General features: G+C 40.7%; 1 protein-coding gene across 2 annotated transcripts; it reads left to right on the forward strand.

The window, feature by feature from the left end:
* Positions 1 to 34927: 34927 nt before the first annotated feature.
* CHORDC1 (cysteine and histidine rich domain containing 1) lies at positions 34928 to 54438 on the forward strand. Of its 2 annotated transcripts, XM_074860299.1 has the most exons (12): positions 34928 to 35229; positions 35604 to 35715; positions 40712 to 40761; positions 42784 to 42840; positions 43311 to 43471; positions 44057 to 44157; positions 45073 to 45131; positions 46185 to 46255; positions 46485 to 46590; positions 48635 to 48754; positions 49415 to 49477; positions 49963 to 54438. In XM_074860299.1, the coding sequence occupies exons 2-12, from the start codon at positions 35694 to 35696 to the stop codon at positions 50104 to 50106; spliced, it is 954 nt and encodes a 317-aa protein (XP_074716400.1). In that variant the 5' UTR covers positions 34928 to 35229; positions 35604 to 35693; the 3' UTR covers positions 50107 to 54438. The 2 variants fall into 2 exon arrangements, with proteins under 2 accessions (XP_074716400.1, XP_074716399.1); XM_074860298.1 differs by lacking the exon at positions 35604 to 35715.
* Positions 54439 to 61047: the final 6609 nt, after the last annotated feature.

Consider the following 61047-nt stretch of genomic DNA (forward strand, 5'->3'; position numbering starts at 1 on the left):
CCTTTTCTCCAGACTAAACAATCCCACTTCCCTCAGCCACTCCTCATAAGACATGTGCTCTGGACCCTTCACCAGCTTCGTTGCCCTTCTCTGGACATGCTCCAGCACCTCAATGTCTTCCTTGTAGTGAGGGGCCCAAAACTGAACACAGTAATCGAGGTGCGGCCTCACCAGTGCCAAGTACAGTGGGACAATCACTTCCTTAGTCCTGCTGGCCACACTATTTCTGATATAAGCCAAGATGCTATTGGCCTTCTTGGCCACCTGGGCACACTGCTGGCTAATATTCAGCTGGCTGTCAATGAACCCCCAGGTCCTTTTCCACCAGGCAGCTTTCCAGCCACTCTTCCCCAAGCCTGTAGCATTGCATAGGGTTGTTGTGACCAAAGTGCAGGACCTGGCACTGAGCCTTATTGAAGCTCCTACAGTTGGCCTTAGCCCATCGCTCCAGCCTGTCCAGATCTCTCTGCAGAGCCTCCCTACCCTCGAGCTGATCAACACTCCCACCCAACTTGGTGTCATCTGCAAACTTACTGAGGGTGCACTTGATCCCCTCGTCTAGATCATCAATAAAGATGTTAAACAGGAGTGTCCCCAAAACCAAGCCCTGGGGGACACCACTCATGACCGGCCGCCAACTGGATTTAACTCCATTCACCACAACTCTTTGGGCCCGGCCATCCAGCCAGTTTTTTACCCAGCGAAGCGTGTGCCCATCCAAGCCTTGAGCAGCCAGTTTTGCCAGGAGAATGCTGTGGGAAACGGTGTCAAAGGCCTTACTGAAGTCAAGGTAAACAACATCTACAGCCTTTCCCTCATCCAATAAGCAGGTCACCCTGTCATAGAAGGAGATCAGGTTTGTCAAGCAAGACCTGCCTTTCATAAACCCATGCTGACTGGGCCTGATCATCTGGTTGTCCCGCATGTGTTGTGTGATGGTACTCAGGATGAGCTGCTCCATCAGCTTCCCAGGCACTGACTCAAGCTGACAGGCCTGTAATTTCCCGGATCATCCTTCTGACCCTTCTTATAGATGGGTGTCACATTGGCCAGTTTCCAATCTGTTGGGACCTCCCCGGTCAGCCAGGACTGCTGGTAAATGATGGAAAGCGGCTTGGCGAGCACCCCAGCCAGCTCCTTCAGCACCCTCGGGTGTATTCCGTCTGGTCCCATAGACTTGTGTGTGTCTGTGTGATGCAGTAGGTCACTGACTCCTGGATTGCGGGGGGGTCGTTCTCCCAGTCTCTGTTCTCTGGCTGAGGAGGCTGGATTCCCTCAATACAACTAGTCTTGTTATTAAAGACTGAGGCAAAGAAGGCATTAAGCACTCAGCCTTCTCCTCATCACTTGTTACTATGTTTCCTCCTACATCTAGTTGCTGATGACAGGGGCTCCGAGGAGGAGGACACTGGTGGGGGACCCTCCTGAAAGCATCAAAAACCCACGGCAAAACCAAGCCGTGAAGGCAGAAGCCCAGGAAAGAGGGAGAGCCTCAAGTCGCCTCCCCCCTGAGCGGGAAGAGTGAGCTGCCACTAACAAGGGCGGCAGTGAGTCAGAGTGGGCGGAGACTGGAGTGAAACGGCAGTTTAAACTCCTTGCCTCCGCCATTTCAGCTCAGTTGCTGAGGAGAGGGGCTCCGAGGAGGAGGACGCCCCTCACGTACAAGAGCAGCCCCCAGGGAGCGCGAGCAACCAGAGAAGGTGCCCTGCTGGATCTCCTCTTTGTGAACAGAGAAGGACTGGTGGATCATGTGGCGATCGGAGGACGACTAGGGCACAGCCATCATGAAATAATAGTTCTCTATTGTTAGAGAGGCCAGGAGAGGGCTAAGCAGAACTGACATCCTGGACTTCCAAAGGGCTGACTTTGTCTTGTTTAGGCACCTGCTTGAAAGGATCCCTTCAGAGACGGTCCTGAAGGGTATAGGTTAAGAAGGAAGTGTTAATGGCTCAGGAACAGGCAGTCCCCAGGTGCTGTAAGAGAAGCCGGTTCCAGAGAAGACCACCCTGGCTGAACAGGAAGCTTTGGCTGGAACTCAGGGAGAAAAGGAAAGTTTACAGCCTTTGGAAGAAGGGACTAGCCACTCACAGTGATTACAAAGAGGCTGTGAGGCTATGCAGGGCAGAAATCAGGTCTAAAGCCCAGCTGGAAATTACCCTGGCTTCAGCAATTAAGGATAACAAGAAATGTTTCTATAAGTATGTCAGTAGCAAAAGAAAGACCAGGGAGAGTCTCCACCTGGGTGTCCTGTATGTGCCACATGATCCACTCAAGATGATCTGCTACATAACCTTCCCTGGCACCAAGGTCAGGCCTGTAGTTCCCCAGATCCTCCTTCTGGCCCTTCTTGTAGATGGGCATCACATTTGCTAACCTCTAGTCAATTGGGGCCTCCCCAGTTAGCCAGGACTGCTGATAAATGACGAAAAGTGTCTTGGTGAGCAATTCCGCCAGCTCCCTCAGTACTCAAATCTTGAGCTTCATGCACACTCACTGAACAGAGAGTGTTTTCGCAACATCAGAGAGAATACAGGAGAAGTGCAGGAGGGAATCAAGACCTGAATCTAAATTTCTGGCACTGTAAATCATTTTTTGCATTAACAGTGCTTAATATGGTTAGTAATGGGAATTGATAATAAAAGTACTGCAAAGAATGGACTCTTCTTCCTATTTTCCTTTCCTCTGAAGATCAGTCCTTGTTCTTCTCATTCTTTTTGCTATTTTCCAAAGAAATGACATACAGGGAGAGATGAAAGAATCATCAAGTATGTTGTGACTGGGCTTTTGGTCTGCATACGATGCATAGGGACAGCTTTATCATGAGGAATTATAATAAAATCCTCCGTCTGGTGGTATCCAGGCTGTCCAATATGAACTGTACCCGCCCCAGAAATATTAATTACTTTAACTGATGTTCTGCATTTTGAATCTCTTTCAAAACTGTGCCCTCTCAGAACTGGAAGGGAGTTGGTGTTATTTCCTAATTTACATGGCAAAGAGACTTTGTTAATCTATGGTGCCAAAGGTAATTGTTGGGCTAATGAGATTTTATATCAGACATTTATCCAGCTAAATAAACAGACTAGATTCAGCTTGTAAGAATGGCCAAGAGATTAATTTGAAATGTGCAAATGAAGGAATGGAATCTGTGGGAAGTGTTTCTTGCTGCAACGTGCAGGCAAACTGCACAATCAAAAAAGCCAGAAGCTTTTCTATCACGTGGTGTCAATCACAGAGCTCAAGCCAGGCTGGATCCCATAAGTGTGCCAAAATAACTTTCAACCAATTCAAACTAATGGAGCAATTGATAGTAACAGCTGATTGTCATCTTTGATATGGATCAGCATGGATAGGAGAGAAGATGCTTTGCTGGAAGCCTTCATTTGCGCAGAGAACAAGGAAACTTGGGTTGGAAACCCCAGCCTGTACTCCTGCCCAGTGTGGGAAGGCAAGCAGTGAGTGAATGCAGAAGTGACTGCCCTTCCCTTCACCTGCCACAGCCTGAGTCACTCTAACATTACCCCGCTCTCCTCTTGCTCTCCATCCCACCCTGCATGGTTCATCCTCATCCCTTCTCCTCATCCTTGCCACACCAGCTTCCATTCAGGCTTCTCACCCCAATCCCAGCCATCAGTCATCAGCCATGTCCAGTTTCAACTCTCTGCTCCTTCTCCTGCTCCAGGCTCCTTGCCCAGTCATTGCCAGGTCCCTTCCAACTCGGATCCTTGTCCAGAACATCCCCATCTCACCTCCAGTGCACCAGTGATGTGCTCCTTGCCCTCTAATTCCAATCCGTATCCTTTAGGTCTTGTTTTCGCTCATTCTTCATTGTTTCCTTGATCAGACTCAGTAATTCTGCTCCCTCTGTGTCCACTCCCCATATCACAGTCCAGGTCTGCTGGAAGCTGCTGCCCTGAGGGCTGCTAAGGCACAAGGGCATTAGGAAGAGTACAGGAAGGACACACTCACTGTTTTCATGTCTGGTACCCTGTGCACACTGTCCCCAAGCGGCCAGGGCTACACTTAATGGGCAAAGTCCCATTACAGGAAGTATCAGATATTCTTAGTAAAATAAAAATATGAAACTACAATAAATTGTGCATCCCATCTCCATTACTGAAATATTTCCACCTTTGCTGGATGCTTTAGAGTCCTGCTGCTTAGGCAGAAGAGGTTCATGTAAATAAGACCCTTTTGCAAAATTATCTGGACATAAACTGCCATCTTAAGTTTACTCACTGGAGCTTGGGAACAGAGCTATTAATGCAAGAGGCAGTCTTTTCAAGAAAAACAGCCAAAGTAGATTGGGAAAATTCACCAGAGATTTTCTGAAAGTATCAGAGGTTTTACTGAAGGGGACCAGAAGTGGATTTAAAGGCTGAAGAGGAAGAATGTACTACACTGAGCCATGAAAACACTGGGGAAAATGAAGCAATGCTCACTGTATCCAAACCCTCAATAAATTTTAATCTGCTGCTGACACAAGAGATATCAGGAAGGAAGTCAGGAAAAGCATCGAGGGGATAGTACGTAAGAAAAGGTGCTTGCCCTTGACATGACAGAAGACTCTTCCTTTCTCGGAAGCTATTTTACTAGCTCCCTTGCAATGCTCCCTTTCTCCTTCCCAGAAAAAAAAAAGGTTGATTTGCATAATCTCTTCTTAGGGGTTGCAATGGATCCTGTATCTCCCTTCTGGTTCTTAAGGAAACATTATTTTATTTCTTCTTTATAGTGCTTTATTCCTTAAAGAGACTTTTTTCCTAAGCCCAGCAATACTATAAACCGAGAAAAATCAGGGCCAAGGCAACATGTTAAAGACATCAGTATATGCTATATTATGGAAATCTACATTTAGTGGATGCACAGAAATTTAGCTCTGCCTAGGGAGATGCTACAGAAAAAATGCTGTGACATTTTAATGTTGGTGGTCTCAGCTTAGACTGAGGATAGAATTAATATGGCTATCTATCATTCCTGTGCCCATATACAGATCCTTGGCTAAAGAGAGATGTTTCAATAGGAGTGATGATTCAGAATAACTCCAGTTTCCACTTGTGGGACCAATCATGGCCCCATTGCCCCTGACAGTGGAAGATGTAATTTCCATTTGGTAGTCAGTCATTCCACTATGATACAAGGATTCTTCCTATTCCTCCATTTTAGAAAAAGCTGTGCTTGTGTGGAAGCATGTATTTCTTTAGGAAATGAACCAACATAATCCCCATGAGTTTGCATGTGAAACTTCATGGTTTCTTGTGCTATGCCAGAGGACATTTGCATAAGTATGACAAGTGATGCAGCAGTCAGTTTAAGACAAAAACTGCATGCTGTGTTTCTCAGTTCACCAAAGGTCATATCCTTTGGCAGGGATAAATCTCCTGATGCATTTCCTCAAGAGCTCAGAATGCCAAACAATAGAAAATTAACAAGGTAACTTCTCCCAGATGACAGGTGAAGTTACATTCCTTAAGGTAGTTTTTCCTTTTCAAACTCATACATTAAATGTGCAAGCACACCATGAAATAAACAGGACATGCAGAGTGGCTGAGCTGGCAACACTGGGAGAGCATTCATACAGTAAACTTAATGTTGCATGAACTGATGTGTTCTGCATTTGTTTTGAAAACTGTTGTATTTAGTCCTTTTGCCCTTGTTTGGCAGGATTGAAAATCTGTGCTCAGAAAGGATCCAGAACCAAAACAGGGGAAATGCCAAAGGTCTGCAGTGAGACAGAACAGAGTGTGTGGATGTCGGCAATGCACCCTGGGCTTTGATTGCTGCCCAGGAATTTCCTAACCTGCACTTACAAGTCAGAGCCTGACACTCTGTGTTACAGTACCCCTGGCAGTCTCCCAGAATGTCTGCATCCCCCTCACAACTGGGGTGAGCAAATCCTCACTAGGAAGAGTCAGTCCCACCCTGAAGAAAGACAGAAGGAGCTGCCGGGGGAAACTGAGGCACAGCAGGTGAAGTGACCTGTAAAGGTGCAGCAGATGAGCAGTCTGACTTTAAGGCTGAGTCTTGTAACTTCAAGCCTGCTACTGTACCTGGGGCCACATTTCTCTGCTGTGCTTATACTACCAGATCCTGCTCAAAAGTTCACTGAAAATGAAAAAAAAAAGACAACTATTGACTTAGTTGTCTTTGGACTTTGTTCTCTAGCTCCTGGTTTATTCAGAAATATCCACAAAAGGTAGTGAAAATACCCAATTAATTTTATACCCATTAACTTCTCATAACATGCTTGATTAATTTGTGTGTATCTGGAGAATGCTGCCATTAATGAAGCTGACACCCTTTCACTTGGATCAGAGTGCTATGGATCTACTGGGGAACTGGCTGGGGGCCCCACAGAGACTTGTGCCTTGTTAATATTTATTAACTGTCTTTGCAAATGTGTTTCTGAAAGCAGGAAAATAATGCCAGTGTGTTTTCCCCTTTTTCCCATTCCCTCTTTGCATTTCCCTCCCCTGCATTTTTTGTGGAGGAAATGTAACAGTCATAGATTCTGCTGCCATTCATGGCAGAGATGACAAAATCCCCTGTATCAGCAATTAAACTGGAGCCATGAAAACAAGCTCAGAGGTTTCTCCTCTGTTCTTTCAGGCAAGAGAAAGTTCATGCTCACAGTTTTGCTGCAGAGAAGCTCAGCAAATTCATTAATACTCCAGAAGTAGGTAATCAATCCCTTCAGGTCAAAGATGAGAGGTAATGGTATCAAGGCTTAAATAGCAACCCTTCAGCAGTTCATCTGGTATTGGCTTCAGGTTATGGTGATTTGTCTCTGTAGCTGAAGGCCAGGCTTTGTGTGTTCTCTCCCCACTTCACATAATCCTTGACTGTGATTGGCACTTTTTGGGGGGTTTGGTTTTTTTCTTAAAGGGAAAAAAATCATAAAATGCAAAGATGCAGCATAATATTCCTTCTGGAAGTAAATGGATGTCCCACTACAAAAACACCTGACCTCTGACATGCATGCAATACACAAAATGTCTACATAAAATGACAGCACACATTCAGAGCAGAAATTCTGAGAACAGTAAATAATGGTGCAAAGTGCTTTACACTGGTTTTTGTACCTGAAGGCCCATGGACATCTTATTCTCAGGAAGCACAATGTGTTTACACTTGGAAACCTGAAGAATGGGTAAATTGTGAATGAAACTTCGTTTTCTTTTAGCTTGCTGTTCTACCTGCTCTACTGCTGCTATTATCATCCCCATTACCCTCTCCAGCCTCAGCTCTATTCATCAGCTGTGAGCACCCCACAAAAACAAATACTTGCAACTTAAGTAAGATAGCGATTTATATAAAAGGCACTATTTCTGGTAAAGAGGAGAGTCACATAAGAAACCTCTAGTATCATGCTGTGCACCACTAGTTGATGCAATTTATTTTCAGCACTACCTGCATTCTCTACTTAACAATGGCTCCAGATTAAAGCCTGTTTACTGACTTGCAATATTCCAATTGCTTGTGAAAGGAAGAACAGCATAAATTACAGGATGCCAAGAATTCAACAAAAACAAGTATGCAGTGTCAAAGCGCACAATTTCTTTCCAAATAGCCTGGGGCTTCTGGATGGTGCCAGACCAAATGAGAGTCCCACACACATCTTCAGCAAGCCAGAACCCGGTGCAAACACTGCAGGAGGGAAGCAGGTTATGCGAAGATCTGTGCTGCGAGAGAAGGACAGGAGAAGGGCCGTGGATGAACCAAAGGGGGTGGTGGGTGAAAGCCTCGTGGCAGATGCCCGGTGTGGCAGCCTTTCCATGCAGCAGCATGGAGCTGCAGCCCCAGGCCTTTGTGGCCAGCTGTGGCAGGGCTGGGAGGCTCCCTGTGACATGCCTCTGCTTTTCCACTGAGGATCCTGCCTCCTGGCATCCATGCAGCTCTGTCCCAGCCACAGCTAACAGGCCAGAGAGAGTAACTGCTATCCCTGTTCAGCGGCTTTCTACATAAAGTCTTATCCTTTGTGTGTGGCAGCAAGAGGAAACCCTGGATTAACAAGACAATGCAGGTGAAATAGATATTATTTTCAAAATGGACTGAATTTGCTGGCCCCAGCGCACTCCTGGGTGGCGAGAAGTTCACAGTCAAGGCAAAGGCATCAATTTTGTTTTATTTTTACTTTTTAACCAAATCAGCAGCAATGAAATTAGTTTTTGCAGGAAATAATCTCCCAAAAAAAATCTCATATGCTCATGGACTCTGTGGATGTAGTAGTAGTGTATGAGTAAATAAAGGGAGTAAAAAGGTTAAATTAATTCAATGATCAGATGCTCTAAGCAAAACTGAGGCCATCAAAAAAAGAAAAACTAACTCCAAACTACACAAGTGCTTCCACAACTGCAGCAGAGCCAACATGAAAAATAGGCAGGGTTTAATTTTACCATCACATTTGCTAATCTGACATTGAGATACTTTCTTTGCTGTTATTGCTGAATTACAGTGCTGTAGCACAGAGCAGAATCAGATGGGAAGATCAGGGATGTTTTATATGATTTGAGATTTTCTTTTATTTTTTTCTAATCTTTTTGCTATTGAATATTTCACAATGTAGAACTCAGGCAAAAAAGTGAATCATAGATTAAAATATGCAATATTATCAAGAACAGTGCTAATCTCGGTTTACTAGCTCACATGGTAACTAAATCCTATATCATCCCTTCCAAAACCGATTCAGGCAGATTAAATCTGACAGGACAACATCGGGTAATTTGTGCTGTGGTAGCATGCAGTGTACTAGTTTTCAGATAATTTCTCATTTCCAGGGCATTTGAACACTTAGCTTTGAAACTCTGACACATAAGAGGGAAAAAGCATTTCAGAAAAATTGTTTTCTCCCTTTCCTCCTCACCTTTTAGTTTACTTTTGAAGAAGCAAAGGGACATGAAGACAGATTGCCATCTATTGGTGTGACCAAGAAATAACGTGAGTGAAAATTTCCTGGTCAAATGTAACTCGAATACCTGATTTCCAAAACTCTAAAGGCAATAAGTCCCCATATATAGCACTTGCTTAAGCACTTTAGATGCTGCCGACGATATACCTACAACCTAATTTGATTAAAGGACATATTTAGACAAAACCAGATTTCCCACTTTTTCCTCTTTTTTTTTTTCCCCAAGCAATATACCTGGATTCTTCAGTCAGGTTAGTTTTGAATGCAGTAAATAGGTATCAGAGATTGTCTTTGTACTCTGCTGTTATTTATAGAGGCCTTTCAAGCTACATCCTGACTTTGCAAAACAAATTAGAAATAATTAAAAAACAAAAGTCTTGCCTGTAATAGCTCCTTTTAGCAGAGGAAATTGGGGTATCTTGGGAAGACACAAAAGATTACCTTGTTTGCAGAAAAACTCAGAGAGGAAGGAGTGGAGAAAGAAAATTAATTTAGGGATTTCAAAGCATAGAGATATTTCTTGATAAGCAGAAGGAGGAGAGGTTATATCAGAGAGAGGGGCAGGGAGGAAAGCACAAAGAGAACATGGAGAAGAGGTGAGGAGACCAAACAAGTATTTCCCAGCTAATCTTCCAATTTCATTGACTGTCAATGCCAAGAGCAGACAAGCTGCCCCACAGATGATGCTACCTCAGCTGCATGTTGCCACACACCAGCTGGATGTTACTTTCTCCGTCCTCCACTTGAGCAGTTTACGTGGCATTTTTCAATTTCCTTCATGGTAGCACTGATTATGCATATAACAGTGTTTATTCTAACACAGCTACTTCTTCTTAAAGGCATTATTTCACAAAAGCAGAACTGCAGGAACAACAGCCACCAGCAGGGGGAACAATGGTGGTGGTAAACTCTTCTCCCATCACAGCTGGGTCCTGAGCAGGACGTGTGCTCTGGCACTAATGGCAAAGGCTCTTTCCATCTGTGCCCTCCCCAAAATGTTTCTTAGCACAGACTGGATTTTTAGTAAAGGTTTCAGTGAGGCCACGGTTCCCCTTTTTTTCTTGCTCCAAACAGTCATTTCATAATAGCTCCAAAAGACCTTACTTTGTTTCCTTTCCTCACCCATAAAAGGGATGTGTCTGTATTGGTGTAAACATCAAGCCCTATACTGAAATTTTCTATCCTTCTATCCATAGACCTCCATCTGCCTTTAGATTAGGTTTCTGTCCTTCGTTTAAACAGCCATGACACCTTGTTATAATCCCCTTCTTCCCATGATGTAGACTATTTTTCCACCCAGCACTGCCAATGTGAGGGAGCTGGAGGGTTGCAGTACCTAATGCTTTGGGAAATGCACTCTGGAACAAGGATTCACACTGCAAACTCTATTATTCAAACTGAAGCCAAACCTCTTTTTATGTGTGTGATCTTAGCAAGGAGAGCATGAAATGAGAAGACCAAAGGAAGCTGTTTTCCTGACAGTTGCTTCCACCAGCACTGAGCTGATCACACAGAAGGCGGCTGGAGTGCTACAGCCCGGCATATACCTGTTCCCTGAGCTCTAGGCTATCATGTTGGCCAGTAGAAGTCAACATAACTCCTTTGCATCTATCAGTTGTCACAGTTTAGACCTATTCAAGCATCAGCCCTTAGCTTCCAACACCACCACCACTTCTGGGCATCAAACTACTCTTCAAAAGAAATAAAATGAAAATATCACTTCCCTGTTTTAGGAAAGAGACTTTCCATTACTTATACCCTCTGTCAGTAGAAGGTCAAAAGTGTCTGGTGTTAGTATGTCAGTAGAGTACCGGGGAGCTGGGCAATAAAGCATTTCAAGAGCTATTTACCAAGTAGATTGGCTGATGTTAATACCTGTTAGATCAGCATGGAAAAAAACCCTGGGGGTATATAATAAACAATATTATCGGAGTTGGAGTGCAGGGAATGTCAGATTCCACTGCTGACTGACAAAGTGAGAGATTGGTTTTTTTACTATTAAGAAACCAATTTGTAGTGTTGTGAAGTTTCTATGTCTCTGTTTACTAGGAAAAAATATATAGCTCTGATGTTCATTTGTTGTGTAAAAATTTCTCAGTTACTTGATCCCAAAAAAGGCAGTTGGTGGTACTGTTATTGTATGGGAAGACTTAATTGCACAACAGCATTTGCTCACTGTGAAATGAAATGTTGATCTAAACCACATTATGAGGAAGAAGAGTAATAATTACTAACTAAACCATGAAGCCAGTTTTCTAAAGTAAGAGAATTTAATACTCAGAGGAAGAAAAGTCCACTTAGAGACTTTATTATTGATTTTCAAGTGAAAAGGCATCCCAGGCCACATTCAAACCACCTAATGAGGTGTTGAACTTCATCATTGTAACTACTGTTGTGTCAAAGCTCAAAGAGCAGGTGGCACCCTAACAGGTGGCTAAGCTACATTATTGTCCACAACTTCCAGTTCTTGGATCCACACGGTGAAGACAGAAAAATACTCCCAGTGCCTTTGAGGCAAAGCACCCAGTGCAAGAGTTTTCTTGCAATGGACGGCTTAGGCAGCTTGGGAACAGTCAAAATACAGCCCCAAGACACTTTGCTGATGTTTGGCAATAAGAAATTGTTGTAATAATTACTGTGAAAATCCCTGAGAAAGGTGAGGTGCGTGGTAAACACGGGGCCTGGCTATTGTTATTGACACCAAGTTGCTGAATTCAGTGAATGAGAATCATGTTCATGCATTGGACTTTGACTGCCTACTTCTTCTATCATCTAATGCCTTTGTGTAAGTCACTCTAGTGTCAATTCATATAGGGAAATAACTTATTTTTGGAGTCTCCACCTTCTTGAGCATTCAGAAGTCTTGGCAATAACTTCAAATCACTACCACATCTGTCAGCAGTGAAAGTCTGCTCATTAATATTATGGAATAACTATCTTCAAGCACTTGAAAGAAACTGTTAAAAAACTCTTAATGGGTGTAATAACAGGGTCCTGGAAATATGCAGTGCAGAAGGCTGTAAACCGGTGACTTCTGAAACCCTGGGATCTAGTTTAAAAGTTTCTGTGCTATCTGAGATGAACTACACCCTGACTATAGGAGGAGCCTGTGATGATTCATTCAGATTTGGTCTTCAAATTTATAGCTGCTTGAGTTAGGGCAGGTAAATTACCCCATTTCCACCCCTGCCATTCAATTAGTTCCACAGATTCAGGGTTGTGTGAAATGTTTCAGAGTAAGAGCTCCACTGCCACCTTTTCAATTCCTGTCCATACTTCTAAATGTTCATTTCAACAACACTGGTAAAATTTGTTATTCTATGAAGACAGCCAGCAGAGGACCTTCAGTTATTTAAGTTATGCTGGTAGCATGGTATAGAGTTTATATGATGTACGCAGCTTATATTGGCCATTTGCAGAAAGAATTCCCCCTCTACCCCTGCATATTTTCCCAGCGGTTTAGACATGAAATATGCAGCACAACAGCATTTAAGCATTTTCCTTCTACACACTGGACCGTGAAAATGTAAGAATATGATGAAGGCACAAATCGAGAGAGGTCCGGATAAAGCACCACCATGTGGATGTTTATTCTGTTCTCTATTAAGATCCACTGTAATCTAATTAAGAATTATAGGGGTTTGGAAGGGAGGCTGTCATACAGCTTCTAAAAGAGATGTCTTGAAGTAAAGGAAGGCTTGTCCTTAACATCAATTAGACGTTCTGCCTGAGAACACTGAATATGTTCTGCTTTATTCATTCTGGGGCAGTATCCATCACATATAAAATTCAGATTTCATTAAGTATTGCACTATTCCAAATGTGCTTTTCAGAGTTCTGGTTATAGATGGGAGAAACTATAGGATTAATAATGTTGATTTTCATTGACTATGGTTATTTTGAGTTTCAGGGCTTGATCTTGCAACCAGTTCCTATTGAGCCATTGGCTCTAATGCATTGGGTAAGGAGACCAAGACCTGATCACTGGTGTGCAAAGTTTCAGTGTGGACTACAGTAAAAGGGAAATATTTGTGGTAAGCGATATGAAAGTGTAGCACTAATGACACAAGAGTATGTGCATAATGTAACAGAACCTGCAATCAACATTTGCTAGTACAGCTAAAACCACAGTTTTTGACTTAGTAATAATGCTGAATGGGGGCCTAAGTCAGCACAAAAAAGTGTGTTGTCAATTTTGGTACAAATTAGAACAACAGAGTCAACATGATGGAAAGCATTACTGAGAATGTCAGTTCAAGGACTTCTTCCTTCCCAATTTTTCTTTCTTAATTTTTGTCATGGCTCTCACTCAGCAGATCTGGCAAGTTCTTCTCTAAAGAGAGAGGAATGAAAAAATCCAGTAGATCTTCCTGACAAGGAAATTAAACCAAGTTTTTTCACCTACATACAGTGTCTTTACATGATACTGACTTGGGATGATAGGATATATGAGGAGCAAAGCGATAGCATATTCTCATCCTTTTAAATAAAGGCTGTATAAGCAGTCATCAAACCTATTTCATGCAGTGATACTAGTAGGTTTTGTTACAAAAAGAGCTCCCCCAGAAACAGTAGTCTTTGCTACACTTGTCTCTCAGATACACTGTCCACACTGCCACCAACACAGCGCATTGTCATTGAACACCTGTGCTTTTGTCCTTTTTCACTTCATAGGAGTTCATTCTGCAGCAGAGTTCTGGGACAGAGCATGCTTCCAGGAGCTTTGTCCTATGGATAAATTTAACTTTTCTTACACAATTTCTCTTCATTTCAAATGGTACGTGGTACAATTGCTCCTTTTGCTGTCAACTCTTATTTTGAAGGACCACTTGTTTCTTATCCCCTCTCTTCTTTATCTGCTTTGGCAGAACCTGTTACGAACAGAGGAAAGTCTCAAGGACTAATTGTAGTTTTGTGCAATATTCTGACCTTCATGTTGCTGTGCAACCAATTATTATTTAGCATCTGCTGTTGTAAGCCAGTAAATATTAACCAGTGTTCCTGAACCCACACACTTTTTAAAAGAACTCAGTCTTTCCTGTAGGCAAGCTCTTTGAACATCACAAGTGGATGACTTGTTAAGGTCTTTTGTACAAAGAAATTAACACTAAAAAAATAGAAGAAAGAAGAAATAAAGAAATAGGCTCGGTTTGCTGACATGTGTGCTACAGTCAAAAAATTGAATAATGCTTCACCACTTGCAGTGCAGCATTGGACAACATACATTTGCGACCGTCTTCACTGCATTTTGCTCCAATGTTTCCACTGAGCTTTTAGTACCAGTTTGTTATTTCTTAACATCTGGATCCTATTTAATAGTAATTATGTATGCTGAAAAAAGCTTGGAGTTTGGGGTTTTGAGGGGGCAGGAGAGGTGGCTTTCAGTAGAGGAATGAGCCTTGAGTCATTCAAAGGAAATCCTATTCATGACAAAGTATTTACTTTCTCCTTTACCTTGCTAAAACAAGGCTCAAAAAATCCTGTCCAGTATTTTTGTCCAAGAATTTAAAAAGCAGCTGGAGCAGGATTCAATTGACTAAACTTAGACATATAGCACTTTTTTGAACCCGCTAGGATATTCAGACATCAATATGGAGATGTCAGTCATGTCATCGTGAAGACCCACGCCATTCTGGCTGGACAAAAGTATTTCAGAGTGAGCACTGACCATCAGTAGCCACATTTGCAATTCTTGGCTGTAATGCTTGAACAGGAGTTGCACAACCATTACAACTTACCAGCAGTGATAACAAAGATAGGCATTGGTCATTTGGAAAAGAAAAGTTAAAAACTGAGCCTTTAAACTAGCAAAAGCAGCAGTAGTTCAAAACTATGGTAGTCACCACTAAAAAGTGAAATACAAAAAATAGAGCAGCTACAATATAATTGCCATTGATAATTGTGATGGGTGCTGATCTCCACCTGCTAGAGGAGCTAAACGGGTTATCAATTCAGTTATCATTCAGAAGCAAATTGAATACAAAATGTTCTCCTGTGCAGGAGACATTTGATTGACTTTTATCATGTGCCAGATGAAAAACTGAGATTCTGGATCAAATCCTCCTCTTGAATAAATGGATTTCCCACAAACACACAGTAAATGGAAATACATTTAATTACATCCAAAAGGAAGTCAACCCTTCTATCCTATACATATGAAAAAGACACTTTAATTCAAATTCTTTATATTCCAGTGTTGTGGTTTGAGCCCAGAGGGGAACTGAGCACCATGCAGCTGTTCACTCATCCCCTTTCCTCAGGAATGGGAAGAAGAAAATAAAGTACAAGTCTCAGGAATCGAGATAAGGACAGGGAGGGATGCTCACCCATTACAGTCACGGGCAAAAGACAGACTCCTTAGGGGAAGAAAAAGAACATCACTTTAATTCAGACACTAACAGAAACATTTAACAGACAGAGTGGGACAGTGAGATGTATTACCGCATCTTAAAAAAACCTTCCCCCACCCCTCCCTTCTTTCTGGGCTCAGCTTTGCTCCCAATTTCTCTGCCTCCTACCCCTAGTGGTGGAGGGGGCAGGGAGTGGGGGTCGTGGTCAGTCCCACTGCTTCTTTCTCCTTGAGGGGAGGACTCCTCACATTCTTCCCCTGCTCCAGCGTGGGGTCCCTCTCATGGGAGACAGTCTTCAATGAACTTTTTCAAACATGATTCCTTCCCACAGGCCGCAGTGTTTCCCAAGCTGCTTCGGCATGGATCTGCCCCGCATCTTGCAGTTCTCCCAACACCAAACAGCAGGGGCTTCTTCCCACAGTGTCCCAGACTTCTTCGGGTGCAGTTACCTGCTCTGGCATGGGGTCCTCCATGGGCTGCAGGTCGGCACCTGCTCCACTGTGGACCTGCATGGATGGCGGAGGGGCAGCCCTGCCCTCTCACCACGGGGTGCAGGGGCGGATGCACAGGCACACACACACACCCCCCACCCCTTCCTCCTCCTTTCTTCCGCTGACCTCGGTGTTCGCATAGCTGTCCTCCTCACAACTCCTCCTCCCAAGTTCCCCTTCTTAAATACGTTATCGCAGAGGTGCAGCCACTGTCGCTAATTGGCTTGGCCTTGGCCAGAGGCAGGTCCGACTTGGAGCCAGGAGTTTCAAGAAGCTTTTCACAGGGGCCACTGCTGTAGCCCCCTCCCCTGCTACCAAAAACCCCGCCACACAAACCCAGCACATCCAGAAGTATTTCCATCACTGATGTGACTCAGCAGGCAAATTTTATTTTGTCCACACCTGGTCACAATAGTTGAGGGGCTATTATTACACAAAGCAGACATCTGGGGTGATATTTACTAACTAAATGTAGATTTCTATATCTGAACTACTCTCTATAGGCTTCCTTTACAATCAGTGGGGAAAAATAAACATTTTTACTTGGTATTTTTCTTATGCTAAAGAAGGTATCTAAAATAGGTCGAAAGAACTGCACCTTAGAAATGCCTATTTCTCTTCACCAATAACACAGAACTTTGGGTGGGTAGCTCAAAAGTAGCACTGCAGATGTCTATAGTTAGATGAGATTAATTCTGTCCCAAGAATAAGAAGAGATGCAGATTATATTAATGCTTCTTAACAGCAATTACCCATATTATGAGGTATACTCAGCTGTGGATTAAGTGAGAAACAAGCTTAATGTACCTTTGTCTTCAAGCCCATAATAGTCTTGCTATTGCAACATTTCTTCTAGTGAGAAGTAATATACCAGTGATGATATACTGACATTTAATATGACAATTTATGACGAGTATTGGATATCAGTTCTGTAATGCCCCTATTAACATATTTTTCAGCATCACAGTTCATCATAAATGTCTACATTAAATATTAGGAGAACAGCATTTGTCTCATGTTGTAGAGAATTGCAGTAGAGATGTTTAGATTGAGATGAATAAAAATGTACGGGTGCTGGAGCACCAGAAGGATAAAACAGCAGGAGAAGGCCTAGAAGAATGACGTGTTGATGTCACTTTAGACGGGAGGTCATCAAGATCCCAGCACACCTCTGTTTCTTCTCAGGATACCCAGACTGGGAAACAAAAGATAGTGAATAAATCCTGATAACTCACAGGTGGGACAGGATGAAGAGACTAATCCCTGACAGTTTATAAGGGGAATAAAAAACGCATAGCCATAATCACCAACCTAAGATGAACCCAGAAGATGTGAAGAGAAACTGGCCTGTTTACCTTGTGCTCTATGTCACCACAGGGAATCTCGGTCCACCTGCCTGCACACCAGCATCTTGGTGCTCCAAAGGTAGACAGACTATTTGGACATACATGTTTTGCTGTTGTATGTGCTTGTGGGACTGTGTGGATGAATGAATGAAATCAGCTTTGTTTTAAAATACAATCGCCTTCTCTTCTCTAAGGTCTCTCTCTGAGATCTGCTATGCTGTTGTGACAATGCTGCAGCATTATTTCCAACAATGTACTTCTCTGTCTGTGTCAAAAAACAGCTCCTCATCAGCCTAGATCTGCTGTTTTCTTTCATGTCAGTAAATATCCAAGGGCAGGAATTATTTCACACTACTGTAACACTCAAGACTTCATGAACATTACACCAGATTTTTGGAGGCGTAGATAAGAAAAGATTCCAGTCCTGTTTAACTTTTAGTTTCAGGCTAGCAGCATGAGTAACCTCAAATTATTTCACCTGGGTGACACTGAAGAGAAAAATGGACAATGACAAACCCTATCCCAGACAGCACTGAATTATGTGAGACAAGTTGGTTTACAACTGGTTGTGTTCCACAGCTTTGTGAATGAACAGGTTGAAATCTGGCACTTATTATAAGAAAGAAAAATTAATAGTTTGGGTATATTATTCATTCAAAAGAAAAAGAGCCAAGCCCTTTGCTTGCATAAATTGCCACAGCTCTATTGATTTCAAACAAGAGCTGATTTGCATCAGATGAACATCCAAGCCATATTTTATAACATGCCCAGCTTTGATTAATTGTTATTACAGTCCTAAACAGGATTTTTCATTGCTCAATTATTTTCAGCACCATTCATGAAAAGACAAAAAGTCCTGCCTCTGAATATACCACTCTAGCCATAAGACAATGAATAATTCTTTTCATAATTTAAAGAACATTAAACTTGATGTTCTCATTTGACTTGTCTATGAAAGGTGAACAACTACATCTCCTATACTCATCCAGTCAACCATGTTGACTGTGTTCAATTTTCTGATGTTCCTTTCACTGGTGTGCTAGGTAGTCGGGAATGCTTCCTGAACAGAAAGCCCCAGATGGATACTTTAAATATCTGGACAGAACAGTATACGGTTTCATATACAACTGGTATAGAGGTGGTTGTACAAGCCATCTGAAAAACTCTTAAATTTGTTGTTCAGAACTACAGAAGTATTATTCATGCAGCAATCTGAGCCTCCATTCCTCTGTTACTCCTGCCTTTAATTTACATGTCATAATTCTTCCTTAGAAATAAAAAAAACCCCACCTTATTCTGTGTGCTATGGTCCCATGTGATATATCCCAGTTTTTTTCTCGATCTGTTGATGATTTTATGGTTAATACCTTTCCCTCTGTATTAATATAGTAGTAACGTACTGGATGTTTGGGAAAGTCATCTCTGTAGGTTGTTATTCTATAGATATATGAGGCAGAGGGGAAGAGGAAGGGGAGGAGAAAGGTGAAGGGGAAGGGAGAGAAAAAGACAGGAAGGAAGGAAGGAAAACTGAGGGAGAAGGGGAAGAGGGAGGGAGGAAAGAAGGAAAATGGGCAGTTATCCTGTGGCTAGAGGAATCAACACATCTGATTGCACTTCAAAATGGAGCTGAGTGAATTGTAGATCAAAGCACAAGTCAAAAGGTGGGTTCGTCAGTTCTCCTCTGTGGAAACCCTTGGGGATAACAAGCATGTTTACATCTAAATTTTTTCTCTCTGATAAATCTGTGCCTTATTTCCATTGATTTAACAGGTTTTTTCACTTTCATCCTGAATACATCAACATCCTTCATCTCATTCTATCATGGTGTAATATACTTGACCTCCTCCTTCATTTAAAGCACATTTAGAATTATCTCACATGAGTCTGTTCTGTGCTGTCTAGTGTCATGGTCTCTTCCGATTTCATATGCGAAGCAGCCTTGGACTAAATTTACACTTAGATAGAAGATCTTCTGAAAAATACATCTATACAAAAAAACCCAGTAGTTTGGAAGTTCAGAACATAAGGTTATTCTCTGTGAGTAGGCAATCTACACCTTTACAGAAAGGTGCTATAGAATTTGCTATAGGATTATAAAATGCTATGCAATTTTAAAGCAGACTAGAAGATTCTTTAGTAGGGAGTCTATGCCCTGTTATATTTTATGGCCCTGGCCCCTTCACAGTGATGAATCCTGACTGATTCAAATGCTCACGTAAAAGGGTATTTGCTTCAGCAAGCTAACTATAAAATGTGCTATGGTTCCAAGATCAGGCTCTATTTTCAACCGTAAACATCTATAGATGTTTGTAAATTTGGTTCTGCCATCTTGAAGATATGACCAGTAAAATATTCCATAGGATATATTATTGGAGTAATTAGTTGGTCCCAGCTGTTAAAGAAATGAAAATCTGTTCTTTCATGAGGTTTTATAAACCTAATATAATAATGACTATGGAAGGAAGAGCAGTAAACACTGATTTAGTCTTTTGGGATATTAATATTTTCCCTTACATCACCACGTAAATTTGTAGCCCTTCTTTTTCATAGGATCATAGGGAAATTCAGGTTGGAAGGGACCTCAGGAGGTCTCTGGTCCAACATTCTGCCCAAAGCAGAGTCAGCTCTGAGGTCAGACCAGGTTGTGCAGGGCGTTATCCAGTCTGGTCCTGGAAATCTCCAGACACAGAGGCTGCACAACCTATCTGAGCAACATATGAGTCTCTCTTGTTTCCACATATGTCTGCTGTCTCTCATCCTTCAAGCATGCATCACTTCCCTAGCTAAGGCTTTTCTTTTGGCTTGTGTGTTGTCATAGCTATGTCTTAATCCCTAAATTGGATTTATATTGGTGCACCTTAATGCCTGTAAAAACTCTTGGTGATACTAATGAGATTATGCCCAAGTGCAAAGGCCTGTTGCAAATACCAGTCCTGTTGCAGGACTGCAGACTTTGCAGACTTTCTCTGTAAGCAAAGGAGAACAAATATCAAGTAAAAAAAAAATTATTTCAGACAATTTCAACTTGTCATTTAAATAAACACATTTTCTGTAGATCTCACTTGTGGAAATAAAAAAAAAAAAAAATAAAAACCCCCTCCGTTAGATATATAATTTAGGGAATCTGGGTATGTAAAAGAAAATGAAACAGCAGGTGTCTTTAAAACAGTCCAAGTTGAATCCTGAGGAGCTTTATACAATACACTAATGATCTACCTAGAATTATATGAAATTTTCTATTACCTTAGCAAAATGCCATATCAGTATGGTAGCTTATCCCACATATTTAAAGACAGAGACAGGCAAATAAATGAAAGCAAGATTGGAGACTGTGACATAAAAATAGAGAAAACAGGAGTCTAATATATACTGTCAGATAAAAAGGAGCCTGAAGGGAGATGATAAAACAGTTTAAATACCCTGAAGGAAGCAATATCAAGAAATGAAGAGAATTATTCACACTGTGTAGGAGAGCTAAACCAACTTGTGTTTACCAGGACCTGCAAATTTTAGAAAATAAAATATTTGGGCAAGATAATACAAACAATTTAGGAGAACAATAATGCATAACTGGGACTCCATAAGGGAGAACACCACACTCCTCAAGTTTCTTGAGACCTTTGCTCTCTTGCTGGTCAGCCAGTTAGGCCCTGGCCTTTGGCTGTCCCCTTTCTCAATGGCAGAGCCCACCCACTAGAGTCACCTGCCACCCATGTTGATCACTTTGACTGGCTGGAGCTCAGTTCAACAGAGTGCTCTTCTCTCCCCGTCAATGACAGGGTTAATTAGTGCCCACCAAGATCTTACCTATAACAGAAACACTTGTGAAAGCCAACCTGTTTCAGAGGAGGTTACTTTGAAAGCATGAAGGCTCTCACGCATCTCCACATGAAGACTGGCCCATAGCCTCACTGTGGTCAGTGGTAGAACCCCATTGCACACTACCTGTTAAGCTGCACCTTCATTAGCAAGTATGGAGACTACTGGGAGCGGATCAGCAGACCAAAAGCCCTGTCACTGAGGACGTGATGCCCACACCATATGCATTGTAGGGGATTTCCTTCAGATTACATCTAGTCCAGTCCTGTCTCCTGCATGCTCACTACCAACTAAAATGGGCCAGGTGTGCTCCTGCAATACCTCTTCCAGCCTGGTTTCATCTGAGATGGTTCTAGTTTAGGTGCTCTGAAATCACTCTGAACCAAAGCAGAGAAACTGGGAATGGTTGGGAGATTCACGTCAAATGTGCACTGTCAATCCAAATTAAAATCCTAATGGAGGAGAATCCAATTGTTCAGAGTTTCCAGGCAATTGTCTTCTTAGACCTCATCAGCTGGGTCAGAAAAACCTGGTCTTCCTTCCCAGCATGAATCTCTTCTGCTTCTACATTTTTACCTTTGTGTGACTCAGCCTTCCAGATTCCGTATCATTTACATCAATTATTTTCAAACTTTCCTACTTTGTAGAACCCTAATATATTTATTTTTTTCGTTGGAAATGGCAGTCTGTGTATATCACATTTAAACAATAAGCTTGCCTTTCTCTGATACCTTCTCCAAGGCCAGGGACCCCAAGAAAGTGTCCCAAAGATCTCCAGAGATTGAGAGGCCCCAAGAAGAATATGATTGCTTTAGATTACCTGCAGAACAAAGGACAGAGCCAATAATCAGCCTATGATAGTAAGGCATTACTTACAGTTGATGCCCTACTTCTGGAGAGGTAACGATGCCTCTTTAAATGCTCTACTACTCTGTGCAACTGCATCTCTCCCATACGGTTCAGGATGAAATCTGAGTATTCATACAAGGGAAAGAAAATTCCACATATGTTACAATTAGATGAAAAAAATGTCCTTTTCAAAGCTCAGCATCACAGATCATCTTTGATTATAAAGACATTTTATTAGTTACGATGACTCCATGTAGGCCAGAATCCGTTGCAATAATATGGAAGATGACAGCATAACCAAATAATAAAAGAAAATGAAGGTAGGCATTGTCTTCATTATTCCTTTATACTGTAATATCTTCCGCAGGATAAATCAAGTGGATTCTACAAGCTGTGTGTTACAGCACAGATTCATTTTTCATAGCTTTCATACACATTTTTCTGCATTAAGAAAACAACTGCTAAATAAAGGCTAAACTGTGCTTTTGGAGTCAAGCCATCCTTCCAGCATTTTTGCATGAATCACATTGTGTTTATTGGTAGCCTCAGATAAACAAGCAGTAGCCCTGACTAATGACAGCAAACGTAATAAAACAGCTATGCCTCATTGCTTCTGGAAAAGAGGACAGAGGTAGCATAACCACATTCCTGCTCATGCTGAGGTTACACTGATGTTTCTGTCACTGCCAGAAAGGACAGACATTCTTTCCCAAATTATTTCCTAAGGAAGGAGCACCTGACCAACAGCAAGTAAATTAGGTATGACACAGGTTACCTGGATTTAATTCCTTGCCTTGATGAAGAGTTCCCACATGACTCAGACAAGTCATTCTTCTGTCTCTCTGTTCCCAAGCATTATGTATGGAAATAGTTACTTACTTCAGCGAGTATTAAGAAAATGTTCATTGCATATTACAAGAGACTATGGCAAGAAGAGTCAGACAGTCCAAGATCCTTCCCATGTGGGATGAGTCTAATTGTTTTGAGAGATGCTATATACAAGCACAATAACATTGTTATAATAAAAGATCCTGATTCATTACTGTAATTATCTTCCCAAGAATACATGGAAAAGATTATACCCAAGTAATATTTCATAATATTTTTCTTTAGAGCCTGAGAAATCGCTGGGATGTTGAAGTACAAGTGCCAGCATTCCTTTCCCACACCAAGCCTGAATACACAGGCTGTAGAGCGGCAGCACCACCTGTCGGCAAATCTGTCATCAAGTTATCTAAAAAGCAAATAGAAAATTATCAAAGCAGACCATGAAATGAAATGCTAAGATATAACCTGCAAACTATATCTTCAACTGTATCATCTTACTGCCTTACGTATGTGAAACTAGGACCCACATCAAGGAGCACCCATATTGTTAGTGCTGCAGAACTCCTCTTCCACACAAACCACTCCTGTACTATAGTCAACATTTTCTTGAGACAGAATTTCACATTTTTTAACCTCAGTAATTTTGCAGCAGCAAAGGCTGCCTAATTTGCACAGAAGCTTCAGTCTAAAATCAGAGTGGTTCTTCAGAGTGAGTATACGCAGAAAAGAGTGTTCCTGGAAGAGGCAAAGCCATCGTAAGTGGCAAACAGTTTATCAAGCTGTCAGCAGTGTCAGTTCTGGCTGTGAAATCTGAAAGAGCAGCAAATGTAAGGTTAACGAGTGATTATTACTTCAGGAAGGGTGGCATTCACATAACTGTGAAAACAGGGAAATCTCACAGCTCTTACTGATGAGACTGTTTTTCCAGTGTGGAATAGTAACTCAAATTACTAGAAAATTGTAAGGAAAATACGCATCTCATCACCTTAAGCTCAGAAACAGGCTGTAGCGTGCAGATAAATATTTTGCTCACTGCTATAGTTTTCTATGGGGATGTTAAGAAGGGATTATGGCACACTGTAATAAAGGCAAATGACATGGAAAAGGAAACTGCCATCAACTGCAGAGATCTGATCAACAATCTGGAAAAAAAACCCTCAATTTCATCAAATAAACTCAAAATTAAGAAAATCTTTTGTCAATCTAATCTTGTGTAACGTCTTCACCTTCTACATTGAGTGTGTCAGCCTTTCTAGATCAATAACCCATCCTCAGGCAGGTGCTGTTGTGCTCGGACTACAGCCTGTAGTTTACACGTGCTCACTCCTCAGAAGCTTATCCACCACTATGTAATACTGCCGGGCACTGTTCTTGTTTAGGGCTCGATCTGTAGTGCTGAGACCATCCTAAGGCAGACCTGGTCATCATATCACTTGTTCTCCAGCCAAGCGTCCACTCAGAAGAGCTGTTCCAAAGCCTCTGTGGTCTTCTACTGACAGCACAAGTTCAGCGTGCAAGGCACTTGCACCCACTGGGACATATTCTCCAACCACAAGAGTCTGAAGACAAGGATCTCCAGCTTCTCTTACACAAAAAATATAGATACTTTGTTTCAGACCTCTAATAACTAATTGCCTGCTCATAGACTTTATGCAATAACTCATTTTTATTATGGATTTAGGCTTAAACAGCTGGTCACACAACCATTTGCATCCTGCTTTGGAGAATTCTGAGTCCAACCAGGCAGCTTAAATTACAAGTACCCTGGTCTTGTCGGTCCTACTTCTAATTACTCATGCCTGACATGATCAGTGTCAGCGGTTTCAGTGCTTAGTTTCTCATACTGGTTACATATGATCAATTGCACAGCTTTCCTCCTTTTTAAAATTTCTCACTGACTGACACATCCATTTATTTACAGTTAAACAGACTACAGATTTCACTCCACCAGTGTGACAGGATAAAGGGAAATATGAGCAGTGTGGAGGACAAGCAGCAGTTGGGTCTTCTCATTCCTCATTTGGTCTCTCACTGCCAGCAATGGAAAACTTCAAATGGGTCAGCATAGGACACCCTACAGAATGTGGTCTTTTCCACTTTTTACTGCAATAGGGTTTTCACTTCAGTTCCAGGAAAGTGACTCTACAGAAGGTTCGTACACTCCAGCCTCTTTGCAAGAATAGCTGTGTTCATAGCTCTCTAGATGGAAGCATTACCAGCAAATAACTGCACTGACATTTTCATCTTTGCCCTCTTACTCTCCTGACACAACCACATTAATAAGTCAGTAAGAGCAGGAAATAGAGACCAAGTTGTTTCAGATGACTAATAGAGTTCAGATACCCCAATTAATTTGGTGTCCAACATAAGGCATCTTAAAAGAACCTCAATTTTTCAGCAAATAGTCATTCAGCATTATATGAAGATAAAATAACATTCAATAATCTCAAAGGAGATGCCAAGTACAAATTTAAAGCAAATGGGAACATCTTTGGGTTTCATACGGATTTCTCACAGACTTGGAGATAAAGGAATTATATATTATTTCTAAAATATTCACTTGCGCCTATCTAGAAATTAAGTTTGTTCACCCTGCACATTTGAAAGTGCAGTCACTGTGCACGTCAGTACTATGTTGAACTGATATTTGCCAAGCATTTTTGAATAATGTGGTCTTTTTCCCCTATGCTGCAAAGAAACAGAAGAATAATGTATTGTTTGTAACTGTACTGACAAAACACCAGAGCAGTCCACTAATAGCATATTTTCCTTTGCATCATTCTTCATCAACTCCCTTTGATTTCATATCATCGTTTTGTTCCCCAAAATAAATTTTGGCTCCTTGAGGTGAAACAGTTAAATACAGACAGAGAAATGGTAAGCATTATGGTAATGATCTCTAAATATAATCCTAGAAAATGTATTATTTATTATCCAAACAGTTGTATTTTCATTGAATAAGTTCATATTGGTTTAACCACCTACAAGTTCCTGCCTCAACAGAAAAAAAAAGGGGGCTGTTGGCAAAACTGCACTGGAGCTTTTCAAATGTCCAGGTGTTACAACGTCGCCCACAGTCAATTTTATCTCTGGCACCTTTGCAACATCTACATTTTTGCCTAAAAGACACCTTACCTGGGAATATGCTTTCCCTGAATATGTGCAAAACAGATGTCTGAGCCATGCTTTCTATACTTGCATTCTAATATCTATATCTGTATTGAGATCTACATCTACCTATTATTTGTACTTCCTGCCGTCTTTTGCTGCATTCTAAATCAGCTCATTCAGTATCTTCATCACAGTAATTGTGGCTCCAATTACCAGTTCCATGCATACTGCCTTATACATACTGCCCCAAACAATTTTATATTTATACCCTAAAGAACAGGAAATGGGGAGAGGAACACACAGAAATAATGTTCTGTTGCTGTAATCTTGGGTGAATGTTTTTCTCTGTCAGAACTTTGGCAAGAGGAGTCTATGAAAGCTGCAGCACTCTAAGAAGATGTTAATTTTAAAAAGACCCCCAGTTGCAAAATTTTAAGTACCAGGGCTTGCTCTAGGGCTCTTCCTTATTCTTTGCTTTCCTGCATAGTTCCAGCAGCTCCAGCCTGCTTGCCTTATAAGCCAGGCAGTGAGACTGATGGTCTCTTGAACTACTGTTTCAATTTACTGATAAATAGATCAAGCACAGAATGCGCTTTTTTTCTAGCTTATTTTATCGTGGTGACTCTTCCTAATGTCACATTAAAAGTCTGCTCCCTCCATTTCCAAACTGTCCACTAAGTTAAAAAAAACCCCACAACCATAGTTACCATAGAAACTATCTCTATGATACAGAACAATTTCTTAAAGAAGTCTTCAGAGGAGTACTGAGTATCATCAGAGCTGTGATACAATGGTTCAGAGGGAAATGGAGGACCAGCTGGGCTCCAGAGCCTGAATTTCTCACAAGTTTCTTGCAGTGATGAAGAGTCTCTGCTGAAACAGGAGGGTTATTTGCACAGTGAACTGACTTATCAGTGAGTCACATGAGTATCACAAGTCCATCACAAAATAATAAAACAGAGTAATAAAACTTATCCCTTTGCATCTTCAAGTTGTTACACTTGTTAATAGTGTGACTGAGGTGCTGCATCAGTCCCAGTCGATGAAGAATGCTTTCCACATTTGTGTTCGTATCTGTGAAAGAATGACAGAATTCCTCTGGATGGAAGTAGTGTGTTATCCAGTCTTCTCATGGTACTGACATCTTCCAGTCTTGCGATACGATGAGCAAAACAAATCTCGTCATCTCAGCCCATAAATGGCTCCCTTTGGCATTAAAAAGTCTGTAAAAACCATAATTACAATTGCAGAAAAACAGAGACAAAACCCAAGTAACAGATCCCACATGCATTCCCGACACATGACATCTCAGGCATAAGTGCAGACACTTTTCTACTCAAAGATGCTGCCAAATGAAAAAAATGTCAATGCTATTTGTTCCTGCTACTAAAAAAAATACGTTTTCTGAACTGCATTTCCAAATCACTTTGTATTGCAAATGCCTGCTGGAACACAATTCGGAGCTGTTACAGGAGAATTCTGCTACCACCTTCTGGCTGACAGAAATACTTAGCACTTATTTAACCAGCGTACACTGAGTTCATAATGTGTTTGCCATTTTTTCAGTCTGCACTCTTTACACGTTACTGCCTCATTTTCTTTAATACAGCAATAGGAAATACATACAAAAAAGTTACTCCTTCATTTTGCAAACCTTTCTGATAAAAAGAAAGAAAAACAAATTGCAAAGCCTAAATAATTAATTTGAAAAATTTTTAAGGATTTGTAAATCATTGGGTTGTAATTAAGAAGATTTAAATTTATCATAATTGAAATTAAACTTGATACAAAACTAAGTGGTTTTTCTCCACTTCTTATCACTCAAAAAAAAGTGTTGTGGTTCAACCCAATTTATTTCATTGTTATCACATTAAGCTAACACAGAAATCCATTGTTTACATCACTATAACAATAATTCACAAAAAGTGCAGTCTTGTGAAGTCTATTGCCCGCTTCTCCCATTGCACATGTGATTTAGTCCCACTAACTTCACAATACCAGAAACAAAGACGAAGGGTATGCTGCTTTTACTTGAATACAATTGCTTGCAGTAAATTGAATTAAAAAAAGAGCATAATCCAGACCAGTCTTGTTAGCTGTGTTATGACCCTTTCTACTGTTGCCACAATTCATTCTTGAAACTTCTGGAGTTACATAACAAAATCAGCACTTCTTTCTTCTGCTCTTAAGTAACTATCCAGCTTTCAGCTGAAGAAAAGCCTTAAACTGTAAGATTAAAGGTTCAGAAACATGATAATAAATAGAAATAATTTTGTATTTAAATATTTTAAATAACCTATTTTTAAAACAACATCTGATTTGGGGAACTGTCCAAGAGAGCACCTTGAATGAATTTGGCAATGCTTACCAAGTGGGAGTAATCACATGAATAAAGAATACAGGAGTAAAGTAAAGGTCATCATTATTTTCCATAACTAATACCAGGTCATTTCTTCTAATATAAATCCCTGCTGTTGCTGAAACAGGTGGTCTGAATTTCCACTTAGCAGGCACAACAGCAGATTACTTGTGTTAGTTACCTCCAGAATAAAAGAAGGAAAAGTGATGGGGCAAATGGAAGCTCAAACACTCAGTTTGGTAGTTATGAAAACATCCACCGAATAAAAGTGAACATGTTACTACACTGTAACTTTTAAATATCTGATCTAAATTTAGTTTTTGTTCTCCTCCCACCAGTATTCATGTAATCTATCAATTTTATTTTCAAATTCCTTTGGGTCATGGCATTATTGCACTATGTGTACCTGCATGAATTATCTAAGTATTTTCTCCCATCTAGGGACCTGAATTTTTAAAATTTCATCATAGCATTTATGTTTAATTATTCACAGATTCTGTTGTATTTCATCCTTGTTTCAGCTGCAGGAAGGATGAAAAAGATCATTATAATGCACGCATCACTGCAAATTATTACAAAGTACCACCCTACAGCATGGGCTGTACAGACTGCATCAAAGAAGTTTTACTCTCTGCAGCTAGGTCAAAGGCATAGAAATTTTAAATGCAGAGGTATCAATGTATCATTTGGACTTAACCCATATCCTGTTGAACTCAGTAACGAAATTTCCAGTCTCCTTAGCAAGACCTGAAAGCAGACTTCTGAAAACCGATTAAAAACTATAATGTGTTCTAGGTTTCAAAGGCCCCTTGAGAACCCAGCCATAAGTTACTAAACCTCCCTCAAAATGAAATGCAGGCACCTAGGTTATGTAGATGACACCTTTGAAAATTCTGCCTTAAACGAATTCTTATGATCACACAGCAAGCCTATGCTAAAGCCAGATATCAAAGGCAGGTGGTGAGCCTTAATGAAGCATCTACTCAAATTCAGGCCATGTTTTAGCAGCAAGCAGTCAGGTGGATTATTAGAAGCAGGTGCTGTTTAATCTCTCTTACCTCCTGGGAAAAACCAGCATTTAAAAAATGTTAGCAACAGCAATCACAGAAGGGGGAAAAAAGTATTCTCTCCTAAAAAGCCAGTTAGTTGTTCTGCTTCTCCATGAGATGTGATGTTTTACAATGTTCTGCCCATCAAATCTGAGCATATTCAGTTGAACTGGATAGTTTCTTGCAAACCTTGCAGGTTTCTGACTCAGATTTACAGGGATTTACATGTGCATTTTAAACCTCTGCTAAGCTTCCTAAAGAAAGGATTTGTTTAATTATTTCACATTTTGATATTTCCAGATCTGAAACAGAGCTACCTGCCTTGACTCTCAATGAGTCCCCGGAAGCTCTTTAAATTTCAAGGACTCCCTGTCTGTTCCAAGGAAGTTGAGGGAGCCCAAAATGCCCTTTGTCACTGATGAGAAGCCAAAATATTCCGGTGTGACAGGTGCTGCCCACATAGCAGCCCTCATCTGGAGCAAGAGTCTTGACAATCTTCTTCCCACCCTCTACCAGTTTTATTCAAAACCAGTTTAGTTTAGGGTTGGTTTTTTTTTCTTTGCAATCCTAGGATTAGCAGTTCTGCATGAACAATATCCTGGTTTGCAGACAGAGGGATGAAAGACTCCTCACCAGACAAACTGGCAAGCAAATCAGCAGATTCCGCATTTTGAGAAGTGAACTGAAACATGCTATTTCTTTATGGATTCAGGTTTTACAGTGAAACCCTGCCATTTCAAATGCTTGGAAATTTGTGGCTATCTCAGGTATAAGTTCCATTAACCAGGGGTGAGATGGGATGGCTTCTGGCTGGCAGAAACTCAGGATGGCTTTTGGCAGAGGAAATCTTTGCACAGAATCTAGCTCTGTGCAAAGAGGGGGATATAAACCACTCTGCTATCAGCCAGAAAACACATCCAGCATGTCAGGACACACAGAAAGCATTCAGTGTCCAAGAGAAGGGTGCACTGACATGCTACCTAGCAATGAGAGCCAACAGAGGATAACATTATTAAAACACACCAAATTTGATAATATATTTTCAAGCTTAGAGCACAATGAATAGATACCACTTCGGACTGCCTAAAGCTGTCTTTAACAAAGAATTGCCTTACAATCCATCTTTTGGCAGAATTCAACATCACGTTCTGCTCATTTCACCTACCTGTTTGGTCCAAAGCAGCAAACATAGTTCTTGGTAGAGGCTTCCTACTTGGTACAGAGTGCCTTGAACTGAAAACTTCCATAACAAGTCCTTAAATATTGAACTATTGTTTTTAGGAACATAAATGTTAAGAGTAATACAATGCATAATCTTTCATGGTAGGCAGGTGTAAAGGATGAGAAAGCTTCACATGTGGTCATCTCCAGGGGATAACAAGCAAACATTTTTCATGGGTTCTCAAGATCACAGGATGGGCAGTAGCTCTGTACTCTAAAAGGCAACACACATTCCTGGCTGTACTAGTTCAATCTGTCCAGCTACCACTCTGGGGGAAGCGGAGAGGATTTAGACAGAGAGGAAAGTATTGTCACAATGAATGTGTTGCTGTGACACTTCAATCTTCTGGTCCAAACTTCAGATAATGAATCTCAAATTAAAAAGGATTTTCTCTGAGAAAAAGAGATTGAACTCCTTCACCACAAGAGAATCTCATTTGCACTGTCTGATTGTCTAATTTGACCCTCTGAATAACAAGACATGGGAATTTCCTGGAGCAATTCCTGCTTCAGATATACAATCTGTGCTTTAAAGACACTGGTTTATATATACATATATATAAAAAACCTATAGATACCATACAAACCCCATTATATATCATATATATCATATATATACACACACACATATGCATACATATATGAATATGTATACATAAAATCAATAGATACCATACAAAACCAATCGTCCTTTTAAAGCTTCCAGTGATGGAATAATAATAATAATCATAATAAAAATAATAATAATCCTATCAATCATCACTTCTCTTAAGAATGTGCATCTGATTTCTGGATTGCAGATGCACAGCTTCCCTCTTCAGCCACTGATTTTTCCTGTCCCTTTCTGTTAGCTTCAGTGACCCTCTATCAAAAATGACAGTTTTCCATGGAATTATACGAACTATGATCAAGTCTTAACCTTCTCTAGAATTACTTCAGAATTCCCCTCGATGAGAACATTCCAGGCATTCTGTGATCACCTATGATCAGCAAAAAAAACTGTGTTCTTACCACCAGTGTGACTGGCACCGACAGAGTATTTCCCATCAACTTTTAAGTCTATCCAAATGCATACATACATACAAGTCCAGAGCAGCAGTACATTCTCCTTTGTATGTCTGTTCATTGTAGAACACTGCTTCCATATTTTTTTAAATGTAGAGTTTCTGATGTGAGAAAAACAGAGCACGTATAAATAAAATAAAAAAACAGTTATATGAGCACAAATCTTTCACTGTTTCTCAGATAAGATATCTCAGAACACCAAATACAAGATCCAGTTGTTAAAGACATCATAAAAGTTTGTCTAATGCTCTGGAAGACTTTGCAACTGAAAATAAAGGATAAAACTCATCAAAATTATATGAGTACTTTTCATGTTTTAAGTAAAACCGGAAGAGTGGGCTAATAAGAACCTTAGGAAGTTCAACAAGGACAAGTGTGAGGTCTTGCACCTGGGAAAACACAACCCAGGAGTGCAACACAGGCTGGGATCTACCTGGCTGGGGAGCAGCTCTGTGGAAAGGGACCTGGGGTCCTGGGGGACAAGCAGCTCACTATGAGTGACCAGTGTGCTGCAGCGGCAAAGAAAGCCAACAGGATGCTGGGCTGCATCAACAAGGGCATCACCAGCAGAGAGAAAGAAGTCATTATCCCACTCTACTCAGCACTGTCAGGCCACACCTGGGATACTGTGCTCAGTTTTGGTTCCTGCTGTACAAAAAAGCTGTGGACAGTCTGGAGAGGGTCCAGAGGAGGGACACAAAGATGATCAAGGGACTGGGCAGCCTGTCATGTGAGGAAAGGCTGAGAGAATTGGGTTTGTTCAGCCTTGAGAAAAGAAGGTTTAGGTGACACCTTATCACCATGTTCCAGTATTTAAAAGGCAGCTGCAAACAACATGGAGATTCCTTTTTACAAGGAGTCACATGAAAAGGGGTAATGGGTACAGGTTACTCCTGGGGAGATTCTGATTGGACACCAGAGAAAAATTTTTCACCATGAGAACAATCAGCCACTGGAATAATCTCCCCAGGAAGTGCTGGATTCCCAACACTGGACGCTTCTAAGATTCAGCTGGACAGGGTGCTGGGACATCTTGTCTAGACAGTGCTTCTGCTAAGAAAGGTTGGACGGATGATCCTTGAGGTCCCTTCCAACCTCATATTCGATGATTCTGTGAAGTTCTAGGGACCCAAAATCCAGTGACTAACCATTAGAGTTATTCCTTATCATTCTGAATCTCAGTTAAAAAGAGAGGTTTCTACACAAAATACACAGGAATAAATGAGGCTTAAAATTCTACTGTGCACACAAGAAGATAATTATCTAAATCTTATTTGAACAAGTTACTCCCTACATTTTCAAAACGGGGTTCCAAATCTCTTCTGCTTTCCTAACAAGCATAGAAACTGCCTTTTTGAAGCTATGCAGACTTCTGTGAGGTGATTATTGTATTCTGTGAATCTGCAGTGTTTTGCGCAGGCAGAATGTGTGCAATTTCAAAAGACTCACTTAATTACAAACCACTATGTGCTTGTACAGTGTTCTGTGAAACAAAAACTCATTCCATTTAACATCATGTACAAAGACAGATACAGCTCAGTAACCTTCAGAGAACCATTATGTCTGTGTTAAAATTAACAACAAACTGAGTTTTCAGATTAATTTTTCATTTTCTTTAATGTGATACACTACAGAATTTTGAACTATGAAACAAATACATTCTGGATGGATTTGTTTCTGGACGATCTAAAGACATCTCCATGTCAGTGAGATAGCAATTAGGTACAGAATAGCACCACATGATACTTTTGGGGAAGTATCCATAAAATTTAAAATACTATATGTATTTTAAATTTTTTTTTTCTTCCCACAAGTTTTCTCTTGGGAGTGTTTGAACCAAACTCCATTACTAAGGTCATAGGAATGTTACTGTTTCATCCAGTAAATATCATGCTGCTAAAATAATGCTTTTTGAATTTTTATACAAATAGAACAGAAATTGATGCTGCCTCTGCAGAAACACAACTTTTTTGCATTGCACAAAGCCAAAAAATGTTGGATCTTTCTAAAATGGAAGTATGCTTACTCACTATAGATGAAATGCAACCACAGTCACAGGAACAGCACAGAACTTGTTTTGATATAAATCAGACTTTTATTCTTATGTGGTACTTCATTGACAGCGCATAAGTTGAATTTCATGTTTTAAGAACAATTCTTGGTCCTATGATAACAATGCAAATTCACCTACTTTAATTATGCAACATTTCTGCCAATCTTCTTACAAAGTAAGGTATCCAACAAACAGAAAGAACTTAAATGCTTTCTATATAAAAAGGGAAGCATAAAGCTTAATTATATTCTTACTTCTCCCCTTTCAAAACTGTTATCACTGCACATATTTATACATTAAAATGCTCCTGGCAAAGAGCAAAAGAATGTTTTTTCTGTTTGAAACTAAGCAGCTTATCCTCCCAGCCTTACGACAGGCCTCAGCAGGAGCTTCAGATCAGAAGCAAGCACTTGGTATTTGATGGCTCAAGCAAACCTTTACGTAAGATATACAGATAATGAAGCAAGTGGAGCCCATCTCACATGAATTTACAAGTTTGCAGAAGTTTAGAGCTCCATTGGAAGCAGTCTCCTGTTTTCCTATCTGCATCCTTAAGATCTTTTTAAAGAAGCACTTGTAGGGATCACTTAATCTGCTCATTCCATGCATGTGTTTCAGGATTTGTTGTGCGCCGTACAAACATCTAGGCTTTTCTATTTTAAGAACCGGGCAGTAGATGTTTAATTAGAAGAAATCAATTTGTATTTGCCTGCATAAATGTTGATAGCTATAATTATTATATACAACCTATTATAACACATTAAAGGAGCTGGCACACACCACAGAGGACACATAAATTGGTCAGCTGACAGGAGCATTCAGGGTGACTTTCAGGAAAACTCCGAGAACATCAAGAAAAACATTTTTCAGTCATTTCTGATGTTACTATCTTTTGTTTCTGTGCAAATGAGACAATCGTTTACTACATACACAGAAATTTTTAAAATTAAACTCGCATGATAAGACATTTAGGAACATTCATAGTTTCCCAATTACAGTCTTTTCATGTAGTCAGTTTTTTGAAGTGACTTGCACAACCCACATTCTCACAAAAAGTTAAAAACCGGTCAGAGGCTGAGCATCCCCCTCGCCCCCCCACCCCAGCAGCTGCACCAGCCCCAGTCCGAGGCGCCCGCCGGCTCCGGGTGACTCCAGGCGCCGTCGGGCACAGCCCTCCAACGGGGCTGCCGCGCTCGGCCGGCCCCCTCAGCACCCCCGCGCCCAGCCGCCGGCCCAGCAGAGCCCTGGGGCAACCACCTCCTTCTGCTGCAGATGAAGGGCTTCCCAGGGGTATCCCAGTCCGGCGCCAGGCCTGCCGCGGGCAGCGAGGCCGCAGAACCGCGCGGGCTCCGCCCCACGCCATCGCTCCCCTCCGCCCCACTGCGCACGCGCACCGCCACACGCTCGCTTCCCACCGCCTCGCCGTGCGCATGCGCACCGCCGCGTCCTGCCGCCCGGCACCGTCCTCTGCTTCCTCCTCCTCCTCCTCTTCCTCCTCCTCCTGTCTCTCCGGCAACAGCTCCGGCACCGGGCTGCGGCGCCTGCGCTCCCCGTCCCCCGAAGCTTCGTGAAGATTCCGGCCGGCTCTTTCCGCTGAGGGAGCTGCCCCCCTCCCCCCCCCCCCCCCCACCGGCCGGCTTCCGGCTGCCGCTTCCCGCTCCACCGGACTCCGCTCTCCCGAGCGGTGGGGCAGGAGGCGCCGCCGGCCGCTCCGCCGCCATGTCGTTGCTCTGCTACAACCGGGGCTGCGGCCAGCGCTTCGACCCCGAAACCAACACGGAGGGTGAGAGCGGCGGGGAAGCGCGGCAGAGAGGGCAGGGGGGCGCGGGGTGCCTCCCTCATTGCGCCCCTCAGCAGCTCTCGGTTTGGGGGGTGTGAGGAAAGGCCTCTCGGAGGGTGGTGAGGGGTCTGAGGAGCGGTCTGAGGCGCCCGGCGCGCCCGCCACGCTCTGTGCCCTCCCCGGTTGCTGGAGCCGCGGCGCGGAGCTGTCACACGGGCCTTGGGGCCGGTCAGCACTGAGGGCAGGGAAAGCCCTGGCCCGCGGCGGTGGGTGCGCGTCCCTCCCGCCTCCGCCTGTCTGTCCTGCGCCGTGCTGGCCCGGGCTCGCTTCTCCCCGGGGAGAGTCGTGTTTTCACAGGGTGCTTTCTGCCGCTGTAGGGCGGGGGGCGGCCCGGCGTGGTGAAGCGATGCTGCAGGTTCGTGGCAGCTGGACAGCGAAACCTACCCCGGCTGGAACTTGTCCCTTTAATGCGGAAGCGAGGGGCTGGCGGTGAGCCTGGCTCTTAAGGTCTTTTGGAAATAACAAAACTGTTCGCAGCAGAATGAGGGAAAAGAGGCAACAAGAAGCAGTTCTGTACATTACTGTCCTATGTTCTAAAGGTAGAAACTGCAGGCCTTGAGCAACAGATATTTTTCTTTTGAGGGCCTCTGTAGGTGTTGCATACACAGCAGTTATCAGCTACTTCTTTTTTAGATTGTAGTATGTAGACTTGCAGCAGGTAATTAAATGTATCTTATGATACATGTATGTCTGCTTTGCCAAGTTCTGTGAGCTTTTGCAGTACTTCCCCTATGTATACTGGGAATCCAGTGCCTGGTGAAACATCTTTAAAGTGCTATCGTTTTGGGTTTCATAATTCCACAGAGGCTGCAGAAGGGTGATCTGAGTTTTCAGTAGGCTTGCCTTCAACTGGTTTGTAAAGTAACTCCGTTGGCTGAATTTCTAGAATGGCCTCTTTGCATTAGCTTAAGTTTTAGTGACCCACAAGATTAGGAGTAGGCTAACGTGTTCTAGCATGTGCATATTCTGTGATTAAGAACCCTGGCATAAGTGTGTTTATTTTTCTGAGCAAAGTATTTCCAAAGAGAGGGGTGGCATTTTGCTAAGACTTGCTAATGTTAGTAACAGCAAAAGCAGGCACAGTTGTGGAATGCTTCCATTTAGTGATCTCTTTCACCAGCATCCCCTGTGCCACTTTGCCCCAAAAGACAAAGCAGGTAGGGGGTTTTATACTAAAAACTTGCACTGGGGCTTCATGACCTGAACTCGTCATTAAAATAAAAAGTTCTTTACCATGTGTTCCTATGTTTATGATCAAGTTGTAGTAGACTCGATCTGGTTGGCATGGCCCTGTGCTGTGTAGTGCTTGGATTGGGGAAAACAATTTATTGAGATGAAGTTTGTTTCGGTAAGTGGCTGGAACACTTACTGGAATCACTGTGTCCTAGACTGAGCAGTTCTAAAGGTAAACACAGTTATTCACAGACCACTTCAGAAAACCAAGTTTCACGTTTTCTCTGGAACTAGAGTGATTCACCAAGGTCAATGGGATGATTACTACTTTGGCATCTAAATCCACATTTAGCAGTTTATGGCTGTCAAGTTCAAACATTTGGTTGTGTTTCAGAACTGTGTTTGGATTTACCTCTAAAATATTGTGGGGATTAAAGCTAGTACATGTGTTAAACACCAAAATACTTATCCCTTTAACAAGTTTTGCATTGACATAATCTAATAGTTAAGCTTAGAATAAATATAGTATTAGGAATTTTTCATAAATGAAAATAGGTAGAAAATAAGGCCTTCTGCCTCCAAAGTGGTTTTGGATCTTTCAGGTTTTTTGTCTACATTCAGCCTGCAGTATATTCCCACAGTGATGATTGATGTAAGAGGCCATTAATCTTCTCTTCAGAATCTGATGGCTGAAATAATATATGCATGTATTTTCTGTAGAAACCCTCATTGTTTCCAAAAAATGAGCAAGTGGCAACTGGCTGACATGAAGGACTGTATGCCTCTTAAAGAGAGGCAGAAAAAACAGCCTGAGAGAAAGCATTAAAGGTATGTCTACACAGTTGTGACTGAGTGCACAGTTATTAATTCATCCGTGGCACGCCTGCCAAGGTAGAAATTTCACATGCATTTTAGCTATGTTAACTACTAGTTAATTCATACTGTTAAAGACGTGTACAGCATCTGATGCAGAAGGTAGAACTTAACTTCAAAAGTGGTAGTAGGGTTTTAATTTTTTTTTTTTAACCTATGAATGACCATGGTAACATTTCTAATCCATTTCAAGGCCAGGTCAAATTTTGTCACTAAAACAGTGGTATGAGGTAATAAGTGCACACTTTGGCATAGGTTTGAAAGCTGTGCTGCTTAATGACAGTTGAAAAGATGGTGTGCAAAAACAGACTGAAATTATGTGTGTAATGTGTTTGCCTTGATTTTTTCACTGTACGGCAATGGGTTTTTTTTGATTTAGGCTATAATTTGGATCTTTCTTAATGCAATTTAATTTGGTCCAATGCCAGAACAGAAGCACATACTCTTTTGTGTTTGTTTATACCCTTTTTCCTTAGATCAAACTTAATGATGTTTCACCCACAGGATAAATCTGGTCACAGAGCTGTTGAAAACTTACTTTATGTATTTCTGAGGTGGCCTGAGAGAGGCATGTAGTTGCGAGAAATGATAGCTTAGATTTTTGGAGTCTGTCTGCCCAGAGTGTTTTCTTTAACCTTATTTGGTCCCCACAGTTCAAACTCTGTTCCTGTAAAGTGCACCCCCTGATCCTCTGTCTTCCCCACAGCTTTCTGTTTCTCAGGCTGAGCCTTTCTTTTCTCTGTGGACTATTTATAAGCTCTTGCCATACCATGTTTGTCCTGTTTTCTGTGTTTATTTCCAACACTGTGAGAAATTCAGTGGAATTAGCATTCTAGCTTCAGCAACCACTTGAAGGCATCAGCTTCCTCAAGGTGCTGAATGAAGTTCATCAGGTTTAATGACCTTCTATTGCTTTGAGGCTGTAAAGCATAGCTTGTGAGGTATTGGAGTGTTTCCATGGGAGGATAGCAGGTTGGTTTACAAGTTGTATGTAGACAGGTACCTCATTTTATCCTCAAGAATTCAGCAGGATTTCATTGTAAATACCTCTAAGTTTGCGTGAGCTGTACCATTTTCTGCTTTGACATTTAACAAAAAGACTAATTTTAAAGTGCTTCAATGAATAAGCAAGGATGTAGCAGTAAGGTAACAGCAGACAGCAGTGTGTGCATTGTGAGAGTGGGATTGGTTTGGGTATGAAATTAACATTTAAAAAAAAAAAACCCTGAAAATTTGTGATACTTGCATTTCCAAAAATTATCTGAGTCTGAAAGAAAATGGCTTCCTTTGAAAAACCTTATGTTTGTCCTGGTTAAGGAAAATTATTAACAGCAGTAGAGAGGTAACTTGATTTTTTTTCAGTGAAAAATTTAGAATATGAATCTGAACTCAGAAAAATCAGAAATAGAACATGCTTTTAACTGCTCAGGTGACTATCAGTGTATCCTAAATTCTCGTTTTTCCCCACCTAGTCTGAGATGGGATACTTTTATGGATGTAAACTTTACTCAGAGTTGTTGGACTCAGTATGAGTGAAAACGAGTGGATGTTTTACTGTCCTGCGGTACGCAGAATGGTCACACTGCTTAGTGGGTGAGTCCCACTGCCTCTGCTTGAGGCATTGCAGAGCTCCATGTCTCAGCATCTTCCTTTGTGGAACATGAATGGCCCTCATGAGATAGCAGCAAAGTGTGCTGTCATTTGCTCCATGATGCACCTCCTGCAGAGACAGCTTCCGGGAGCAAGGAAATAGGACTGGCCTTGGCCAGATGGACTAATGGACACATGTCGGTGTCTGACTTGTGAGCTGGAGGATAGCCACCCCTGAGTTAATTGATCATAAGATGGGTTTGTCTCTAAAAATGTTGCACTGATTAACAGCACCTCATTTAAACCAATATGCTTGTGAGGGATTAGAAATACTCATTTAAGTCTTCTGATTCAGAAATAATCTTTGCTACAAACAGCTTAGTTTTACTACCATGATGCTTCTGATGACATACTTTCATACTTCTGGAAAAGAATAACCTCTGCTTTTATTTGATTTAGCAGTTAAGTCCTGGGCGCTTTATACAAAATAACCACATTTTTAAAAATTTTCCTGTAAAGTTTACCAGCATTAGCTTTTCATCCTGAAGCTGAAGAAGTTGGTAGAAGTTCATGGATATGTTTCTAAGTCCTACTGAAGGACTAATGTCCCAAAATATGTGCCTTATGTCTGTATTAGTGCCTTAGACTTAGGCACTGAATATAAAATTAAAGAAAATGATACTAAGCAAGGTTTCTTAAAAATCTACATATTTATAAAAAATGAAGACAACAAAGTCTGTGGGGTTTTTATGCCTCTTTAATATCTGTAGGCAGATTACTAATAAAACTATCAGTTTTCTGTTTTGCTTCCTATTATGTGCATTGTGATATTTTTCACTCATGTTGTATGGAGGCTTATTACAAAAATCATTACTGTTTGTGTCACTCTTAATTTTAGCTGTTTCTAACAACAACAAAGATTTTGATTTAAAGGCTAAAAGATAGCTACTGTTTCCCATTGGTTCTAGAGTCAGGTCATTAAAATATTATCCATACACTATATGTCAAAGGGAAGTTATATAATGAGAGCAATTGTATTGCACTTAACATCTGTATTTTTTCAAGTAAAAAAGGAACAGTTGCTACATAAAAAGCTTTAATGCTGATAATCTATGAATATAAACAGTTCTGTTAATGAAAGTTGTGTTTCACTGTAGTATTTGTACAGAACCTATTAATAATTAATAGTATCGACATTTCTGAATTGTATATGTGGAAGATCAGCCTTTGTGTTCAAGTCCTTAAGTGACCAAGCATGCTACAAACATTGAAAAAAGAACAGCTAATTACCATGGATAAAATAATGAACTCATGATTTGTGTTAGGAGAGTTTTTTAACAGAGTACTTCTAGATAGAAAACATTGATCAGGTGCAAATAGATGTATCTGATGCTGTAGATGGGCATTTTACGTCTGTCAGATGGCCGCAGAGCCACCTTCTTACTTCTGCTGAATTACCAGTAAGGACTGATTATTGATGAAGGCAAGGGACAGTCCGTAGAAAGTTTGCTTGCTCCATATGGAAGTAGAAGTTTGCCTTAGATGCCTGCTTTCTGGTTTATGTTGTATAATACAGAAGAAAAATTGTTGATTATTTAGGTTTAGTATATGGACTCGGAAAGCTTGTTCTGTGGAGTCTGTATTTTCCTTCATAATTATGTGCACCTGGGGAAGTGGAACAGCTCATGGCATACATGAATTGCAGGCCTGAAATTTTTCCTGGGTTTGTGATCAGATGAATAAGGATTTTTGGTATGCCTGAATATTAATAATAGTAATTTTCTTCTAGATTCATGCACATATCATCCAGGTGTGCCAGTCTTTCATGATGCTCTCAAAGTAAGTATGCACCTATCTTTTTAACTCTTACCTTTTTTCCATATATGTAAAACAGTATGCTTGTTCTCCTTTTTAATTCCAGGTCTTTCAGTGTTGTAGAAACTGATGTTCAACCTATCATGTTTGAGCAAACCCATGAAATCAGAAAAGCGCATTTAACTCAAAGCTGAAGAGGAAATTAAAAACTGTACTCATGGTCTAAATGCCATGCAAGTCTGTATGACACGTGTTTCCTATTGATGGACATTAGGTGTCTCAACAGTTTAATTGGATCCTCTGAATAGGTCTTTGGAGGCATTGAGAGGTGTCATACTCTTTCAGTTAATTAGCCTGCTTGGAATTCAAACCAGCTGCTCGTGGTTTTATGTGGCTAGAGCACTGATGTGTATGTGACATTTGCCTACTGTAAAAAATAATTGTGTTCTGTTAATAGGCCAGATGCAAATGTTGGTCAAGTTGGGACTGGCCACCCATGCCTCTGATGCAGCTGTCCAGGATTCTTGGGCTACATCTTCAGTAGTGAGTTAAATATACTTGTGACTGGTCTCCAGGGCTTAGGTCAACTGCATAGCCCATGTTTGTTGTATTAAACTGTTTTCCTACTACAAGATCTACTGGATGAATCTGAAGTGCCTAAAGGGAATTATTTGAGACACAGCTGCCAAAACAATACTGGAAATCATTCTAACAATTTAATTGTGTCTTGTCAGAAATCTGATGTCCAGAAATGGAGCCTGGCTCTGTTCGCTGTATTAATACAGATGTAGCCTATGTGACCTTTCTTAGGACACCAAACTGCTATTTAACCAAGCTCTGGGGCAAGCATTTTTTCTTGGTGTTTAGGAACTGCTTCCACTGGCAGTGCACCTCATCCCTGACCCATAATCTAGTGTCCTTTGGGCTCACGGAAGCTGGTGTGCATGTGTTGGGTAGCGTGTTTTCTGTGAGCGATTGCTGGTGTTGCAGTACATGACTCCAGAATCGGCTATCATGTGCCACTGGCAAATTGGGACAGATGCTGTTAGATCAAATACGATACAGTTACTTAGACTACGACAATTTGTTGTGTACAAAATTATAGTTGTACTCATAACACGGTACATAAAACTTCTACCTTTGTACAGTTACCTTAAAAACTTGTGTTTACTCCCTCTTCCTTTTATATACACACAGTTTTTAAAACAAGTACTACTTTCCCCCCCTCTCCTTATCCTATCTCTTGGCCTAATTAAAAATTTATCATAATATTGTACGAGCAGTTTTCTTCCTGCTGTACTGTAAGTGGGCAGAGTGAACCTTTTGTCTCCTTGACTGTGGAAATAGTTAATATTTTGAGGATATTTTAGAACCACCTACCTAAACCCTTCACTACTTAAGCTCTCAAAGCGGTGGTGCATTTATTAGTCAAACTGTTGCCTTTATTAAGGTTCTCTGAGTTCTGATACATTATTCACAGTGGCAAGATAATTTCCTCTAAAATTGGATTTCTGGTTTATATAATAAAAAGTGCTCTTGATGGATGTGGTTGGATAGATGGCTATGCAATGCAGATATCCAGCTTTATGGTGGGAAATAATCAGTTGAAAGACTTGACCTAGTGCTCAAGGAAAGAAAAAATCCTCATCATTTTAGGAAGGGGGCCTGTAAATTCTGCCACAGGTGAGCGTGGTCTCAGGTATAGTATTTGTTTGTTTTGTTTACGTGTTACTTTATGAAATAAAGTAACATTTCTGTTTTCTGTTGTACAGAGTTGGCATCTAACTTGTCATGGAAATATTGCCTAACGTTTGCCAAACTTTCTGATTAAGACAGCATGAGTGAACTAGAAATGGCAGCTGTAAAAGGTTTCTCTGGCTTTTGAAAATGCAGATGATGATAATATTTTCCAAAGAAGGGAAGAAAATAATCTCTAATCATCATGTGTTGCATCTTGTAAAGGAATATATTTAGGCTTTCACTTTTTAAAAGCTGTTGCCAAGTAAGGTAGTCATGCTTGGTTTTTTTATTCCAAAATGTTTATAGGGTTGGTCGTGTTGTAAGAGAAGAACAACAGACTTTTCTGACTTCTTAAGCATTGTGGTATGTACTTATGATTATTTACAATTTTTATACTTATCAAAGGGTAGTGATAAATATTAAATGGTACATGTGCTTACATGTTTAAAATTTGGTTCTTTGTGTTAAAACTGTTTTAAGTCCTGCATGCACTGTTTTTCCTGATATATAGTTGAACTTGGGTCTCATTTGCAAGCTTTAATTGTTATAATTAGTTCTATCAAAACCTATTTAGACACTTGTTAACAATGAAGGAAGGTCAATATTTTTTGTTACTTTGCTTGATTATGGAAAGTATGCATTTTTCTTTAACTTCTGTCCAGATGAAGATATTTTCCACTTTACTTGTAGGATTTCCTTTGTAGTCAGCGTGGGCTAAAGGAGAAGATGGGGCTGAAGAAATAAATCAAGAAAACTTGTTGCAGTTTTTGATGATATTTATTTGTGCACATAAACTATGCTGCATATGCATAAATGTATGCTTTCTACAATAGGGCTGTACAAAGGGTCTCCATAACAGTGAGAAACCTCCTGAGCCTGTTAAACCAGAAGTCAAAACTACCTCTGAACGAAAGGAGCTAGCTGAACTGAAACCCAAATTTCAAGAACACATCATTCAGGCACCAAAACCATTGGAAACAATTAAAAGGCCAAGGTACAGTATATGAAACTAAATTTTTCCAAATTTGTGGTCAGTCAGCCAAGTTAAAGCTCATTTGGTTATTCAGTGCTACACATTTCCTATCGTGTAAAAATTCTCAGATTAACTTTAAAAGAGCTTGTGATTGGTAGCAGTGATGATGTGATCTTCAGCTTCAAAATGAGATAAAAGGGCTCTGGTTAGGACAAGGTAGTACTGGATCTCTCAGCATTTAACTTCACTGGAAACAAAAATTGCAGTCTAAAGCCTCGTAGCTTAGAATGCCGCTAGCTATTGTGTTTTCAACAGTCATAAAATGTAATTTTAGGGTGCTTGTATGTAGATTCCTTAATCCCTCAGATTTATTTTTATTGTTGTAGAGTATTTAGGATTTCCTGTTGAAAGCCAAGACTTCATTCTAAATTTCTAGTCTGTTTTTCCATAAACAGTAAGAATTGGCATTTCCAAATCTAGTTTGTTTACTGTTGTAAGGGAGGTTGGAAAGGAAGAGCCTTATAGCAAGATTAAAAGTTACTACTTTGTTGTCTTTTGTAAATTATTTTTCACGAAGCTGACATGAATACATGGACATTTTTTTAGCCCAGATGAGCCAATGACAAATTTGCAGCTGAAAGTGTCAGCTTCCTTGAAGCAAGCACTAGATAAACTGAAACTGTCATCAGAAAATGAAGAGAAAAAAGGTAAGGCTATAGGGAGGTTAAGTAGGTACATGATGCTAATTGTCACACAGATAAATAAAATGCTATTTTTTGTTGTTGTTTCTGAAGTGATTGTTTCATGTAATTATGTTCTTGTTCTTAATAATCTGGGAAGTACTTTCCAGTCTAGGCAATGATAATCAAAGTTGAAATGTGAACAATGTGGAGACTTGAGTCTTACTAGCAGTATGTTGCAATTAAAATTATTTGAACTGCCTGTTTTGTAAGATTTCCTGGTTAGAATGGGCATGATAGGAACATCCATTTCTGAATATATAACTGAAAGAGCTCCCAAGAAATGAACTCTACTCCTATGTTACTGCAAACACTGTGTCTTATAAAGCCTTTCGTAAACCAGTGAAATTCCTCTGAATACTAGTTGGTTCCCCCTCGTCTGTTTTTCCTTTTTTTTTATTTCCCACAGTTTATTTGGAATTTGGTTCCAGAACAACACTGCTCCTTAAGGAACACTTTTTATGGCTATTTTATACTCTTCCGTTCTTGTGCCAAAACTTATTTAAAATTTAGCTCTTCTTTCTACTTGGTATCCAAATTCTTTCCTTGTGTGTATCTATAGACAGCAGTTGGAGCTTTTACGTTCTTAGTTTTACAAAACCAAACAAGATGTTGTGATAATCCTCTTCATCATTTTTTTTTTTTTTTTCTGCCACACTTAAAACGGTGTAAAGGTATAGAACCTAGAATCTGATGCATGGGTAATACAGCTTTTGGAATGTTTGCATAATTTCTGTTTCTTTGTACCTTTCTGGCAGACTTCAGTGCCAGGCAGAAAATTTTTCTGATCTACTCCTTAGCTTGTTTTAATTCTTAATAAAAGCAAAATATTTAGTACATTATACAATTCAGTTGCTATTTTCTATATGATTCTGTTTACAGAGGAAGACAGTGATGAAATCAAGATTGGGACGGCATGTAAGAATGCAGGCTGTTCAAAAGTAAGTGGTTCAGTTCCACTCTTAAACCCAGCTGCTAAACTATTAAGTGTGCTGTTTTGTTTTCCTTTCATGTGTGTTTTTCTGTTTGCTGCAAATTGATTTGGAAATGGCACAAAGTCCATCAGGCTTAACGAATGCACATTTGGTAACACGCTTTAAGTATGGACAAATTGTGGGCTATTTTGTACTGTGCATGCAGCAAGTCTAAGATTACTTTTTTTAAGCCTGTCCAGAACTTCTAATTAGTAGGTTTGCCAAACCCATGATACTGACGTGTTTTAACTCAAAATGTTAAATATAATATTGGTGAGAGGTGGCTTACTGATGATGCTTGAGTTGCTCTTGATAATCTGTGTATAGGTCAGAAGCATCTGCAGATATTATCAATTAATGCTTCCTGCCAGAAGAATCCGCAAAAAAATCTTCTAACACTTCTAGCACCAGAATTAGTCTTCACAATACATAGTCATTTAAACTGAAAATTTTTTACACTGACACTCTTGTGTTGCACAGAATGGGACAGCAGAATTTAAATGGGTATTTCACTGGACATCTGACAGATTTTGCATGAAACTCTGGTGGCAGGAGAACTTACAGCAGTCTCTTGTTTGTGTTCGGAAGAACTGATCTGATATTCAATGACAGAGTTGTATATTGTTCAATTCCTTTTGAGAATCTGTGTTTTATGAATGACAAATTTAATTTATTTTCCAGTTAAGTACTTGCTTTCTCTGAATATTCAGAGTATTTTTAAGGATAGATACTGCTGAGGATCTTAAGTGTCCTTTATGAGCATAGATGATGTCACCATTGATGTATGCCATTGAACCAATACGAAGTGTAGCTTGGTAGGAGTGCCAGGGAACCTTCTGGGAATGAAGGTTGAATGGTTAATTTGAAAAGCTAGGGCAAGCCATTAGATCTAATTATTTACTCAGAAGCTTTGTAGGACTTTGTTCAATATTTGTGTTGTGGGTTGTGTTTTGTTTTGTTTTTTTCCTTTGGTCCACATCCTGTAACAGTAAATACACTTTAAATGCTTTGTTTTACTAGATGTACGAAGGACCACAGAGCACAGAAGATATATGTATATACCATTCTGGTGTACCTATATTCCATGAAGGGTTAGTATTCAGTTAACTTCAATTTTTTTAATTAGTCTATCATGAGTTCATCCTTTCTTCAGAGATGTTGCCTTGTTTTCATTCTGTATTTCTTCTTCAATCAAAAATGGCAATGCTTGAAGAGAGAATACTAAATGAACAGTAATATTGTATAAAGGAAAAATTCTCAAGTATTCACAGTAAATACTGTCCTAAATACTGTTTGTTAATTACTTTGCAAACTTTCAAGGATGAAGTATTGGAGCTGTTGTAAAAGGAAAACATCTGACTTCAATACGTTTTTAGCTCAAGAAGGCTGCACAACAGGAACACACGTATGGACTAAAAAGGATGCGGTAAGTAGCATTAATGTTGCATTCTGTAGCTGGTCATTTTGAGTACTGAAATGTAGTTAGTAGCTTGATTGAGTTACTACTGTAGTTGAGCTGTTACGGATCACTACCTCTGAAATAATATGGAGGATATTATGCACAGCGTGACAACAGAGAAATGGAGTTTGAAGTAATCTGTGGTAGAAGTGTACTTCTAATGGAGTACAAACTTTCTTTTTAGTGATATGTATAGTATTATTTTATAGTAAAAGTGGTTTGGGCAAATTCAGAAAAAAAAACCACAGCAGCCTTTTCTGCTTTGTTAGTTAAGAAAGTCTATACTATTCCATATAGAATATATTCTCTATATATATTACTTTAAGATTATTAGAAGTCTTTCCTCTCCCACAGACCATGAAGAGAGCAGCCATATACATTCTGTAGTAAAATAACTGTACTCACAGTTTAATTCAGAGTAGTTGAGTTGTTTAGGTAGTGATGTGTGGTGGTTTAGGCCCTGCCGGGACCCGAGACCACAATGCCGCTGCCTCTCCTCCCACCCTTGGACCGGACGGGGCAGGGAGTGAAATACAAACCCCGGGGTTGAGATAAGGAAAAATGTAATACAACAGTGTAACAGCAACAAACCAAACAACAATAACAGTAATAACAATGAACAGAACAAGAGATATACCGCACGGATACAGCAATGAGGGTACCGAACTGAACGGAACAAAAGCCGATGGACCTGACATCACCATGGTATCGAATAACCCGGCTAGAGCTCCCTCCCCACTGCTGGGGAAACTTAACCCTATCCTAACTGAACCAGGCCATGATGGCAGGGCAGATAAGGTCGATGAGGTTCCATGGGTGGGGGTGCGGGGATGGAAGAGTCTCTTTCTGTCTAATTTGGATTCTGTTTACATGTCTGAATCTAATTGAGTGTTTTGGTTTGGCTACCAGTATAACAAATACAGAGAGAGCATATGTTTAGTTTGTAGGTATTTCATTGCAATGTTGGTAGCAAACTGAGGAATGACAAGGTGAAAAATATTACCATTTAAGGTTTAAAAAGATTCTTGGAGAACGTTACAAAACGTAATAATGGAACTGAACACTTCAAAAATATTAGTGGTCACATGTTGGGTGCAGATGAACACAAAATTCTTGCTATGAATATATTGTCTATTGCTGAGGCAAAATGGGTTTGATGCTGCAAACATCAGTAACATTTAACAGAAGAAAATAAAGATGTATTACAGAAAGTGTAGTTCTGTTACCTCATTCTACAATTACTTCACAAGTCCTTTACTTCCTTTAAGTCATGGAATTTCTGCTTGCTTTGAGGATTTAGGTTTGTGTTCAAGAATTATTTTCAAATACAGAAAGGAGGTATTAGAAAAAAAAATAGCTGAAGTTGTGAGACTAAAGCAGGAGAGTATTCTTGTAAAGAATTTACCCAGATGTTAAGAAACTACGTGTACATTAAATGTGTGTATATTGAGATAACAGGCTTCTAGCTAACTGGGGGCTTTTGGCTTTACCTTTTTGCTGTTAATTTGGGTTTTTTTCCACCATTTATTTTTCCTACATCAGAGAACAGAGGGTAATATTCAATAATTTTTTGCAGTACTATGGAAGTTTCTTGGTGTTATGGCTTTTTTTCTTCGTTCAGTTTCTTTCTACAACCTGCTGGATAACCATAGTCTTGGAAGGGAAGTTAATTCAACAAGTAACTTTTTTTTTTTTTCTGATGGTTGGGGTTTTTTTAGGGTTTTTCAGTGTGGTTTTTTTCCTATCACAATGTCCTGGTTTCTTACTGTAGTTTCTGTCATAAGCATTGATTTTCTCACTTGTAATGTCTGTCAGGGACCAGTAGCTGAAATATTTACAGTAGAGATGTAAGGGGAGTCTTGCAATCTCCTGTGAACATGAAATGTAGTTCTTCATTAGCTACGCTTATTGCCTGTTAAAATAGTCCTGGGCTTTTATCCTGATTAATCTTGTAAAAATACTCCTGAATGCAATTTTAAGTCTTTTTTTCTGTACCTTTTTCCTTATATAGGGTAAGAAAGTAGTTCCATGCAGGCATGATTGGCACCAGACTGGAGGAGAAGTAACTATTTCTGTATATGCTAAGAACTCTGTTCCTGATCTGAGCTATGTAGAAGCAAATAGCACAATGGTGAGTATCTACATTAAGATGTAATTCTTTTTTTTTTTTTAATTCTTACAACAGCAAGAAGTTAGAAAAATCTGGCTTCTACTTTATTTAAAACTCAGAGGTAGCCTAAGAATCTTTTTTGAGTGTTGGCTCTGTCTTGGCATTTGTGTTTGTTCAAGTATGTATAGCTTCTTTTTTTCCCTTCTGTTTGGACATCTGTGCTTTAACGTGTTGGGTTTTTTTTAAAGCTGTAATATAATATTTTTAAAATCTTTAATTTGACTTCTGCAATTAAAATCCAAATGTGATGGATTTGCATCACCATATGTGTAAATAATTACAGGTCATAATTTATTTGGCTTAATGTAATTTAATATTGTTCTTCATGGCATGCAGTTTCACAGCTACTAATATTAAACAAGTGTTAAAATGCTTCTGATTTCTTAATCACGCATTTGGAGAAAACGATACAGCTTCCAGGATATATATATGGCCACTACTGACTATGATATTGTATCAGAATTTATTAAAATAGATTTTCACTTCTGTGTCTGAGGGACAATTTGATCACTTTGCTCTTGTAGGATCTGAGTTCTAATGTGATATATTTTGCTTAAACATACTTGAGGTGTCAAATGTATTATTAGCCTGACAAAATTTTCTGTTGTTTTTCCTGTTAAGTTAAATATCCATATTGTATTTGAAGGAGAAAAGGAATTTCATCGCAGTGTGAAATTATGGGGAGTAAGTATAATTATTCTATTTAAAAAAAAAAACACAAACAAAATACAAACCCTCAGCTTCCTCTCTTTCAAAACAGTTTGTTTTTCCTCGTTACTTTGCATATTGAGAGACATTCAGTTGCATGTCATTCAGTAATTGCATTTAAATATGAATCTAATGCCCCAAGTGATCAGGTATGACATCTCAGTTGACACTGCTCTGAGCAGGTCACCTCCTGAGGTCCTTTCTGGTCCCAACACCATGAAAGTGGTATTGCAGAAAACCCTTGACACCATGTAGCTCTATGCTTATGTGTATGTTAGACCAATGTATATATTATATATGCATAGGCATATGTTCATAGCTTGGGAATGGGAACAGAGGAAACTCCATCTACCTAAACATCTACTGAAATTTAGCGATAAGGTACTCTTTCTAACTTAATGCCCAAACATCTGGCAGTCTTTTTTCTTAAATAGAAGTGTGAAATATGCTTTCTGTTCTAGGTAATCGATGTAAAGAGGAGTTACGTGAACATGACGGCTACAAAGATTGAGCTTACTATGAGAAAAGCAGAGCCCCTATTATGGGCAAGTCTTGAATTACCGGTATCCAACACACAACAGAAAAAAGAGAATTCAGATCAATAATGATTCCAAGAGACAAGTTATTTCCCATTATGAAGTGGTGACTTGCTACTGTAATCAAATATTTAACTTCTATATAGATTCTTTTTTTTTAATGCTAGTTCATGTGTTCCATTCTACAAAGAAATCTGACGCACAGTAAATGGGGGTGTAAACCTGAAGAGTAATAGCTATTTCTGCTCTTGCTCCCATGAGTATATTTATTCTAGTTGGAGAGTCTCCGTGGGGATTTAGAGTAAAAGAGCTATTGCCCTGTGCTTACAACCTTACCTGTCATGCATTGACTATCCAAATAGATGTGTTCTCAGTCCACTGTGTGTGTTAATTTTTCAAGTGTTTGGTTTAGACTGGATCTACTGGGTAGCACATGCTAAAAATTCAGCATTGTTCATTTATGAAGCATACAGTAATACAGATACAAAAATCTGAGTTTATGAAGTGATTTAGCACGCAATGCTACATCTAGAATAAAAAGGTACATAAATACGAGTATGAAAGAACACTTGTAGACTTGCACTTTTGCCTTATGAAACTAAGGTTCATTTCAACACCTGTTGGATGTGGAGGGATGAAATAAATGGTATTTTGCTAAGGATTTCAGTACTTGCTGACTCTTGCCATCTTTCACGTATAAAAGCGGGAGAACAGATTAGAATAAAAGCAAAGTTGGCAAGAGGGGATTTTTTTTTTTTTTTAACTCCTGTAACTTTGGTATTTGAATTGCTAAATATAAAAGTGAATGGACAGTGAAATGGCTGAAACTTAGCATCTCAGCTGTGGAAAATACACAAACAGCAGACTACTGTAAAATTACCAAGGTGCTGTATATATTTGATGGTCTTTAGAATATATATTCTGTCCTATTCTACAACATTCAAAATTATGAGTCGTTTTTCAAAGTAGGTGCATATGTGTAGTAGGAGCAGCCACTGCACACTGTAGGTGTCTCAGGAAAATTATTTCCATGTAGTTATGCATAGCTCTTGTTTCTGAGGATGTTAATCTAAGAACTAAATTTATCTACAGGACAAATCTTAGGTGAAACAAACAAGAAGTTTTAAAATGTCTGTCTCAAATCATAATTGTACCTTTGAATTAAAATATTTTCAAAATATTATTTCTTTTGAACAGCATAAGCAAAACACTGTAATTGGAAATCAAGACCTTATTTTTGTTTTCAGTTCTCCACCAGTAAAGATTGGTGGCTGAAAACAGGATAGTTTTAAAGGTGAGACTTTTATCCAACTCACGATGTTGCTTTCTCTTTCTGCTTGAAATAGTTTCTTAATTTTGGGTTGCAGCTAAAAAACAACCCAATTTTTTCATATATGTCATGCAAAATATACATGATTATTTATTGTGCCAAAACTTATATATGTAAACAAGTAGTCCTGTGGATTGTTGACAGGTGTGGATGCTCATCTGCCCACCTTGGCAGACCTGGAATAACACCAAGAGAAACACAGACCATAGTAAAGGCATTTTGAACTTAAATATGGATTGCTAAGAATCTTACTGTTTTCCAACAGGTATAATTTGACTTGAGCTCAGAGTTCTGTTTCTAGCAGTACTTGAAATCCTACTTCATGCTTTAAAGTAATAGGAAATACATTACCAAAGAAACCATCCCTAAACACTAGGAAAGTAACACCAGTGCTGTATATATGAAATTTGTTTTGGTGCTTCTTTACTTTTTCTCATTGACTTGGGAGGGAGTGTGGTTGTTTACTCACTTGGACCCCTATTAGAAGTTCCAGCTCCAAGTTCTGCCTAAAAGATTCTATTAACCTTTAATAATGCCTCCTATTATTTTTTTCTTTTTAAGGAAATTTGAAATGTCAGGTGCTGTGAAGTGATAGGGACAAGCTTTCAAAAATGTATGCCTGCAAATCACAGATCACAGAATCATCTAGGTTGGAAAGGACCTTGAAGATCATCTAGTCCAACCATTAACCTAACACTGACAGTTCCCAACTACACCATATCCCTAAGCACCATGTCGACCCGACTCTTAAACACCTCCAGGGATGGGAGCTCCACCACCTCCCTGGGCAGCCCATTCCAATGCCTAACAACCCATTCTGTAAAGAAATGCTTCCTAATATCCAGTCTAAATGGTCCTCTAAAAATTTAACAGATGTTCCCTGATGTGTTCTGAACCAAGAAGTGGAGCTGTTATTAGTATAATACTGAGAACAGTCACTTCAATGGATGAAAAGTTCTAGATAGCTGTAGCTACTAGCGTGCCATCTGTATTTTTGTATGCAGAACTCTGAACTTGGACAGCTAAATGAGCAGTGTTTAAATGCCAGGATAAAGTTCTTATTTAACAAGCAAATTCAAATGTGTGCCTATCCATATGGATATATAAATACCCTAAATATCTTCTGTTTTCCACATTTTTTAGACATATTTTCAATTTATTTGCATCTTCACATGCAGTAGGTTTACATAATGTAAAATCCATTTTAAAGAACTACAAGCAAAATAAAATTTATTGGGAAAATAGAATTTCTGTTTTTAAGCAAGTCATATTCTTCCTCAGTATACTAAAGGCTAAATGGAGAGAAATGTCACTGGATGGACCTTCTGCTGTTAATGCTGCAGGCTTTGGGACCCTGTAACTATTTGGTTTAGAATCACAGAATTAGAGAATCATTGTTACACTCTTTAAAATTACATTCTTCTGGTAGCTGAGTCAACTTGGCCATAAGCAGAAGAAATGTCCTGTAAACATGGTCCTCAGTTTTGCTTTTGCTTTTCATTCATTCCTCCTACTCTTTTTCCTGTTATTCAAACTTTCAGCACAAAATTTAAAGATCTTCAGGATTTCCATAATGACTTTCCCCATCGGTGGCAATAAAAACACTTTTAAAATTCACCCATTTAAAAAAGTAAGCAAAAAAACCCAACAAACCAGCTTTGATCAGGCAAGAAGGTGTAGGTTTTACAAATAATAGCCTAGTTTTATGTGGCCTGTGATGTTTTTCAAAGTAGAAGGATAAACTTTCAGATGCTATAGACTGCCATAAGTCTCTTGTTTAACTGCATTAATTCTTAGCAGTTTTTATAACCATATGTCTGCATCCATTATCAAGCTGCAAAAGCTGTATCACATACTGAATTTGAGTGTTTTGAGCAGTTGCTAAGAACAGGCTTCAACATACCAATGTATGATCCTGGTATTTCATGAAATGACATCTTGACATGCGTAGTGGTAGCTGACACTTCAGTGGAATATTGGTTAGGCTGTAGCTTTTATTAGTAGGTGTGGAGAGATGGTGAAACCAGCTGTAGTGTACCAAACAGTGACAATGCATTCTCAGCGGCAGCATGTGAAAAATAAACTAAGTGATTTTTGATCACATAGGCTTTCACCTGTCTAATAATAGTGAAACTAAATTGCAAACAAGTACGTACTGGAATACTTGCTGTTAAAATTTACCCTTTTTTTTATGATTTAAGAAGTTGTGCTGTATTTAACAAGCTGGTTAACTTGATACAGTCTAGGTTTAATGAGTCTTTAAAAGCTGTAGTGTGTTTCAATATGGGTTTACATGTTACACATGTAGACAGCACATTACATGTCTCAGAACTGACTGGCCAGGTGCATATAAAACTTTTCCTTCACCATCCCTTTTCAGTATGAAAAGTTGCATGGGTATGCAAGTTTGTGACAGAAATCTTGATCTTTTCCCTCATGTATACGCCCATTTTCCTACTGAGCATTGCACATTATATCTGTAACAACATTTCTTGGAGGAGTGGAAGTTTATTTTTGATGTTAATATACTGTTAAGCACTGGGCTCTTCAGCTACTCTAACTCTTACATTTTACATGGCACTGATGTAACTTAACAAAAAAATCTTCCATTGGATTATCTTCTGGAACATGTACATTATCAAGTCACCATTTCAAGTAGTTTAGGGATTAGTTTTAATAGGACTTTTGCCTTGGAAAAAAAAGATCTACTTATTCTATGTAATGATGCATTTTTTGCTTGCATTCTTTAAACATGGCATGAGTATTGGTTAAATACTGTACCTGTTAGTCATTGGTCCTTCCCATTGCTACTAAAATTTTTTTTATCTCTGTTCAGGAACAAGATTCTTTTTAAAGTAATGAGTTACGTGTCTGGAACACTGTTTTAAGGTGGTCATAATTTTGCCATTATAAGAGTTTTGAATTACAGTTAAAGGGGGAAGATGTCTTTTTGCATGGTTGTTTGATTCTGCACATTCATAAAACTTATATGCAGAAATTAATCTCATGTCTTCATGTTCTAATTTTTTTCTAAATGTATTCAATAAAATTCTTATTACATGCTGGTTGCATTTGGGATTTTTTTTGACTTCTTTTGTTATGCGAGATAACTTCCCTTTGAATTTGCAACACAGTTGTTGAAATAAAATCTAAGTAGGCATTTTCCACAGGTCAGTCTATATATGAGGGAAACTGTGTGGCAAAGAGGTTTTTCCCCACCCCTTGGTTTCTTTCTTTGCCTGTTGCTTTCTAACACAACAGCCCAGTCCAGATACATAAGTTTTGCAGCAATTTGAGTAAGCATGGCTACTCAGATGGGGGCCTGTCTCATCCATGGAAATTGTTCTGTCCAAGAATTCTGGGCTGTCACAAACATAATGGAACAGAAATAATTCCAAATACAATGTTTGGGCTGTTTCTAAGAATGCTGAAGATAAGAGCTGCTCCTTTTTTACTGGTTTCTTGGAAAAAGGAAGAAGATACCTGTCAAAGCCTCTGGCATTCCCACAATGAAGAGAAAGAATATTCACTTCTTGGGGCCTGAAATTTTCCGTGCTAAGAGAAGCTTTGTGTTTTCTCAAAGTTTGGTTAGGTATTTTAACCTAAGATAATTAAGATACTGTCACAAACATTATAAACTAATCCACAGTTACTATGCCAAATGATTGTTAGTGAAGTAAATTCAGTTTCTCTGAGTTTGTCTGCAAAATGAAGGGTGGGTGTTGGGGAGATAGGATGAGCAAAGGGCACAGTCCTTACGACTTCTCTGCAGGCAGCACAGATTTCAATCTGTGTTCATAAAGTCATTATTTTTCTGTTCAACTTCTGTACATTTTGTTTTCCTGACACAATGCTGACATGAACAGGAATGAAGACCTATTGTATGTGTGTTACAGATGCTCTCAAATAAAAAAATTAACCACCAAACATAAAAAATTAATTATTAACAGAATGAACTAGCTCTCCATAAATTACAGGTTTGAATGTCTGTGAGAGGAGAACAGAGCAACTTTCTAGGGTTTAAGCAACCCAAAACACAGAACAAAGCCCCACTCCCTGGGGTTTAACAGCAACCCAAAACACTCTAACACTCACCTGACAAGTGAGGGCTCTCAACCTCAAGGACCTGCTCAGGGCAGCGCCCTGACCCAAGGCACCTCGAGGAGTTTCCCTGGGCAGCATCCTGACCCAAGGGGAGAGTCCTCAACCGCAGCTGCTGCTCCAGGGGACAAGCTCAAAATGGCTCCCCCAGGGGTCTCCATTTATACCCAGGCCAAATCTGACCTGTAGTCAATAGCGGCTCCCATTGGCCAAAGGCCCCAACTACCGCGAGGCCCTGAGAACAAAGGCAGCCAGGAGCTGCTGCCCTTCAGCAGCCGAGAAGCTCTGCTTTCATTGGGCGGATGCACCTGCCACAATCCACCCCGTGACTACAGTCATGATTCGGCTGGTTTCCTTGAAGTGGTGGTGCAGTCACCTCTTGCCTCCAAGGTTAAAAGGGAATGCGGTTCTGGTGAGTCTCCATACTCCCTAGATGATTATACAATCAAATCTTAAAAAAAACCCAACCCTCCAACCATACAATGTAGTACAATCAAAATTCAAGGAAGCTGATTAACGATTCTAACAAGGAAGATTCAAATATATTCAATTAACCAATTAATGCTTAATATAGCAACAATTGCCTCAAGTCTCTTGCCACTTTCTTCATTTGTTGACCTAAAGTGACATTAACACAATAGCACCAAGTCCAATCACATTCTTCTGAACACTGCCAATTTCACAAGATTCATTCGCCACCACCACGTCGTCATCCAAGTCTGGATTGTCCATATGGATTCCCACAGCAAGCAGGATGCCAAAGTCATCTGTTCCTCCAAGATCCTAACAAAAAAACCAGAACTAGGCCTTGGATCAGAACCTGGGCATCAACTTAAAAATCAGTAATTATCTATTGGGCACTAATATGGTGGGTTCTTCCACCTTTCCCTAAGGCTTCCCAAGCATGTCAACAATGCCCATTAGCCTGAGGACAGTATGGGGTGTGCAAACCCCCTAAATTTTACCAAAGTCATAGGCACAACGCCAACTGAGGGCAACTTCACCATGACAGGTTGGCCTGCATTTTCAGGGGGAACTGGCCCTTATGATTGTCAAATATAGGAGCATCATCACCTGATAATCCCATAGGACTAAATGCTCGTATTTTTGGGTTCACATAATGTCCCTAGCGGTTATTAACAATAGAAACTGCTTGTGCCAACCTTATATCCCAGTTAGGTCATGAAACATTGGCATTTCTCTTGATCAAGACATTAATTCTCTCAACCATGCCATTAGTTTGAGGGTAATATGGTGTATGAAACACCCACTTGATGCCTTGTGTGCCCACTCCTGGGGGCGGGGGGGGGCGGTGTCCAGAGATCTTAACCCCTTCGCAGGGAGAGGTTTTAGCGTGCTTTTGAGCCAGTCAATAGCAAGCAATTGTCAGCGAAATACATGCAAATATAAATTGCCCGCCCTCCCAGGTGGGAGCAAAGCCATCTCTGCTTCTGACAAAAAAACACAAAGAACCGGTCCCAGACATGGTGAATGCGCTCCTTCAGGCCGAGCCCAGCCCAGCCAGGCCCTGCAGCTGACAAAGGGCGGGGATGGGCATTAAGCCGCCCATAATCGGCTGTTAATTGCCACCTTTTGTTTGGTTTGCCGACTGGCTACACCCCAGGGGAATGTGTAGGATTTATAATATTTTTTTCAGTATCATGAATCACCTCAAAAATACCCTGTTTGGCAGCAGTTGGCGATGGATACTGAGAGACACAGGTAACTTCTGTCCCCCTAACTCCAAAACTCTGCACTCTGCTATCTGGTAAACACCACTGTTTCCCTGCCAAAACATCAAACCCTAATATACTTCTTTTGTTCTCGAGCTCTGCCCTCCAGCAATTGCACCAACATCGAGATGTTACCAGTAGCTTGCCCATGTAATATTGCCCGGGGTACCCCAGTGCCCGCACCTTCCGCCAAAGAGGATTCCTGCCCGAATCATCAAACCGACCTCACTTATCCCGGTGCGGTTTAAACTCTCTACCAGGAGGCTGCTGGGGGGGGGCAGTTTCCAATTGACTGGCCGAACCCTCCAGATTCCATCTTCACCCCCCTGCCCCCGTCACTCCAGCCCATCTCTTGCCCAGCAGCAGCACGCGAGGGGCGGGGGGGTTCGCTGGTCCCATTCAATAGCTCTTTGCACCCTTTCTCTCAGGGACTGGACATGGATCTTTAAGGCACCCGGGAGCCCTCTAATATGAGCTCTAAGGTGGCTGGGATCCACCGAGGCGGCAAGCGGTATCCCGTACCCCCCCTCTCACCCGCCGCCTGAATGCCAGCCGCCTTTTGTACTCCCTCCGCCAGCCCCTTCACCTTAATGGTAGCAGGTTCCCCCCTCTCCTTAGGGGCGACCCCCCAGCCCAGTAAGCCACTCCAGATGTTACCGACTGGTTACCCACTGGTCCATCACTTAAAAACACTCTGGGACCCCAGAAACGTCCCACCTCGTCATCACTCAACAGAATTCCGTCCCCCTCCCCCGTTAAAGAAACTCTCCACAAACACTTGGTTTCAGTTTCACCCGGTTTACCCGAATATTTAACCTGAAGCTCACGAAGCTCAGGTCCCGTCCAGGGGGTTGTGCGGACAGAGGTTCGGGGGTTCCCACCTTGTGGACCTGTATGCCTTTCTGTTTTCCTGAGAGGTCACACATGTCTTTCCTGCAATTCCTTTATTTCATCCGAGCCACTTTCATCAGACTCTCCCCAAATATCTCCATCCCACTCCTCAAGATCTACACTTGGAATTAACTTTAGAATCTGAACAAAACTAGGAGGCTTTTTTGCTCATGCCAGCATAACTTCATTTTTTTTTTTCTAATAACCGCCTTCTCTCTCTTTCTTGTAAGAGTTCTGTCTTTAAATGATCGATTTCCAACCACTCCTCTAAGGCATTTCTCTCCACTATTACAAAATAATCTTGCGCCTGAATGAAGCAGGCACCTAGTATGGCACACATTTGTCCTTCACTTCTGCTATTCCACCAACTTCCCCGGCTTTGTTCCAACTTTCTCGCAACTTCCACCCGATCAAACAACCTCTCCTTCGCCCATTGTACATCTGGGGGAGAAGGGGCACAACTATATTTCTGTAATAACTCCTCTATCGACACCCTGCCGACTACGCCAATTGTTACAGATGCTCTCAAATAAAAAAATTAACCACCAAACATAAAAAATTAATTATTAACAGAATGAACTAGCTCTCCATAAATTACAGGTTTGAATGTCTGTGAGAGGAGAACAGAGCAACTTTCTAGGGTTTAAGCAACCCAAAACACAGAACAAAGCCCCACTCCCTGGGGTTTAACAGCAACCCAAAACACTCTAACACTCACCTGACAAGTGAGGGCTCTCAACCTCAAGGACCTGCTCAGGGCAGCGCCCTGACCCAAGGCACCTCGAGGAGTTTCCCTGGGCAGCATCCTGACCCAAGGGGAGAGTCCTCAACCGCAGCTGCTGCTCCAGGGGACAAGCTCAAAATGGCTCCCCCAGGGGTCTCCATTTATACCCAGGCCAAATCTGACCTGTAGTCAATAGCAGCTCCCATTGGCCAAAGGCCCCAACTACCGCGAGGCCCTGAGAACAAAGGCAGCCAGGAGCTGCTGCCCTTCAGCAGCCAAGAAGCTTTCATGTGCACCTGCCACAATGTGACCACTGTTTATGCATTTGTAGTCAGCCTGTGAGCCTAGAGAGAAGGGGGCTGTAGGAGCAGGTACCTGTGATCTGGAGGTATGTGAAATGCATGGGTGTGTTTTTCTTTAGCTTAACAGATCAACTTGTATGGTGACCGATTCAGGCTATCCAGAAAGCATGCAGGGTTTTTTGCAGCCAGTGTGCTTCTGTGTGAGAAGGAACCGTCCTCTTGAATAAAATATTTTTGTTGCCTACTGGAAACAAGTATTTGAAAATACTCAGCAAGGGCTGAGTCCTGAAGTTATGCTCTGAATCCTATATAAATACCTAGTCCTCAGGCAGATTATCATTTATCAGACTGCAGATGATAAGGATGATCTGATATTTGCAAAACCAAAACCCAGTCAGGCTGAATTATGTGAACTGGGATGGTTTGAAAATGTAAAAAGAAAAGCTAGGTCTGTTTCATCCATTTCTCAGATTTGCCAGGACTAGATACTACGTATGTATATGGCTATATGTAAGAAGCTGTCCTTAATGATTGTTCTTTCAGAAACTTGGGATCTTCCCCAGGTAGCCCCTGCATGCCCGTCTCTGCTGACAGCTCGATAAATTCAGTGTTGCCATGGCTGGTAGCAGAGCACACGTTTTGTTCCAGCTTTGCAGGGCCTCAGGACTTGCCAAGCTTACATTGTCTGAACTCTTTCACAGAACCACAGAATCATCTAGGTTGGAAAGGACCTTGAGGATCATCTAGTCCAAAAGTTAACCTAGCACTGACAGATCCCAACTACACCATATCCCTAAGCGCTATGTCAACCCTACTCTTAAACACCTCCAGGGATGGGGACTCCACCACCTCCCTGGGCAGCCCATTCCAACACCTAACAACCCGTTCTGTAAAGAAATGCTTCCTAATATCCAGGCTAAACCTTCCCTGGCGCAACTTGAGGCCATTCCCTCTTGTCTTATTGCTCATTACTTGGTTAAAGAGACTCATCCCCAGCTCTCTGCAACCTCCTTTCAGGTAGCTGTAGAGGGTGATGAGGTCTCCCCTCAGCCTCCTCTTCTCCAGACTAAACAACCCCAGTTCCCTCAGCCGCTCCTCGTACGACATGTGCTCCAGACCCTGCACCAGCTTCGTTGCCCTTCTCTGGACACGCTCGAGTAATTCAATGTCCTTTTTGTAGTGAGGGGCCCAAAACTGAACACAGTAATTGAGGTGCAGCCTCACCAGTGCCGAGTACAGGGGCAAGATCCCTTCCCTGTCCCTGCTGGCCACGCTATTTCTGATGCAAGCCAGGATAACATTGGCCTTCTTGGCCACCTGGGCACACTGCTGGCTCATGTTCAGTCAGCTGTCCATCAACACCCCCAGGTCCCTCTCTGACTGGCAGCTCTCCAGCCACTCCTCCCCAAGCCTGTAGCACTGTTGGGGGTTGTCGTGGCCCAAGTGCTGCACCCGGCATTTGGCCTTATTGAAGCTCCTACAGTTGGCCTCAGCCCATCGCTCCAGCCTGTCCAGATCTCTCTGCAGAGCCTCCCTACCCTCGAGCAGATCAACACTCCCACCCAACTTGGTGTCATCTGCAAACTTACTGAGGGTGCACTCGATCCCCTCGTCTAGATCATCAATAAAGATGTTAAACAGGAGTGTCCCCAAAACCAAGCCCTGGGGGACACCACTCATGACCGGCCGCCAACTGGATTTAACTCCATACACCACAACTCTTTGGGCCCGGCCATCCAGCCAGTTTTTTACCCAGCGAAGTGTGTGCCCATCCAAGCCTTGAGCAGCCAGTTTTGCCAGGAGAATGCTGTGGGAAACGGTGTCAAAGGCCTTACTGAAGTCAAGGTAAACAACATCTACAGCCTTTCCCTCATCCAATAAGCAGGTCGCCCTGTCGTAGAAGGAGATCAGGTTTGTCAAGCAAGACCT

This window comes from Strix uralensis, chromosome 2 (genome assembly GCF_047716275.1).
Source record: "Strix uralensis isolate ZFMK-TIS-50842 chromosome 2, bStrUra1, whole genome shotgun sequence".
Classification (NCBI taxonomy): domain Eukaryota; kingdom Metazoa; phylum Chordata; class Aves; order Strigiformes; family Strigidae; genus Strix; species Strix uralensis.

Coding starts and splice junctions, on each gene's coding strand:
- CHORDC1 (XM_074860298.1), top strand. CDS start 35,166: ATGTCGTTGCTCTGCTACAACCGGGGCTGCGGCCAGCGCTTCGACCCC. Junction 40,762..42,783: donor TCTTTCATGATGCTCTCAAA/GTAAGTATGCAC, acceptor AAATGTTTATAG/GGTTGGTCGTGTTGTAAGAG. Junction 48,755..49,414: donor TAGAAGCAAATAGCACAATG/GTGAGTATCTAC, acceptor TTTCCTGTTAAG/TTAAATATCCATATTGTATT.